This window comes from Macaca fascicularis, chromosome 7 (assembly GCF_037993035.2).
Source record: "Macaca fascicularis isolate 582-1 chromosome 7, T2T-MFA8v1.1".
NCBI lineage: Eukaryota > Metazoa > Chordata > Mammalia > Primates > Cercopithecidae > Macaca > Macaca fascicularis.
In genome coordinates this window covers 80,245,505-80,317,593 of record NC_088381.1, presented here as the reverse complement: position 1 = coordinate 80,317,593, position 72,089 = coordinate 80,245,505, and the positions used below count along the sequence as shown (strand labels likewise).

General features: G+C 37.2%; 2 long non-coding RNA genes across 4 annotated transcripts; one reads left to right on the top strand and one right to left on the bottom strand.

The window, feature by feature from the left end:
• Positions 1-21,410: 21,410 nt before the first annotated feature.
• LOC123574484 (uncharacterized) lies at positions 21,411-50,760 on the bottom strand. The gene is made up of 5 exons (XR_006699424.3): positions 50,528-50,760; positions 46,982-47,096; positions 30,134-30,453; positions 29,657-29,743; positions 21,411-22,327 (listed from the first exon to the last, which is right to left on the bottom strand). It is a non-coding gene; the product is annotated as an uncharacterized lncRNA (long non-coding RNA).
• A 7,898-nt stretch (positions 50,761-58,658) lies between these two features.
• Positions 58,659-71,233, top strand: LOC102117768 (uncharacterized). Of its 3 annotated transcripts, XR_010588301.2 has the most exons (7): positions 58,659-58,758; positions 59,315-59,604; positions 61,060-61,133; positions 63,699-63,788; positions 64,115-64,351; positions 65,920-66,085; positions 69,929-71,233. It is a non-coding gene; the product is annotated as an uncharacterized lncRNA (long non-coding RNA). The 3 variants fall into 3 exon arrangements; XR_001492312.4 differs by lacking the exon at positions 65,920-66,085; XR_012416283.1 differs by lacking the exon at positions 65,920-66,085 and having other exon boundaries at positions 63,699-63,868.
• Positions 71,234-72,089: the final 856 nt, after the last annotated feature.

Below are 72,089 nucleotides of genomic sequence, written 5' to 3'. Positions count from 1 at the left end.
ATATAGTTGTTACTTAGAAATATTTGCAAGCTTAGGAGATAGAATAATAAAAAAAGATGCATAGAAGGTATGCACAATTTTATGGGGATTGAGGAGAAAGAGAAGAGAGAGGAGAGTCTGGTCTAGTACATGCTTGCTTATTCCATGTACCTGTCAAGCCCATGGGTTTATATTTGAGACATTCTTTCCTTGAGATAATTCCCAGACCTTTCTGTTACTCTGCCTACCTGTTTTCCAGGACTTGCACTGACTTATCAGAGGTGTTATTTCATAGCCCAAATCCTAGGCACAGCTGCTTCCCATTGGCCTCATGGAGCTTCAGCAACAGCACAGCAACCAGACAAGTGGAGGGTGCTGAGGGCCGAATGAGCCCCCTGAATTCATGTGCTGAAACGTAATTGGCAATGTGATCGTATTAAGAGATGGGGCCTTTGAGAGGTGATTAAGTCATGAGGGCTCTGGAATTAGTGACCTTATAAAAGAGGTTAAAGGGAGCACCCTAGGCCATTTTTGCTCTTTCACCTGTCAGCATTCAAGGTGCCAGCTTGGAAGTAGAGAGTGACCTTTCACCAGATATGGAACTTTCCAGCACTTAGATTTTGGACTTCTCAGCCTTCAGAACTGTGAAAATTCAGTTTCTATTACTTACAAATTGCCCAGTGTGTAGTAATGTATCATAGCAGCAGAAATGGACTATGACAGCGGCTGCTATGGTTTGGCTGTGTCCCCATCCAAATCTCATCTGAATTCCCACGTGTTATGGGAGGGACCTGGTGGGAGGTAATTAAATAATCGGGGAAGGTCTTTCTTATGCTATTCGCCTGAGAGTAAGTCTCACAAGATCTGATTGTTTTAAAAATGGGACTGTTCCTGCACAAGCTCTCTCTCTCTCTCTGCTTCTTGCCATCCATGAAACATGTGACTTACTCCTCCTTGCCTTCCACCATGATTGTGAGGCCTCCCCAGTCATGTAGAACTGTAAGTCCATTAAACCTCTTTCTTTTGTAAATTGTGCAGTCTTGGGTATGTCTTTATAAGCAGCGTCATGGACTAATACAGTAAATTGGTACCAGTAGAGTGAGACATTACTGAAAAAATACCCAAAAATGTAGAAGCAACTTTGGAACACAGTAAAAGACAGAGGTTGGAACTGTTTGGAGGGATCAGAAGAAAACAGGAAAATGTGGGAATGTTTGGAACTTCCTAGAGACTTTTAAATGGCTTTGACAAAAATGCTGATAGTGATATCAACAATAAGGTCCAGACTGAGGTGGTCTCAGGTGAGACGAGGAACTTGTCGGAAACTGGAGCAAAGATGATTCTTGTTATGTTTTAGCAAAGACTGGCAGCATTTTTTTGCCCCTGCCCTAGAGATTTATGGAACTTTGAACTTGAGAGAGATGATTTAGGGTAACGGGCAGAAGAAATTTCTAAGCAGCAAAGCATTCAACAGCTGACTTGGGTGCTGTTAAAAGCACTCAGTTTTAAAAGGGAGACAGAGCATAAAAGTTCAGAAAATGTACAGCCTGACAACGTAATAGAAAAAAGAAAATTCAATTTTCTGAGGAGAAATTCAAGCCAGCTGTAGCAATTTGCATAAGTAACAAGGACCCCAATGTTAATCCTAGCTACTATGGGGAAAATGTCTCCAGCGCATGTCAGAGGTCTTCATGGCAGCCCCTCCCATCACAGGCCTGGAGGCCTAAGAGGAAAAAGTGGTTTTGTGCATTGGGTCCAAGGTCCCTGTGCTGTGTGCAGCCTAGAGACTTGATGTCCTGCATCCGAGCCACTCCAGTCATGACTAAAAGGGGCAAGGTACAGCTCAGACTGTGGCTTCAGAGGATGAGAGCCCTAAGCCTTGGCAGCTTCCATGTGTTCAGCCTATGAGTGCACAGAAGTCAAGAATTGGAGGTTTGGGAACCTCTGCCTAGATTTCAGAAGGTGTATGAAAATACCTGATGTCCAGGCAGAAGTTTGTTGCAGTGGCAGGGCTCTCATGAAGAACGTTTGCTAGGGCAGTGGAGAAGGGAAATGTGGGGTCAGAGCCCCCACACATTGTCCCTACTGGAGCACCACCTAGTGGAGCTATGAGAAGAGGGCCACCATTCTCCAGACCCCAGAATGGTAGATCCACTGACAGCTTGCACCATGTGCCTAGAAAGGCCACAGGCACTCAACATCAGCCCATGAAAGCAGCTGGGAGGGAGGCTGTACCCTGCAAAGCCACAGGGTAGAGCTGCTCAAGACCATGGGAACCCACCTCTTGCATCAGCATGACCTGGATATGAGACATGGTGTCAAAGGAAATTATTTTGGAGCTTTAAGATTTGACTGCCCCGCTGGATTTCAGACTTGTATGGGGCCTGTAGCCCCTTTGTTTTGGCAGATTTCTCCCATTTGGAATAGTTGTATTTACACAATGCCTGTACCCCCATTGCATCTAGGAATTAACTAATTGCTTTTTATTTTTAGGCTCATAGGTGGAAGGGCCTTGCCTTGTCTTCAGTGAGACTTTGGGCTGTGGACTTGTGAGTTAATGCTGAAATGAATTAAGACTTTGGGGGACTGTTGAGAATTCATGCTTGGTTTTGAAATGTGAGGACATGAGATTTGAAAGGGGCCAGAGGCAGAATGACATGGTTTGGTTGTGTCCCCACCCAAATCTCATCCTGAATTTTCATGTGTTGTGGGAGGGTCCCGGTGGAAGGTAGTTGAATCTTGGGGCAGGTCTTTCCCATGCTCTTCATGATAGTCAATAAATCTCACAAGATCTGATGGTTTTTAAAATGGGAGTTTTCCTGCACAAGCTCTCTCTGTCTTTGCCTGCTGCCATCCATGAAACATATGACTTACTCCTCCTTGCCTTTCAACATGATTGTGAGACCTCCCCAGCCATGTAGAACTGTAAGTTCATTAAACGTCTTTCTTTTGTAAATTGCGCAGTCTTGGGTATGCCTTTATCAGCAGTATGAAAACAGACTAATACAAAGGCTTATGTTTATATTTCATTCTCTTTTTCTTTTCTTTCTTTTTTTTTTTTTTTAGATGGAGTTTCACTCTTGTTGCCCAGGCTGGAGTTCAATGGCACGATCTCTGCTCACTGCAACCTCTGCCTTCGGGGTTCAGTGATTCTCCTGCCTCAGCCTCCCGAGTAGGTGGGATTACAGGATGTTCCACCACCCCCAGCTAATTTTGTGTTTTTAGTAGAGACAGAGTTTGTTCATGTTGGTCAGGCTGGCCTCGAACTCCTGACTTCAGGTGATCTGCCCACCTCGGCCTCCCAAAATGCTGGGATTAAAGGCATGAGCCACCGAGACCAGTCTATATTATATTCTTAATTAAATTAGACTCTGTGGCATCAAAGTCAACGTTTCAAGTATTTTTTTTCTTTCTGTTCAGAAGAAGAAGAAAAGAAGAAGCAGAAGCAGAAAAAGAAGAAAGAGGAGGAGGAGGAAGAGGAGGAGGAGGAAAAAAGAGGAGGAAGAGGAACAGGAAGAAGAGGAGGAAGAGGGGGAGGAAGGGGGGAGGAAGAAAAAGAACAAGAAAACAAGAACAAGAAAAACAAGAAGATGAAGAAGATGAGAAAAAGAAGAGAAGGAGGAGGATGTAGAAGAGAAGGAGGAGGAAGAATACAAGGAGGAGGAGGAACAAAAAGACTAAGAGGAAGAAGAGGAGGAGGAAGAAGAGGAGGAGGAAGAAGAGGAGGAGGAGGAAGAGGATGAAGAGGAAGGAGGAGGAAGGAAGAGGAAGGAGGAGGAGAAGGAGGAGGACAGGAGTAGTGGCTCACACCTATAATCCCAGCACTTTGGAAGGCCGAGGTGGGTAGATCTTTTGAAGTCAGGAGCTCAAGACCAGCCTGGCCAACATGGTGAAATCTCATCTTTAATAAAAATACAAAAAATTAGCCAGACCTGGTGACGGGTGCTTGTAATCCCAGCTACTCAGGAGGCTGAGGCAGGAGAATTGCTTGAACTCAGGAGGTGGAGGTTGCAGTGAGCTGAGATCATGTCACTGTACTCCAGGCTGGGTGACAGTGAGACCTTATCTCACAAAAAAAAAAAGGAGGAGGAGGAGGAGGAGGAAAACATAAAGCAGCAGCAGCCACAGCCCTGTTTTCTTTCTTTTCAGGGCAGGCCCCCAAGACCATTGTAAGCCCTCAATAAAATGACCATTACTTTTTTTAGAACTATTAGCCAATTGCTATTCTCATAATAAGGATAATATTTTGTAAAATGGTGCCTCAAAGTAGCTGTTTGTCATGCCCAGACTCTTCATTCTCTCAAAGTTTAACTCAAAAACAAATAATTTTAGTTGGGTCTGGGATGCTAGCAGTCTTCACTGGGCATGTTGTGACATCTGAATAATTTCCAAATGAAAATAAGAACTGCTAAGTTTGCCATATTTTATGAGACCTCAAATATACCACCTTCTTAGTAAAAAGAAAAATTAACTTTTATTTATTAACTTCAAAACAATCTTTTTAAAAAATCGCATTTTAAATATTTTTCCTTTATACAATTCATCATGTTCTTTGGAGAAATTTGGGAAAGAATTAAAAAATTGAAGGAAGTCTAAAAGTAACTTAGCAGCCACCATTCCTTTTCCTATTTCTAAAAATGGTAATGAGTACTAATAGATAAATGATATTAACCAACGACCGGGCAAAGTGGCTCATGCCTGTAATCCCAGCAGTTTTGGAGGCTGAAGCAGATGGATCACCTGAGGTCAGGAGTTCGAGACAAGCCTGGGCAACATGGTGAAACCCCATCTCTACTAAAATTACAAAAATTAGCTGGGCATTGTGGTGGGTGCTTGTAATCCCAGCTACTTGGGGACTGAGGCAGGAGAATCACTTGAACCTGGAGGCACAGGTTGCAGTGAGCTGAGATCACGCCATTGCACTCGAGCCTGGGTGACAGAGTGAGATTTTGTCTCAGGAAAAAAAAAAAAAAAAAAAAGAGAGAGAGAGATAGAAAGATATTAACTAACTTACGGAATTGACTAAAAGTCAAACTAGGTTTTCTATATGAATGATGTCATTGAGTTCCCCATCAATTGTATTCTGTAGGTATTGCTATTTTCGATTTTTAGATTGGAAAAAAATCCCGTATTTAGAGGAGTTACAGAATTTGTTTAAGGCTCAGCACTGCTGCTCTTTTGGCTAAGTAATTCTGTGCTGTGGGGAGTGTCCTGTGCATTGTAAGAAGTTTAGCAAGATCTCTAGCCCACTAAATGCCGGTGGCACTCCTTCCTTAGTTGTGACCATCAAGAATGTCTTTAGACATTTTCAGCTGTCCCCTGTGCAGCAAAATCAAGCCCCAGTTGTGAACCATCGGTTCTAAGTCACACTCCTGGTTAGTGATAGGGGCAGGAATCCAAGCCTATTCCATCTTTCTTGATAGTTGTGATCTTACTCCAAATTATATCTTGTCTTTCCCATTTCAATCCTAGTATCATTGGCTTAAACATTCTTCTTCTTCTTCCTTTTTTTTCTTTTTTCTTTGAGACAGGGTCTTGCTCTGTCACTCAGGCTGGAGAGGACTGGCACAATCACAACTCACTGCAGCCTTGACCTCCAGGCTCAAGTGATCCTCCCATCTCAGCTCCTGAGTAGCTCTGACCATGGGTGTGCAACATCACACCAGGCTAATTATTATTATTATTATTATTATTATTTGTAGATATGGAGTCTCCATATGTTTCCCAGGCTGGTTTCAAACTCTTGGGCTCAGGTGATCAAGATGGTTAAAAATTCCCCATGAGAAATAAAAGTACATGTGTTACCACTAATGTCATTAGTGTAATAAGTTTTAAGTACAATACAACAATTAACCCCAACTGTATTTAGCCTACTAATAATTACTGGGGTTCCATGACCTTTGGATTCCAGTGGCCACTCTCAGTTTTCCAGGGAAAGCTCTGGCAGAGAAAACAATTTTTATTAATACTTGTGAAATGAGTTATCATCTTCTGAATTGTGTACCAATCTACTAGTATTGGTTCTTTCCATAGAACTTTGTTTCTTCCTCAAGACCTAGACACCTGCAGTTCCATCAAGGAGGTGATCATAAAGGAAGCTTTGTGTATTATGCACTTACTAGAATCAGAGTGCAGGGCTGTACATAAGTTATCTCATTTAATCTGCATGGAAAGTATTACTTGCATTTTGCAGATGAGTACACTGAGATTTGCTAAGTATAAGTTATTCAAGTTCAGAAGCAAGAAAATGGCAACACTGACATTTTTGACCAAACCTATACTGTTTGAACTTGCATCACATTAATGGACTTCAAAGATATTTCCTCTGGCAAGAGCCTTAAAATTTACAGATACTGCAAAGATTGTTCTACTACCATCAGCTTTGATCACACCTGAGAAGCTGTTACAAATACAGATGCAAGTCTCTGAGAGTAGGATATAGCAATTCCATTTACAAATCCTGCAGTGATTCTGAGGTATGCTTAAGATTGAGAACCAATGGTCTCCCAAAAAACTTCCTCCACTTCACCTCCCTCAACCTCAGCCAGTAATGTGGTAATGTGCATATCTGTATTCATTTTGAGTAAGGGCAAAGTGTTTTTATCATTTTTTCGTGTCAAATGTAAGGTTATCTTGCTTCTAACCTGACTTTAGATAATATTTTTAAGAATTTCTCCAATTTTCCTCTTATTTCTTCTTTTTTAAAACAATGTTTTTATTTGAGATATAACTTACATGACATACAATTTACCCAGTTAAGGTGTACAACACCATGGTTTTTAGGATATTCACAGAATTGTACAATAATCATTTTTAGTACATTTCTGTCACCTGCGAAGAAACTCTGTAATTATTGGCACTCATTCCCTTGTTCATTGACCTCTGAGGTCTTATACCTCTTTCTGTATTTCTTCATATTGTTAAGTTTGATTTGTACAAGACTTTTACCTGACAGAGGCTGAAGGGAATAGTGTATTATGGTATGCATAATACACTAAGCTTCCTTTATAATCACCTCCTTGATGGAACTGCAGGTGTCTAGGTCTTGGGGAATAAACAAAGTTCTATGGAAAGGCTAATTCCATCTTTATCATACATTTCAAAGCAGCTTTCCTAATCATTCATCACATTTGTTCAGACAGTACAGGTTTGGTCAAAAATGTCAGTGTTGCCATTTTCTCACTTCTGAACTTGAATAAATAATTTATACTTAGCAAATCTCTGGATTAATCCTAATTCTGATATTGTTTTTGACACATTCAATACTTATTTGAAATTATAGTCATCGATCGTGGTGACTAGTTGTTTCCTTTACAGGTTTTCTTACAGTGTTTTAGATTCATCATATGAATAACACTGTTGAGCTTGTTTCACTCTAGTTGACTACCTTCCCCAAACTACATTGAAGTTTTTAAAAAAGAGATCTTGTCACACTATTTCATTTTCCCCTTTCACAGTCAATTAGTAATGGCTGCCAATGTGGGGCAAGGCAGAAGAGTTGGAGCACCGCCCTTGAGAAAATGCCATGATGAGATATTGCCATAGAAGCTTGTGTCATCAAAGGTCATAAGATAACTGAGGCATCTGTATTTAGGCAAAAGCACAGGCTCAAAGATATGAAAATTGCTTAGGCATACATATCTTTACCATGGCCTTTTAGCAACTGGGCTAATGAAAAGGAAATAAACAATAAAACCTGGAAATATTTGAGATTAGAAAGTTAATCTGGCATAGTCCACAAAGTCAGTATTCATAGGTTAATTCCATCTTTATCATACATTTCAAAACAATTTTCCTAATCATTCATCACACACCATCTAGAAAGTTCTTTGACAGGTCAGAAGTGTGGCCTTCCTTTCAGAATAATTTAAGGTCTTACCTCACTCATGGGGGCTACTTGGAAAGCCCCAATAGACCAATAAACAATTCTTTCTGCACAATGCCCTGCCACAATCTATACCACAAAAACATGTGCATTAGTGACTCATCTCCACCGTGCTATTTTCTCCATGGCATAATAAAAGTAGTTAATTAGATCACACTAGAATGCCTATCAGTAAACTGCAGAAGTACCAATGGCCCCTTTTAAAGCTATGGAGCAGATAAAAGCCTCCTTGTGAAATTCTTCTGAAATGAACATGTAAGTACTGGGAAGAAACTTACCTGCATTCGTTCCTTTTATCTGCACACCCCTCCCTGCTGCTTTATTTTTTAAGTCACCCAGACCTTGTCTTTTCAGTAATGTCATAATCAGCAGGCTGAAAGCAAGGTTGCTGATAATTGTTGCTCTTTGTTTAGTATCTGATTCAATACATCTGTGTAGACACCATTTCATCACCTTCTTAGTAACAGAGGTGAAAAAAATCAATGGCAATCAGATTACCTTGTTAACAGAAAGGCTAGAGGGTCAGTGTGTTAAGTTCACAGTGCATCACCTTTCATTTAAAACATTTCACTTTTTTTATTATTTATCTTTATTATTATTTATAGCACCAAGCCAAGAGCGTTTCCTAACACAGAGTGTGGCCTTGCATTTGTCTTCGGCAGAGCCAAGCATTTCTGCCACATCACAAATAGGTCGGAGACCTCTGGTGCAGGCCGGATTAAAAGCCTGGAGACAGCCCACCGCTGCCATTTCTCACAAAGTGGTTTGGACCACTCCCAAAGGACTCTGGTTGCAAGGCCAATTTTGTGATCTGAGTTGTCATATGATATTGTATCTATTGTCGTGTTTGTTATTTACTGTTGGTCCTTATTAAGATCACTGTTATTATCCACAGCAGCAATGTGCCCCAAGCTATGTAAGAGGTATTATAATGTGTCCAAACAACAAAAGCTCTCAACGGGGAACTTCCAGATGAAAGACATAGGACTGCACAGGCCAAAACAATGGGGACGGATGCAGGGTAGTCATACACAGAGGGTTAGGTGATTACTGCAAGAGGAAGTGCTTTGAAGAACAGGTGGGTATGAGGAGGTTTTTGAAAGTGGAGAAGGATGTTATGTTATTGCAAACATGTTATTGTTTGAGCTTAGTGGATAATTCAACAACATTAAAAAAAAATAGAAAGGCACGATTGGTCCTAAAACTCTAAGACGAACTGAAAGACACAGAAAGCATGTAGGAGAGACAACGGTTTCATTGCAGTTGGTTTAAATACCAAATGGTAAGGAAAGACTTGGCCAGTACTTACCTTTGATTGTAATGCATGGGTCAAATATCAGCTCGCCTCTGCTCAATTAGTGGTCCTGCCAGTGTCCGTGTGGGATCCTTGAGCTCATGCCTCTGCATCAGTAGGGTATTCTGGGACCCTCGAGAGGCCCCTAGAAACAGAAATATTAGCTGAGTTTCTGGAGATGAGGCCCTGGAATGAGCTGAGGTGGCGCTGTATCTTGGTGTAAGTGAGCTAATTTTCCTGAACTATTTCTGGGCTGTGTTTTGAAAACAGGAATTGAACATAGATGATGACCTGAGATCATGACAAATATTCAGATTTCATACCAAATTCAGCAGGTCATGCCCACCGCAGCCCCAGGGTGACTGCCAGGTAGACGCACCAGTTGCTTTCAGAGAGCCATGAGATTTAGAAACTTCATTCCATTGACGCTTCATAATATTCTCAACAAAGTATGTACTAGGATTTCCTCTTCACACACAGAAATTGGAAAGCCAAATTATGTAAGTTGTAGGAGGCAGAATAAGGATTTGAACTCAGGTTCATTTGATTTAGAGACTCTGTTCCCCTCCATTGTTGTCTCTTAGACTGTCGTCCCTAGACTGACAGCATTGGCATTCCCTGGCATCTTGTTAGAAATGCCAATTCTTGCATGGAAGGCTTTGCACAAGTAAGTACAAATGACTGGACTCATCATTTCAGGGATCTATACTCTCCCCAGCAAGTTTCTAGGTCATCACAGATCTACTGAATCAGAATCCTTGGGCATGGGGGCCAACAATCTGTGCTTTCATAAGACCCTCGGCTTTTTCTGTACATACTAATTTACACACATTATCAGAGGCCAGCGCTGCATGTCCTATAGTCCTCAGAATCACTCTGGAATCCAGATGTTTCAGCTAGCAGGACAGCACACAGTGGGAGACCTGGAAAGATCTCAACACCAGGACTACTGTCCCTGTCTCCAATGCCACTAGAACAAGGTCAGAGCAATTTGGGTTCCTTAGGAGATGACATTTTGATGTCATGCATTTAAGCATAATTATTCATTATAAGATGCAACATCATAAAGCCATATGTAGATTGGGTTAAATGGCAGAGCAGTCCAAATAGACAACCAATGATGTTTATCTCAGAGCAATAAAAAACTCTTGTTTTGCCAAAGAGCTATTGCCCGGACTTGCATTTTCAAATTTCTAAAGTGACTTTTGTACACTAAATTCTAAATTCCCAAGAGAATTCTTAATCAACATTTTTTAAATTTTAAAAATAAGTCATGCAACCATTGATTAGGACTCTTCAAAATTATCAGAGGTTACAAGGATACATGAGTGGTTCTGGATCAGATCTTGGTCCAGGGAAGGACAGAACAACCACTTTGTACTTGTTTTATTAATTCACAAATTGTCTTTGGCCTCTTCAGGACAAATCCTTGAGTTCTTGTGATAGAATCACAGTCATCTTTGTTAATTTCCTTGCTTTTCACTAAGCCATTTTTTTTGTTTTATTGTATTTTTTTGCACATATAACTTTCCTTTTCTTCTCTATCTTTGCTACTTATTGTGATTTAGCTTTTAATAATGGTTTGAATTTTAATTTGAAGGCGATTATGTTGTAAAACATCTGTACTGTAAATAAACACATATATATGCATACACTATAAACCAACAACTCTTTTTAGGTATCATTTTGGCAGCACATATTTAAATTGTTTGTAGAATATTTACACCCTTTGGCAAAGCAGATACATTTCTGAGGGTCTATCCTGAAGCAATACCCATGAATTTGGATAGAAACTGTGTGTAAAACAAGACATTATGATTTTCAAAACCAAAAAAGTGATAAAAACAAAAACTACAGCCTACAATCCTAAACTTAGCAAAATGGAAAGAATTAACTGAGCATCATACAACTGTTTAAATATGTAATTATGAAAACACTTTAGCATCTTGTAAAAGTACTTTCATATAATTAAATGTGAAAAAAAGCATAATATGAAATTCTCAATACACTATAATTACAATTATAAAATATATATGCCTAGGATAAGAAAATACGAGGTAATAAACACAGATTAAGTGTATTTGTAGGTTAATTGTATAATGAACAATTTTTCTTGATTTCTCTTAAAGTTTCTGTAATACCGTTATATTAATTTATAATTTTAATAAAATTATTTAAAGCATTCTAATTGATGCTAGTATCAGAATGATGGGTGAAATATATTGATCATCTTCTTTTCATTATATTTATTCATCACTTTATTATGTATAATCTGTGAATATTATTTGGATTAAAAGAGAAATTAAAAAAAAAGAAAACCGACTCCGAGCTCTTTTAGAGGCACCTGGCTGCTCTTCCAGGTTTTCCAAGTATCTTGTTGCCAGTTCCCTTCCACAGTGTCGCTCCTTCCGTGCAGCTCAGACACTGAATGGTACTAGCACTGCCTGCAACGTGTGCCTTTCTTTGATTCCATTTGTGCAGGAGGACTTCGGGAAAACTTGCCACTACTAATGGCTTCAGCTTCTGTTCAGTGGTCCTAATAAAACTGCATAGTAGAGACTGAATAAAATGGAACACAGCTGTACTTTCCATTGAGCATTATGAAATATATACACGTAGACGTATATACATAGATAAGATCCAAAACTCACTGATACAATCAATGTTTATATCCAGATCATCATTCTAGGCAACCAAATCTATGTCTCAAATCAAGATCACACTAATTATTTATATTCAATCAACAATATAAATCTTAATACTCAAGTTCCACGTATCTTTTATTTTGCATCTCAAATGTGGATTGATCAAAACATGAATAAAAGTATAACCACTAAATCTTGGAAATCTACAGCTGCCACTGTCCAATCAAGTGTCTCCAAATTCAAGAGGCAATGGATGAGAATTGCATCTACTGGTATGATCGAAAAATAATGGGTTCATAGCAGGAAGATTTTAGTGTGAAGCCTATTTGGCTACACATGTACAAAGCTGGATGGCCGTGGTCAAACCTCAACTACTCTATTTCTTCATGTTAAGAAAATGATTATAAAGCCTCGCCTGTTTTGTGTGTTCACTTGAGATCATAGTGGAAAGTGTAAGAAGTCACTTTTCTTATTGAATTAAAGAATATAGAACTTTGTTTTATCTACACTGCTCTTTTCCCCATTACTGCCATTTTCCCCATTACATTATTAAGGGTTTACACCCATCTTCATGTACTTGTTATAATTGCTTTCATTGATTGAGAAAAATGACAAAATCTCACCAGAGATTTTATTTGTGCTGTCACTGCCAAATCTTACTTATTTGTCCTATCTATAACTGCAGGCTTCATGTATACCTCAGTCGTAGAACTAACCTATCACCTTGTGCTGAAACAGTCTACTGATTTACCTCTCCATTACTTTACTTTGTAAGTTTCTTGAAGTTGGGGACTGTTTTCCCACCTAGAGTATACAATTCCAGGACTCAGCATGGTTTCCAGATGATTTTAGGCACTTGTGGAATATTTGTGTGAAGTCTTTTGAGAAGACAGTTAATCAAATTGATTGGAATGAAAAGTGTTTGGTATAAATTAAAGATTGAAAAAGATGAGAGAAGACCTTAAATGATGGTTAAATTCACCAGACTTCATCCCAATGCACTAAATGTTTATTGAGGATGATGTAAGTGAAGTTTTAGGAAGATTAATCAGGGGGAAAGAAGTGTAAGTCCTGAAGGAGAAAGAAGCCAGGACACTAACATGAGTTAACAGGGCCTCAACCACAGCTACAGATGAGGGAATAAAAATTCAAGAGGCGATGGATGAGAACTTACCAAAGGTATATCAAAATACTACTGTGGTGTTGCCTCCATCTTTAAATATCAGTCACTTCTTTTCAGATGCTGTGGTAGATTTCAAGGGCTAAGGCTACCTTGTTAACATTTGTTGCACTAGATCTTGTCTAAGTTCTAGAGGTCCTGATGATCTAGCTCATCAGGAGCTAGATATAAATGAGTTTACTCTTTGGTGAACTGCGCTACTTAAGCAAGAATCTCATATCAGTGATATGGTTGCTCCTCTCAATAGCCACATTTATCAGACTAGCGTGATATTGTTCCAAATGATGTCATTTTGATGAAATAAATTGGAATTGCCCTTTTGAAATTTTTAACTAAAAATATTATCTCAGCCAGGCGCGGTGGCTCATGCCTGTAATCCCAGCACTTCGGGAGGCCGAGGTGAGTGGATTACAAGGTCCAGAGATTGAGACCATCCTGGCCAACATGGAGAAACCCCATCTCTACTAAAAGTACAAAAATTAGCTGGGTGTGGTGGTGGGTGCCTGTAGTCCCAGCTACTCAGGAGGCTGAGGCAGGGTAATCTCTTGAACCCGGGAGGCAGAGTTTACAGTGAGTCAAGATCACACCACTGCACTCTAGCCTGGTGACAGAGCGAGACTCCATCTCAAAAAAAAAAAAAAAAAAAAATTATCTCAGGACAAAAATTCATCAACATTTGACACCTTCTTTAAATCTACCTAACAAATGTATTTTTAAACTTTTATTTAGGAAAAAATATTGTTAAATCCCAAAGGAAGAAACGAGATATAGGAGACAAAGAGGCAAATGGTTGAGTGAATTCAACAAGGTTTTCATTTTTTATTCATTGATGCGTGTTTAAGCATCTTTCACATTTAACTGAATTTCAGGTTGAATACATGTAACTACTAGGAACCTCTTCACCACAGAATCCCATGGCTGGAGTCATTTTAATTAATTAAGGGTTACAGACGTTAGTAACGAGTTTAGGCTGCAGAATGAAATTATTTCATGAAGTGGCAAGTTCCTCCTGTATTTTCACTTCCTTCATCTGGATTAGGGCAGGCAGAAGTGGAATCTTGTCAATAGATTTTTAAAAGCCTTATGCCTAGGACAACTTCAAACCTAAATCTAATGACTTGTATAGAAAAGTAAGGAAAAATAAGTATTTATAACTAATATTATAAGTAAAAAACATATTCACATAGAAGCAAGTTTCTGAAATGTGGCAAGTTTCTGAAAAGTTTAGAAAAGGAATCAGTAGAAATTTTTCCATCTCTACAAAGCTTACAGAATATTGAAGAAAATCCTGTTTCTTGTTGGATTCTTCTTAATACCTAATGTAAAATAATTTAAGGACAAAATAAGAAAAAGTTCTCCAAATAATCTCTCTCTCTCTCTCTCTCTCTCTCTCTCTATATATATATATATATATATATACACACACACACACACAGTGTGTGTGTAGATATATTTAATCTCTTTATGAAGTCCAGTACTACACTAATTAAAATCAAGAGTAGTAAGAATACTATGACCCTGTCCTCAAGTAGTTTATAGTCTTGCTAGTTACTTAAGATGTATACATAAGAAACATTTAAAAATAAAGGCATCATGTAATAAAGCAATAATATATAGAATAGAAGGAAGGAGATATAAAAGAGATGAAAATGACCAAAATTATATGATGCATACTTAGTGGCAGATTCTGTGTTGGGCAACTTTAACTTAAAAATATTTTTAATTACACAATAAAAAATAATTTTATTACATTTCTTAAAATTGAGAAAATACATATGAGAATAAAGGAAATCCAATCTGTGAATTCACTATCTAGAGTTAAACATCAGCCAACATTAACATTGAACATGAGGCATTTCTTTCAGAATTTCCTGTGCTAGTGGCATATCACTACATATTAATTACATCATATAAACAATTAGACTGAATTTTTGCTTCACACATCATGAATACTTTTCCATGTCATGACATTTTTTTCTGTAATATCATTTTAAATCTCAGAAATATCCCCCTTTATGGTTATGCCATTATTTATTTAACTAATCTACTAGGTACTTTTCTTGTCTTCTTTAATTCCAGCAATTTTCCGTTTTAAAAGTAACTTTCCCACTTCATGCGTCTAATTAGTTACTGTAGTAGTGACAGAAAATTAATATTTTGTCATAGCTATTATGTTTGAGTCTAAGCTCCTTGTTTGATTCTAAGTTCCTAGAAAATGGTATCTATATGCTAGCCATGCTCTGTACTAGTGCAATGCACAGAGTAGAATCAGTAGTATTGATGGCTGATCACCTAACTTCAAATTGAGTACAAACATATTTATCTTAGTTTGTATATACACACAGGGAATAAAGGAGAAAGGGATTGCCTTAACTGATGTATTAACTTGCCGGTTGGGTAAGTAATAGGAAAAGTGGAGAATTAGAATTAGGCAAGTAAAAAATAATTTTAAATTAAATAAATGTAAATTTAAATAAATTTATTAAAAATAATTTTACTCTATAATTAAAGAGACAAATGGAGGAGAAAATCAGTCCAAACACATGGAAATTAAAGACAGAATATTGTATTTGATGGGACTTTATAAAAAAAGGTTATGATATAATTAAAGCCAAGGAAAGAAAATAAGTGGGGTAATAATATTTAAATAGAAATATTGTTGAGTTATGTTAGAAGGAAAGTAAGAGAGAGTAACAGGAAACAGATTTACTTTCTTCCTTGGAAAAGAAACCCAGAACAATTAGATAAAATAGGCAAAAACAATGTTTTTTATGGTATCAGATGCAAGACAATGAAGTACAGTAATTAGTAGGAGACAAATAACAAAGAGGATAAGTCCTGTGACAGCCTCAGTTTACTTTCTTGAGAGAGTTTTGTGGCTGTGGCATAGGGGGCATAAACCAGGCAAACCATGGCCAGGCAGACCATGGCCTACTTCCTGAGCTGAGACAGAGATGAACGCCCAGAGAGAGTAATTTGGCAAGAGCCGTAGAGAGCTGAACCATGAGGGAATGCCAGAGATCTGCAGAGGACTCCTCTTCAGTGCATGTGTGTGAGGAAGCCACTCAAAGCCAGGAAAAGAACTACAAAAAAGGACCAGAAGAAATAGTTCCCAGTGTTTGAACAGGATTGAGGAGAGTGTCTGTCCTTTATTGCCAGGTTGGAAATTTCATAATTAAGAAATTGTTGAATATAGTATTTAAAAAGGGCATTAGTGGGGGATGATTGGCTCTAGACACTGCTCTGGCCTTGTCTGACAAATATTAAAAACAAGACAACCACACACACACACACAAAAGCTACTTCTGAGTAACTTAACTGCATCCTAAAATGGAGCTCAAGAATATTTATAGTGACACAAAATGACTCAACACCCAACAAGGTAAAATTCACAATGTCTGGCATCTAATCAAAAATTACCAGGAATGCAAAGAAGCAGAAAAACATAAAGTATCATCATGAGAAAAACCAATCAATTAAAACCAGCCGAGAACTAACACAGATTTTAGAATTGGCAGACATAGACATTAAAACAATTATACTGTATTCCATATGTTCAGATGGTAAGTAGAAACATGGAGATATAAAAATGAACCAAATTTAATTTCTAAGAACAATTTTACGATGTCTAAGATAAAATATACACTGGCTGGGTATATTAGTCAGCGCAGTCTACTATAACAAATTGCCATAGACTGGGGGACTTAAACAACAGACATTTGTTTCTGACAGTTCTAGAGACTGAGAATCTGAGATATAGGAGCCAGAAGATTTGGTATGTGGTGAAGGATCTCTCTGTGGTTTGCAGACATCTATCGTCTTGCTGTATCCTCACATGGAGGAGAGAAGGAGCTAACCCTCTGGTCTTGTCTTATAAGGGGACTAATCCCATCATGAGGACTCTACCTTTGTGACTTGAAACCTAATTACCTCCCAAAGGCCCTACCTTTAAGTACCATCTCATTGGATTAGAAAGAACCCATTAAAGGTTATGGTTTCAACGTACAATTTTGAGGGGAAAGAAAAATATTCAGCCCATAGCAGTGGGATTGACAGCAGATTAGATATCGTAGAGAAAACAATTAATGGATTTTAAGATACAGCAATAGAAACATTCCAGAATTAATTCACAGGGGTAAGCACTAGTGTCGGTTAGGAGGCAGAAAAGTCATAGGCCACAGTGTTTTGATATATTCTGCAGGAAAGGCAGGGCAAGGCAGAGTCAACAGTTTAAGATTGGCCAGTTTGAATAATTCCAGCAGGCTTTGGGAAGTAGGGGTTACCCCAGGTTGTCTGGTACCTGACCCTGGGTTGACATAAGGTAGGCGAACTATTGGCCTGATGTGTGAGAGTTAGAGGAAGAAGGTGGTTGTGGTATTGATTCTGGATTGTGTAGTTTGTATATAAAAGGCAGGCTCACTGACAAGTTGTTTCCCTTCTCTAGGAATCTGCTAGCCCTAGGAGGGACATTCTCTCCCCAGCCAGCAAGGACTCCTAAGGATGTCAAAACAACATAAAACATAGAAAATAAAAAACATGAATAATGCAGTTGGTCCTCTGAAATTTTGACAACAGATTAAGGAAGCTTTGGGGTGATGATTATAGAGACATTTAGAAAGCAGGACATTTGTTTCTTTAAACAGTATAGAAAATATTTTATCATGAAAATGGAAAGAAGGAATACAAGTAGGAGTACAAAGAGTCTTTGTTGTTCACCCCATAACTAAGTTTCCCATTTTTATGGCATTATCCAGGAAAATAGAGCTGAAATTTTGGGGAGTCTCTAAAAATATTTTGATGGAGTTGTAAAATATGTTAGAAATATGCTAAGATCAAGGTGGCAGGTCCATCAGTTATGTTGTTGGAGGGTATGGACTCCTAATTTAATAAAGATTAGTGATATTTATGTGTAATCCAAGGGAATGAATGGTAATGGCTGGCGATGCAAGGCAGGAATTCACAATGGAGGAGTGTAGTCGGAGAAGGCACTACTCCTGTCCTTAAGGGTCAAGAAATTGACTGATATAAGGCAGGTACCTTCTGGGGAAAGCAATAATCTCTGTTATTTTTTAGAATGGCACTGTTAGTAGTAATCTCTACCAGGTTTCTCTTTAGGCACGGGAGTGTAGTGTATATGCTTGGCAGAGAGCAAGCAGTATGCCAGGATCATGGACTGAGCAGACAGCAAGCTCAGAAACATAATGGAATGTCTAAGTTAAAGGAAGAAAAGCAAAAGTCTCCTATGTCCAGTTGGTGCCTTTCAAGAGACAGTTGATGGGTATCACAGAGGTGGAGATTTTACTGTTCAGGTGAAGTCATCTCTGGTGCAGGAAGGGAAGCCATCTGCATTGGTTGGGTTGTTGGTTGGGGCCATGTCATCTGACATTATGGCATCTCCAGCAGTGAGCTCTCCTGGGTCAGGGTGACACCATCTGGAATGTAGAGCTTGAGATACCCTTTCTCAAGTGGATACCCACTCAGGTTGAGGTGGGTCTCAGCATTTTCTGTGCTTGGTTGAAACAATGGCTTATTTGGAGGATTTGGGCCTCCCAATTGTAAACAAATTAAGACACTCAGAACATTTGTAATAAGACAGTCAACAGATAGGGGTGCAGCTGCATTTCACATGGTTTTGGTTTTTGTTTATTGATGGAAGTTTAAGTTGAAATTGGTCTCATATCAGATGAGTGGCTATCTGGCCTATGGGACAATCTATAGTCAATGCATCCCAAGACAGCATGTACCTCAATCTGGCCTCTAGCCCTTGTGGGATGGTGGTAAGAGTGAACACTTATCAAGCCAGGTTAAGGCTTGGGGCAACATAGAGGCTCATTTGGTAGGAGATCTATCGGACAGTAATTTGAAAAGGAGTTTATGAGGAGACCATGATATCTCTCAGATAAATTGGCTCTCTGGGACATATTAGGGATATGAAACTTCTATTGAATGCTTCCTCCAAGAACCCAGATTAAGTATTTTGAAAAATAAAATGTGTCTTGTTTATCATGAGTAATGTTTTTAACTCCAAAAAGGATAAAGTGTTGGGATAAGAACTTTTATTGTGGCCATAGTATATATGCAGACATGGTTTTGAGTTATATTTTGGTTATCTGTGAGGCAAGAAATTTCCAGATGTTTTTACCTGAATGGGACAGTTTCTACACACTGGCCCAATAGTTTCTAATCAATGTGAAGATGAGACCTTTTGTTGGCCAGGGCATCCAGGGCTAAGATGACTGCCTGAAGCTTGGCCAAGTCTGTTCCTTGGGTACTGTCCTTTACCAGGGATCTCCTGGTTAAGGGATGAAAAACAGCAACATTTCACTGAGCTCTACCATGTAGGATGGTCAGCAGTGTCATCCACACAGTCTGCGAACTCCCATTACTGTTCACTTGGGGAATCCCAAGGGCTTTCAGATAGCCAAGGGCTCTGTAAGAGGGGTGACCTCCTCCGGCACTCTGGCATGTGCCACAAGTCTGAGGATAGACAAAGCTACCCACTTTTGCAGGTAAAATATGCCAGGGGGCCTAAGTTTGGCTCCATCATGTCCTAGGGAAGCCTCAGTAGCTGTACTGAGCTCGTGGAGTGCAGTTTTCATTACCAAAAGCATGACGGGAAACTTGGCATACAGTCACAGGCTTGGAGATTGTGAAAGCCTCTGTTTCCAGGAGAGCCCAATAGGTAGGCAGCAGCTGTTGTTTTAATGGAATATTGCATGAAGTCACAAGGGGAAATTTTTTGTATCAGAAACTCTGGGGCAAGTAATGGTCATAAGTGGGCCAGAGATGCCAGGGGGCACGAGAAGAGAGAGGAGAGGGGAGGAGAAGGTGAAAGAAGGAGAGGAGGAGGAGGAGGAGGAGAGGAGAGGGGAGGAGAGGAGAGATCTGTAGACTGTATTTTGAAGAAAACATGTTTTAAGCTAATTTTTTTTTCCTTTAAAGATCACGATTTTTTTTTTATTATTCCTTAGAAATCTTTAAGGCCACAAAGATTTCTCTCTCTCTCTCTCTCTCTCTCTTTCCCTCTCCTTTTCTCAGATTGGAAAGTGAATACTTGCAAAACAAAGGACTTGTTTCTAGACTGTATGAAGAATTTTCAATCTTCATTAAGAATATAACTCATTAAAAACGTACAAAAGAGTTTAACAAATACTTTAAAGAAAGTAAAATAAACGTATAAATATATTTGATTAGTCATTAGGGAAATGATATTTAAATCACAATAAAATACCATTTAATACCTATTCAAATGCCTGAAATGAGGTGAGACAGGTTGAAGGTGGGGAAGCTGACTATACAATATGTCTGTGAGGATGTAGAGGAACTGGAATTCTCATATATTCCTGGTGGGAATATAAAATGGTGCAATTACTTTGAAAAACAGTTTGGCATTCTCTTAAAAATTTAAATATTTCGTACCATGTGATACACCCATTCCACTTCTAGGTATTTACCCAAAAGAAATAAAAGTATATACTCATAAAAAGACTTGCACACAAATGTTCATAGGAGCTTTATTTGTAATAGTCCAAACCTGGAAACTACCCAAATGCCTATCAATATGGGATTGCATTAATACATTTCAACGTATCCATAAAATGGACTAGTACTGAGCAATAAAAAAATAAACTATTGACACATGCAAAAACATAGCTAAATCTCAAATTGTACTGAGTGAACAGAGAAAGTACATACACATCGAATGATTTTATTTATATACAGTTCTAAAAAATTTGAATTAACTGATAGCGACAGAAAGCAAATCAGTGATTGCTTGAGGATTGGGGATTGGGAATAGGAAGGGGGTGGGGACTGGGAAGAAAGTTCAAAGGAGTGCAAGTAAATCTTGGTGGTAGTGGATAGATTTACTATCCTGATTGTGGTGATGATTTCATGGGTGTATATGTGTGTCAAAATGTATCAAAATGTGCACTTTAAACTTCAGTAAAGCAGTTTTTTAAATGGCAATTTAGGAGAGATATGTGGAAAAACTATTATATTGAAGACCTAATAAAATCCAAAGCCTAAAAATCAGACTTCCTTAATCAAAAGAGTGGAGAGAGTGTCACTAAATTTTTATTTTTATTTTAATTAATTAATTTTTTTTTTTTTTTTTTTTTTTTTTTTTTGAGACGGAGTTTCACTCTGTCGTCCAGGCTGGAGTGCAGTGGCAATCTCGGCTCACTGCAAGCTCCGCCTCCCAGGTTCACGTCATTCTGCCTCAGCCTCCCGAGTAGCTGGGATTACAGGCGCCTGCCACCACGCCTGGCTAACTTTTTTTCTTGTTTTTTGTGTTTTTAGTAGAGACAGGGTTTCAGCATGTTAGCCAGGATGGTCTCCATCTCCTAACCTCGTGATCTGCCCACCTTGGCCTCCCAAAGTGCTGGGATTACAAGTGTGAGCCACCGCGCCTGGTCCACTTAAATATTTTTAAAGTCAGGAAGAAAATGTGTTGCTTTTGATAGGTAGGTAGATGGATTGACAGATGATAAGTGAGAGATTGACAGATGATAAGTGATAGATGAATAGATGATAGATGATAGAGATGGATGGATGGACAGGTAGATAGATAGATTAATTGATAGGGATACACAGATGATAGCTGATAGATGAATAGATACATGATAGATATAGACAGATATAGATAGATAGATAGATAGATAGATAGATAGATAGATAGATAGATAGACAGGGATAGACAGATAGATTGATAGATTGATTGATTGATAGATTGACGGGATAGATAGACAGGAAACCGCATAGTTAAAACAAATGAGATGTCCTTCCTCTCAGCTATTTAGCTATCACAATAAACTCCATAATATAGGAGGATCCTCATTTTACAGTGTGGGAAAAGTCAGGTAGAGGGGTGTCAATGCCTGGGGCTGTAAGGATCCAGGAAGTCAATGTCTGAGCCCCTTTGCATTATGTCTCCTGTCTGTGATATAGCTGGAAAGAGCTGGAAGGGCTGAGAAGAAATCCCTCCTCTCCCATCCCTTATGGCCAGAGCTTTGTCACTCTCAGAAGACACTTAACAGCAGACTCATATTTCTCATTTAACCCCTGTACAGATTTAACCATGGCTACCCAGGATCGTAACATGAATTTGTTGAAAGTTCAGAATGTTCTCAGCATATGATACAGCAACTCTGCAGGGAGATTTTAGTTCATTTTGTGGCACTTCTGCTGCTCTAACAAGATATACAATAGCACTGAACTACTCATCGGATGATTTCCAGGAACAAAGCACTTTGCAGATCTATTAGGAAGACACAGGGTCAATGCCTAATGCTTCTTCTGCACTCCAGGATTTGAACCTTGCAGTTTTCCATTCTGGCCAGGCTCTAAGGGAAAGAATAAGGCTTTTAGTTTGGGAAATAAGTACGAAGGAACAGTTATAAAATTTCATAATGGGAGATAGTGTTTCTCCTATTAGGCCCCCAAAACTTTTACCACTGAACATCACTCTTGGCTTCGAACAGCAAGATTGAAATAATTATTTGGTGCTTCTTTTTTAAAGTTAAAAATTCAACCAAGAAAAAAAAAAAAGTTGCAGAACAGAAAGAAACCCTCCAATAATTTACACTGTGTAATACTAATGTCTCCCTAGGAAAAAAGAAGCAAAATTTGAGGTAATTGTATTAGTTTGGTATGTCTGAATAGTTAGGTAAATCTAAAAAACGATCATACTGCTGAAGAATTTTTGTTTCTTAGTTTTTCTACCTGTGCCTGCACCACCCCAATGAGACCCTGGGACTTTATGCATGCCTAAAGTAATAGAGAAAGGGGAGTCTAATATGCAATTCTGGAGGATTTGTGTGTGCAACAATAAAGAATTAGTATTATATCTGATTTCTTTTTTTTGAGACGGAATCTTGCTCTGTTGCCCAGGCTGGATCTCAGCGGCACGATCTCAGCTCACTGTAACCTCTGCCTCTTGGCTTCAAGCAATTCTCCTGCTTCGGCTTCTTGAGTAGCTGGGATTACACGCACGTGCCACCACGCCTGGCAAATTTTTGTATTTTTTAGCAGAGACGGGGTTTCAGCATGTTGGTTAGGCTGGTCTCAAACTCCTGACCTTGTGATCTGCCCACCTCGGCCTCCCAAAGTGTTGGGATTACAGGAGTGAGCCACTGCGCTTGGCCTGTATTTGATTTTTTATGAGTAGGATAGCACTTACATTATCAAGAAGCTGAAAATAACACAAATTTGACTCTGACACTCCTACTAGTCTTAAATTATCAAGTTAAACATCAGATAGAGAAAAATATTACCATCCATTTATAAAAGAGTTTTGGAGACATCTAATATTCTACGAGTTGTATGGAGGTGGGGACCAGGAGGAAGTTTTCACATATAAATGGATTATGCACTTATCCAATTCACGTTTTGATTAGTAAATCTTTCTATAGTAACTGAGGTCTTTTGTCGTATCAATGGGGCTTCAAATTCATTGTCCACCTCAGGTTGTAGCACCATGAGGAACTTTCTCAGGGATTCTAGTAAGTTCTGTGATTATATCATGAAAATCTATAAATATAGCCCATATATCCTTGACTCTAGTTTTTTTTTTTTTTTTTTTTTTTTTTTTAAAGAGGAGGAGCTACCATTATCTATGATTTTATCTAAATCCTCTGGAATATTTATGTGTTCATTATCTTGTACCATTACTATAGTCCCTAGGGTTCAAAAACGTGCACTTGGTTATAAATGATTAAACTAATATGGTACGTTCTATAATTTAGGATTTCATTTAATTCTCACAATAACTCTGTGTGGTAAGTACTATTATTGCTTTTTTTAAACAGATAAATCTGAGGCATTGACAAGATAAGTAAATTTAATCAAAGCTAGTTGATGCTAGAATTATGGTGTGAATTCAGAAATTATTATTTTAATAGCCTGCATGCTTAATCACTACACTATGTTTCAGAGATAGTCATTCTCTACTGTTTTATAAGATTTACAGAAAGGTTGTACGCTGATCCTATATATCATCATGAAAAAATCTTTACTGTAAATAATTAAAACTAATTCAAGAATTGGTTCCACCACTAAATGTATTAATTTTTAGGCATAAATCTATCATGTTTTTGAAAAAATCCATATACATAATATAATAATTATTACCATATGATTGTATTTAGAACTGAAATAACTGTTAATTATAATATTTTATTTAAAAATTAAAATAAATTTTAATTTATTTCTAAGGAACACTGTAGGAGAGACTTTATGCTAGTTTGACCTTCCTTGGGCTTTAAATTTCAGTCGAACTTTAAATAGAGCAAATTTAAATATAACTCTGTCTCTGACTTACAGATAGAGAAAAAGAAAGGAGTCATTGGATATAGCAACTTTGTTGATAAAAGATGTTGCTATATCAATAAAAAAGACTGTCTTTGTCTCCAGGCCTCACCTTTGCTTGTTACACAATGATATCCTACCGCTGGCGGGAATGATAAAAACCAGAAATGCTATGTCTGTGGTTCAACAGCTCCTAAAGCTGTTTACTTGAAGTAACAATACTTTCCACTGTGCATTGTGAGTGAAGAACTGAAATGAAGGTACTACCATTGCATTTAATTGGAAGATTTAGTCAGGCAGGCAAGAAAATCCCCTAACCAGAATAGCGACATGTGGGCTAGTAGTGTTCTAGCCACTAGTAATTGCTTAATGGTACAGAGAATCCCGGTGAAAAGCCCATGAGATATTCTTACTATTAGTGTAAACTGAATTCAAAGCTTTGGTTTGCTTGCTTGGGTATTATGTGCACTTATGAGATTAGATTAATAATAGCCCAAACGGGTTCTGTTATGGCAAGTACAATCTTAATGTCTCATGGCTTTAACCATATTATTTCAGCAAGTCCTAGGTCTTAAATGAACCTCATTATTACAATCTAAGTGACTTTGAATGAATTCAATCTCATAACAGAAAAATGTCTAAACCTCCCCTTCCATGTCTCCCATTTTTCTATGGTTCTATAACCCTACCCCCATATTCAGAACTTTGAGGGATCTTGTAAAGTATACTTCACTGTAAAGACCTTGGCTCACTCAATTTTCAGTATGTTCACAGCTCTCTTCATTCATGTAGACTCTTTTCTATCTTTGTCCACAGGTATTGACTTGTGTTAAGCCCAGTCATCTTTCTCTGGATGGAGATTAGAAGTCTGCTGGCAGGCATCTGGGATGTCAGACCTTGGCTCTCTAGTTGCTTCAACTACAACGGTCATATTTATTTACCTTGGATGCTGAAAATGGTTAAGAGACTCACCTGCCTCTTATATCAAATTGTAACTCAACTTACCTGAATAATTGGGGACTTCGTGTTTGTCATTAAATGCTTTCTTAACTTCTCTTACCCTTCTCTTTTATCCCTATTTGTTAAGATCATCTTATAAAGGTTTGCAGCCCTAACACTTAGCAGTCCCATTAGATCTTTTCCTTCATGCCCTGTGCTTTAGGACCAATCCAGCCAATCACAGGTCCCACCTAGTGCTCGTTCACATCTCTCACTGCCCTTTTATGCCTATGGTGTTCACTTCACTTCAAGCCCGTGCCACTGTATGTCTATTTAACTGCTCATTTCTGGAATGGCCCTGCAAACTCATCTCCTTTCTCCTCGTTGTGCATGGTTGCCAGTCCAAAGTGTCTTAAGACAAACAAACAAACAAACAAAAATCCAACTAATGATTTAATACATTCAGGTTTCAGAGCACGTTCTTACACTATTTTTATAATGCAGGTTTTCCTACCTGAATGTGTATTCAGGAGATTCAGAATGTCCCAAGTGGAGGAGGCTTGTTTGGGAAGCCAAAGGTAGTGTATGGATGGTAACTGGGGGCCTGTGAGTGTATTGCCTCTTCCAGTTCCACCATATGGCCACCTCCATCTCATAATTTCCCTTCTCAGAAAAGGTACAACTTCATTAGGATGGCAATATATACATAGGGTGTCATTAAAGGGCCTGTGTAAGTCACAGCTAAAAATATGTATGGGAAAAAATAAAGTTCAAAATGATTGTCCAACAACCACGAACTGTTCAAATAAGTTATATTGTATCACTGAATCATATATGTTATGCTTTCAAAGATAATTTATTGCCATAAAGAAATGCTTATGATACAATGTCTCGAGAAAGATATAATTGTGGTAGTTATATTAGTTCTGAGCCTTCATTGAATGCTTAGCTGTTTACCTAATTTCCTTTTTTAAATGTTCACTGCAAAAGCAAGATACAAAACTGTTCAAACTGGGAATTTTTTGACTTGTCTGCATTTTTTCTAAGTTTAGTAAATGGGCACTATATTAGTTTATTAGTCAGAAAATATTATTTCAAAAAGCTAAATATTAATTCAAGCCCAAACACGATGAGGCATTTCATTTATATCTTGTCATAGAAATCTTGTAAGTGCCCTTAAAGGATCATTAAACACACCCTTTTATAATCATTTGTACACTTCAATGGAATATATATACCCCTCACTAAAATGTAAGTTTCTTGGGGAAAGAGCCATGTTTATGTTTTAATACACTGCTGGACACAATGGGCCTTCACAGAATGTCCATAGACACAAATTATCTGTGCTCAGCCTGATAGGAAAAGCCTGTTTTCTAAATTTTCTACAATCACATAGGGAGCAAGAAAAAAACTATTTTAAAAGTGATTTTGATTGTTTCTAGTGAAAAATATCAAGAGGAAAACAGTCAAATAAGCAAAATGTGCCCAGAAGCTGAGCCCTCTTATTAACAATGTGGATATTAATTTATAATATGAAACAATACATGTGCATAACTTAAAAACTCAGAATATCCAAAGTAAAAAGTAACATCCTTTTTTTATAACAACCCCCACCAGACTTTAACTGCAACTAGCATACGTAATTTCTTATGATTTATTCCAGAGGCCCTAAACATTCGTGAATGTATTAGATTATGCAAAACACATGGAGATATACATAGATTTGTTTATATTATTTATAATAGTAGAAATAAATATATATGAAAAATTTGTGTCTATATGAAAAATATGTGTGTACATATCTAAATATATATATACTCAATGAAAAATATTATGTACACATCAGAAAACAATCCTGTTGCGCTTGATTTTTTTTAATTTAACATATCAGCAATCTTTCTTTTCAGAAAAGTGTATCATTGTGCACTTTATTTTTTTATTTAATGTATCTAGCAATCTTTCTATTCAGTGGACTTTATTATAATATAACACCCCTTTATTGGCAGATATTTTGATTATTGCCAAAATTATTTTTAATGCTTTTGTAAAATATATATATACAATTAATATATGTGAGTCTTAGATACATAAAGTTGATATGTATATAATACATATAACACATTTAAATTATATATGAAAGTTAAATATATGTATATGTATGTATATGCATAACTGTGTATTTCTGTTTGTGTAACTTATAGCACTCCTAGTAGAGGACTCTTTTTAAATATGGAAATGCATTAGTAAATTGCCACTCAGAAAGTTTATATAGAAAGTGGCAGCCTGGCTCCACCCACTTCAGCACTGGGGAGAAACCAACCTTAGCATTCGTTTCATCAGAGAGATAAAAAATGGTAACCTGCTGTTATTTTAATTTGCAATTTAAAAAATTCTGAGTAAAACTGAGAATCGAAATATATTTATTGGCCATTTGTATTTACTTCTTTGTAAATTGCTAGTTTTCTATCTTTTTTATTGATTTGTTTGAGCTTTTATTAGTTAAAATAATAGACCTTTGTGAAAAGATGAATTATTTTTTCCCTGGATTGACTCTCCTTAGACTTCTAAACATGACGGTGTGTACTTGTTATCCAGAATATTTTTAGTCACATATATCTAGCATTTTCTAGTATGTGAATTTCGTGTTTATTAAAAAGATCTACTCATCCCCAGATGATTAAAAACAATTCATTATTTTTTTTTCTAAATGGTTTATAGTTTGGTTGATTGATCCGGATTTTTGTTTTATTTTGTTTTGCTATATAATTAGTCACCTTCCCCTCTCCCCTCCTGTATACCCTTCTAAGAGCCACACTTGAGTGATGAATTTTCGGTAGCCTGAGAATTTGCTGCAACCTCAGTGGTTACAACGAGTATCTGCCCTTTCCTCTTGTTAAATGTCTGTTTTCAAGATTGGCTTCTCAGGGACCTACTTGACTCTAGTAGGCGGTACAGTGTGGGCCCCTGGAAACTTTGTACCAGCGATAGCACTGATTGTTTACTTTCCTCTTCATTTTCACTTCTATTAACTCAAGTGGCAAAAGACTTTTGGCTTCTCCCCTGATTGTGCAAAAGGCTGGGAGGAACCGCATGTGGGTCTCTCTAAAACTATATGCCTCTCTGCCCACCTCAGCTGACCCTAAGGCTTTGCGGCACCTCCCCGCTTGGCGCTTGGTGTAATAGCTCCCGCCATCTTTACTTAGTGATGTGGATGATTGGAAGCTTCTGGCCACCAGCCCTTTCCACAGTTTGAGTACTTCTGATGTAGTTTTATCATTGCTTGTTTGTTTTAATTATTCTCTTGTAGGGATGTCAGGGGGAGGGAGTGGGAAGCATTTGAGATCTGGCTTTACTCCTCTATCTTAAATAACAGGAAGTTCAAACTATTGTAATCATTTTTAAATCATCCACTGCCATGGGAAAATGGCTAAAATAAATAGCCCACAGCAATCACTTCTATAAAGAAAACTGTGTCTCTTGAGAAAAGATATTAAAATCCAAGAAAAATTTCAAAAGGAAATTTCAATCAATGTTATTAATTGGTCCATATTAACATAGAACTATTTCTTATTCAAATCTTCTTTGGAAGTAACAATCCTCATCAAATTCTTCAAAAAATATCTAAACCTGAGAGTATATAACATTAATTCTTTTTGTTCCTGCTTTCCATCATCACAGAATCTGGCAGAAACAACATAAAAAAGTTATGAACCAAGAATACTAACATAGCAATGGAATACATGAATTTTTTTTTTCCCATGACAATTCAACAGCTGTTCTATGGGGATCAAATACCTCTACCATTAAACAATACAGGAAATTAATAATTTCAAGCACAACTTAGATCACTGCTTTACTTATGAGTTTTCAGGCCCAAATCAGATTTTAAGTGTATGTGAGCAGGTTTCAAATAAATGTTAAACAATTGTATTGCTCTAGGAATAATTTGACAACATTACATATGTAAGCATTAACATTTTTGTATTAAAGTCAGATTCAAATGACCATCATTGGAAGTCTATTCTTTACCTGCTTTTCAAAATTCTTGATTTCTCTTCCTATTGAGAACAGTTGCATTTTCACAAAGCTGTTTGATTGTGTGTGTGTGTGTGTGTTTAACAGATAGATAAATCTGAGTTCAGTGTTTAGTTTCTGACTCTATATCAGCTTCATGTTTCTCACTTATACAAGGCCTGTGGAAGATGCCCTCCAGGACAAATTTTCTTCTGTACCTTCAAAGATGAAAGACGTCTACCAAAGGGATAAAATTTGCCTCAAGCTTTCAAAAATGTGATATCCAAGTTCATTACTTGTGCTCCATTCCAGTCAACTGGAGTCAAATCCACATAGCAGAATCACCACCCGAGACCTTGTCTGCCATTTAGAAAATGACTTCCCAAACCACAGAGGGTTAATTTGGAGCCCACCTCTCCATACATGGATTTGTTTTTCTCTCTGAAGAGTCCAAGCCAGTGATAACCAGGGCAATATCTTGTCGGACACTGATATTTCTGCTGTCAAAAAAAAAAACAAAAACAAAAATAAAAATGGATAACTTTTTTTTCCCCCAAAAACCTCCCATACAGGGTCCCAAACTACCGCCCTGGGCCTATGGGTTCCTCTCAAGCTACCAGATTGCACAATGTACTCTCACAGAATGTCATATTAGAGCCCTGTTCCAGTCGCATCCAATAAGTAATCTGGCATGAAGAAAAGTTAACTGAATTAGTGGCCATTTGAGACACTTTGTGACCTACTCTTTAGGAACCAAGTCCTCTGAACTTTTCCATTCCGCTTTGCCTTCATACTTTAATAGGGACCGAATCTCCATTAACAATTGAACGGCGACAATAAGTGCCATCAGGAAAAGGAAATTCAATTTTCGTGGGGGATGACAGCCTTACCTTTTCGCGCTTAATTGGCCGTATTGTCTCCAAAAGTTAATTGGTTACTTAGTCCAGGTAGTTAGTAAAATGTTTAGCTGCGTCAAAAAGCTCAGGCTCCCACTGTTAATGGGGCATGAAATGGAATGTTTGATACTGCAAATAAAATCAGTGATATTCAAGGATGTTATGGTAGGTAATGCGTTGAAACTGCCATTTAATGGGTCCTGGAAGATTAGGGTAGTGTCAGCCGGAACCGCCCGGTCTCTTTTCTGACATTGTTAGTTGCCTCTTCATTTACTTAACGGCTGTCTGCACTGATTACATAGGCATAAAACTCCCTACAAAAAAACAACAGAGACACGCTCTATTAGCAGTCCAATTAGAACTATTTGCATATTACAGTTCATTTCTGCTTAAGTGAATCCCTAATACAACTTTAGGAAAAAAAAAAAAAATTCTATTGTGTCATTTGAAAGAAAGAGAAAAGAAAAGCTTTAAAGGTGATCTCTCCTCCTTTCCTTTTCTCACTTCATTTCTGTCTCTCTCTCTCCCACTCTCTCTCCCTCATTTCAGATATTATCTACTTTGAGTTGAAAAACAGAAAATCACAACTTTGAAGTTGAGACGATGTTGTTGAGATTTGTAAAGACTAGAGCGCTCTTGTGATAATTCAGTCCTTCTGCAAAAATCCAGACCAGTGTCACACATGACTGTTATGCTTCACTTAGAGGTGTCTACTTTTGAGATATGTTTACAGTTTGTTTTAGATCCACGTTGCTTTGAATTTTCCAGCAAAGATGTTAATCTCTGTAACAACATCCCAGGCAGGGCAGAGTCCTTTTTGTGGTATCCCTTACCTACACAATTACAGAGAGCAGAAAATGCAGTTCTGTATCGGTCTCTGTGCCACTAAAGGTTCTGACTATGTACACCTGGGGGATTGTCAACTGCACATAATATCAACACACGTGAAATCAATTCCCTTTCACACAGGTAAGGACGGTGACAAGTAGGGTTAAAAGCAAAACTGGAGACTTCACTTTACCAGACATTTCTCTGATTTTCCAAATCTTAGTCCTTAGAAATGTCATCATTTGATGGCTACTTATAAAGGCATTAGGGACACTTTATTTGCATTATTATTAATATTAATAATGATGATTATATAGCAATCAGAGGGTTTTTATTGAAGTTGGAAAGGAATCTTTCTCTAGCATAGGCCCTGATAAATACTACTGAATTAAAAGCAGCACGCTTTCTTAAACTGATGCTTGAAGTATGTAGAGAGTGTTTTAAGATAGCAAGCACAGTTTACAACGAATGTTTTCAAGATGCTCCATGGACATTCATATAATTCCCCAATCTTACTGAGTCCTGTGAGTTTATGGGAGACTGGGAGAGTATAGGAATAATTATTAAATGGGAAAAGAGAGTGTTGGAAAGGAGAAATGGCTCAAATGCACTGAGTCTCTGGTAGGTAATGCAGGTGACAGGAAGAGGACGATGATGGCCCACTGGGCACCACTGAGAGTTTCAGTGAATCGTCAGGCAGGAGGGTAGCCTGGACTGTAGGGGAATGAGGATGCCAGTGTAGGAAGTTTCAAAGCACTTGGCGTCTCATGGCAGTCACTACGGTTGACTGCAATGGTTATAATGATGGAATGATGGTTTTTCAATCTAATATTGAACATTTTTTTTGGGATGCACACATAACTCCTTCAATTAAAAAAAAATACAGAAAGCGCAAGACTGGGAATCACCCTCCAAAACATCTGGACTGGACAGCAGAAGAGTAAGAAGCGTGAGAGGGAAGGGAGTTTGTTATTTTGGGGATTATCGTGATGTCAGCAATTCATGTTGCTGGCAAGTTTCCCTTTAGACAAAGTCCTGGCTTCCACCCCGAGCTTACAGCCACGCCCTCGAATTTTCTCAGGCCTGGGACCAACGAAGACCCCTATGTCTAATGAATGTTCCTCTTGCCCTGAATGGACTCTAATATGAGATATGCCAATGGGGATGCATTACAGCCGTTTGATTGGTCCTGGGAGTAGTTACCTAGAAGAGCCATGTGACACCTTTGATGTTCACACACTTACACTAATACCCACAGAGTTTTTCCAACACTCACATCACCCACTTATCTTTTGTCCGGCAAACCTAATTTCACAGGTCAGCCCCCCTCCACAATTCTCTGAATTTGCAAGTCACTGGAGGAGTTCAGGTGTTGACCATGACACATGGGAGTAGAGAGATGGAGATTTTTAAAAGTGACAAACTATTCAAAAAATACAAACAATTCCTAACTGGCCCTTTTTCTTGTTCATCTCTAAGCCACCATTTTAAGTGTAACAAGTACACAATTGTAAGGAAAAAGCAGAGAGGAAAGACAGCAACAACAATAGCAGCCACCCAACCCCAAAGCAGTGTAAACAAACCAAACAAAAAAGCCTATCAGAGGGGAAGGCAAAATCCTCGATCTGTCATTTTCAATTCTTTTCACCACAGGAGCAGAGGCACAGTGTGAAACGTGCTGGCTCTGGTATTGTTTGGTCGCCCCGGTGGGTCCTCTGTGCCCTGCCTCCTGCTTTCATCCAGCTCTCATTAACACTACCACCAGATGAGCACCGTCAGAGGCAGAGGCGGACACGCCCGCCCATTGCCTGGGTGCAGCGGCCCTGCCAAGGGTGACAAGGTAGTGAGTGCCAGGGAGAGTGAGCCAGACAACTTCAAGACACATACTTTTGCCCCTGAAAGCAGTCGTTGCACCCCGCCAGGAAAACAGCTCTCTGGAAAAGCACTGCCTGCTAGTAAAATGGACTAAATCAGTAAACAGTGATTAAGGCTCTGGCTCTGCGACTGTTGTCGCCACCTCAGACACATGCTTCTCCTCCCTACACACACGCACACACAGAAAAAAAAAAAGAAAAAGAAAAAGAAACACCAAGCAATAGAGCCAAACTTGAGATCCAGAGGGAGTTGGCTGAAGAGTTAAGGAGAAAGAACAATTCATGTTCCTTGAAGGGGAGATGCTGTTTTCCTGAAAAATGAAATTATTTCTGGATATTCATTTCTCTCAGTTTTTTTTTTTTGGACTTGCATTGAGAATTGGCTTTCTAAATAAAACATCAAGCAATGAATGTAGGCAGTAGGTTGTTCAATTTAACATCTATTCCTTATTTGTCTGATTCAGCAATGTGCAGAACATAATCTAAACCCTCCAATAGGTGGGATAAACAGAAGCAGCACAGCATGTCTTGATGTGTGCTGTTTAGTAGAAACATGTCACGTCATCAGATTGCTTTCTTGAGTTAGAAGAATAAATCCTACATACACAAGTATACATATATATGTACCCTTTGATCTTCCTATGTATAGATATAGACAGATGTCATATGTAAATACAATTACATAATTTCATGCTTTTAATTTTTTTATATAATGCTACAACCATAATAATTTAAAATATGTTGTAGCTTTCACCATGAAAATGTGTTTACATGGAGCGTAGGCATTGTGCCTGTGCTTCGAACCCAGCAGAGAACGTTGACTGGAACTCTAGAATACAGGAGTATAATTCAAAAAGACCCTGACAACTTGGAGAAATGGTCAGAAACAAGCAGAATGAGGTCTTCTGAGTGCAGGGTCACACAACAGACAAGGAAAAAGACCAATGAACTCCACAAATGGGGATCTAGGGCTGGCAGCAACTCCCAGGCTGACTGTGAATCAGAAGTATGGACTGTGTGAACTAGCGGACTCCTGAGCAGCCGCTGCACCCTGTCAGGCCCCGATACGAAACTGCATGTAGCCTTAGCCCACCCAACTCGATCCTGGTTCAAAATGGAATGATTCAAAGTGAATGAAGAGGAGTCCAAGCAGGACATTTTAATCAAAAGGAAAAAAGGCCAACCCTCAAAGACTTAATGTCCACACATATATAGATGATAGTCCTCAAAGGAACTTGCCAAATATTGTATGGATTATTTCTCAAACACCTTTAAAAACAACAGCTAGTAAAAATCAACTCAATTTATCGTTGGAGAAACTCAAAGTCTGTGCCCCCACCAAATCTCCTGGTAAAATGTAATCCCCTGTGTTGGAGGTGGGGCCTGAGGGAAGTGTTTGGATCATGGGGGCGGATCTCTCATGAATGGCTTAAGGAGCCAGCCTCTTGATGAGGAGTGAGTTCACGGGAGATCTGGTCGTTTAAAAGTGTGTGATATCTACCCCCTTCACTCGTGCCCCTGGTCTGGCCATGTGAGATGACTGTTCCTCCTTTCGAAACCCTCCTGCCATGGCTGTAAGTTTCCTGAGGCTTCACCAGAGACCAAGTGGATGCCAGAGCCATGCTTCCTGTATAGCCTGGAGAACTGTGAGCCAATTAAATATCTTTCCTTTATAAATTACGCAGCTTCAGGTATTTCTTTATAGCAATGAAGAATGGCCTAACACAGGGGCACAGGGCATCTTCACCAAGTGTAGTCCCTGCAGCAATGCTGATCAGTATTCATAGATGACACTGGGTGTTGGAAACAAGACACGGCAAAGGGAAGAGGAAATGAAGACTTGAGGAAAAGCCCAAGACGAAGAAGAAAGAGAAAAGGAAGAGTGTAAGTGCAGTTATGGATATACAACCATGTGGGCAGTAGAGGTAGAAATTAATCCATGGACCCTGATATTTTTTTTCAAATGCAGAATGTAATAATAACAGTAGAAATGACAGTAATAAATAATATTCACAGAGGTATCAAAATCTTTGTTGGCCATTAAGAATCTCTAATTTGGTCAACTCCAACACAGGGGATTAGATCTCAACAGGAGATTTGGCGGGGACACAGATTTTGACAGTTTCTCCATTGATAAATTGAGTTGCTTTTCACTAGCTGCTGTTTTTAGGAAACTGAGCCCTATAAAGGTGTTTAACTTATTTTATTTGCCAGCCCACTATCTCCAGGGATTTTGACTAGCATTTAATTGTTTCCCTCTTAACAACAAATGTATTAAGGAAATTCTGTAAACGTAGGCAAATCATTAATCCATTATAAAGTTTATTATTTCTCAGTCTAAATTGTGTTTGCATTTGTTTATGGGAGTTGTGGTAATAGCATTCAAAGTTATTGAAGTGTCTTGAGGTAGTGATTCTGGTTAATGTTTGACAGTGATCATCGTGGTGAGCCTTTGTGTGAGTGTGTCTGTGAAGGAGTGGCTACTTAACTTGCAGGGCCCAGTGAAAAATTAAAATGTGGGACTTCGACAAGGACCCAGACATCCCCTACCCAAGGACTGAACTCTAACACAGGGAGAGCAGCCAACCCTCACTCCCAATAGATTGCAACTTCCCTTTCAGGATGTGCTAGGTATCTGAATTGGTACCTGCCAATTGGCATTCTGAATGTACCCTAATGCTGCAGGAGCTGGGCAGGGCTGGTATTCACCTTCCCCTGCCCCAAGACAGCACAGCACACACCTATCCTGACCTTCCCCAAGCCTGCACCTAGGACTTGCAGGTGGCCAAAGACTATACTGAATAGAAACTTGCTCTAGTTGCATGTCCATGAAACCCACTGTGTGTGCCTCAAAAATAACAATAACCTTTCTAGGGAATTTTAAAAAATATTTTCACATTTAATTAATATAAACATGCAAGATTGTCCCAAACAAATGCTATTTTGAAAGTTATCCCCCTTATGAGGCCATGAACAATTTCCAACAACACAGAATAATTCACAGCTGCCCTTCTCATTTTTATTTGTTTATTTATTGTTTTTTAGAAATGTGGTCTCACTATGTTGACCAACCTGGAATGCTGTGGCTATTCACAGACACAATCATAGAATTTACAGCCTCAAAAATCTTGTGCTCAATTGATCATCCTGCCTCAGCCTCCCTAGTAGCTGGTGCTACTGTGCCAAGCTAATTCATGGCTCTCTTTTTGTCCAAATCTGGGAACCAGTTTATAGTCTCATCACTGAGAGTCATCACTTTCCCTTACATCCAATTATAGTATCGATTGATCTATCTGTTTTTTTTTTGTTGTTGTTATTTTTTATTTTATTTATTTATTTATTTATTTTTTTGAGCCGGAGTCTCGCTCTGTCACCCAGGCTGGAGTACAGTGGCACAATCTTGGCTCCCTGCAAACTCTACCTCCAGGGTTCACACCATTCTCCTGCTCAGCCTCCTGAGTAGCTGGGATTACAGGCGCCTGCCACTACGTCTGGCTAATTTTTTGTATTTTTAGTAGAGGCGGGGTTTCACTGTGTTAACCAGGATGATCTTGATCTCCTGACCTTGTGATCCGCCTGCCTCCGCCTCCCGAAGTGCTGGGATTATAGGCATGAGCCACCGCACCCAGATGCTATCTGTTATTTTATATATTATATTATATAGTATTAGATATATACAAATAAGCACATATGTGTGTATATTTTTTCCAGTAAGAGAAATAAATTTATGTCAATGCTAAGTTCTAATTTCCAACAAACTGCCTTTCAAGGAAGTGGCATTTTCATTAGTCTTTATATTCATAGACAAACCCAATACACAGCTATTATTAGGGAAAATGTGTCCCGTTATGAATCTGTTTGAGAAATGACAAATAATGTTGAAACTATCCTAAGGTGGTAATTTGATGGAATAAAATAGTTTCAAACACCTCTTTACTCCCATTTAATTTCACCTTTACTCATGGGTAATCACTGATGTAATTCATTGTTCATAAGCTTTTCTAAAAATTGAGGAATCATTTTGCTATGAGACGTTCACTTGGAGATCTAGAAAGTCATCTCAAATTTAGAGCAGACTTCTTTCATAATTATCTTTACACTAATTTTGTTTACAGCCAAGCAGGATCACGTCAGTCCTACAAATTGTCAGTGGAATTGAATTTCAGGCAACTCTTGCTTTTTTGCCAGCCTTCCTCCTCTCTCATCAGATGGGTACGATCAGAAGTGGGGGTTGGGGCCATTCTTTAAACTCTGACATATAATTTGCGTGGGTCTCCAATCCTAGTAAAAGCACGGTATTGGCTATGTAGAAATAGTTTTAAAAAAGGTTCCTTCCAATGATTGCTACCCTAATCCCCTTCTATATAAGAATTGGAGCTGCCACTGCTCTTCAACTCCAGGAAAATACTTCTGGTGTTAAGAGAGTCAAGGTCACCTATACAGAGTTTAAAGGACACCAAGCCACTTACTAAGCTTTCTAATTCCCCTTTCACCATCTCCCTCAAATATCAGACATCAGTCTGTGAACTGTGATTATCCCTTCCCTAAACTCCTCCTTACCCTAAAAATCAATCTTACACACCTGCCAAGGTGATAGCCATTTAAATTAGCCTATCTGATCACCAAAATTAAACCAATCTAGGTTCCTCCTTTGCATTAAGAAGTCAACTTCAAAAAAAAATACCTGATCACTGTCAATGTCATTAAGTAGGCAGCATGTTATAGTGGAAAGGGCATGGACATTAAAGTGATTCAAATTTTGATTCGGCTTTTATTAGCTTTGTGAACTCAGAGAAGTAGCTTCATCTCCCGGAGCCTCAGCGTCTTTAACCAAACGTAGACATGATCACCATAAACAGGACAACCTATGTGTCCCTGCCTTGTAGATAACAAGGTTACTTATAAGTTTGATTATTACTTATTGATATATATGAAACATAAAATGAAATAATCTTTTCATTTTTTGTGTGTAATCAAGATCTTAAGGAACTGGGGAAGAAGGCATATATATACATATGTGTGTATATATACGTATATATATGTACATACATACATATATATGTATATGCAAGCTTTATATATATACACATATACACATAAAAGCTTTCTATGTGTGTGTGTATATATGTATATACATATGTGTGTGTGTATATGTGTGTGTGTGTATATATGTGTGTGTGTGTGTATATATGTTTGTGTGTATATATATCTCTCCAGGCTGGCGTTTAGTGGTGTGATCTTGGCTCACTGCAACATGCACCACTAGGGTTCAAGTGATTCTCCTGCCTCAGCCTCCCGAGTAGCTGGGATTACAGGTGCCCACCACCATGCCTGGCTAATTTTTGTATTTTTAATAGAGATGGAGTTTCACCACGTTGGCCAGGCTGGTCTCGAACTCCTGACCTCAAGTGATCCTCCCACTTTGGCCTCACAAAGTGCTGGAATTACAGGCATGAGCCACCACGCCCAGCCAAATATATTACATTTTCATAACTTTAATGTATAAAAGGCGATTCACAGAAAGAGAAAGGCAAGTTTCAAGTGGGATTCTCGGTTTAAGTTGTGGATACTTGAGATGTAATCCAAAGGTATCTTACAGCTTAGGGAAGACAGAGAGTAAATGAGCTTGGAAATCGGAAAGAAAAATTGGCTTACCTTTCAATTGGTCTAGCACTACTTTCATTCTTACTCCCAGATTCTCCCAGTACACAGATTGTTACAGGGGGACACGTTGTTCCTTAATGTGCAAAGTTAGTGCTTGTTTGCACACAATGAATTAGCTCCAAAAGGGAAAAGTGACCAGAAACTATTTCATTTTCTCTATGCATCTCTGTTAATAAAAAGGTGTAATTCCTCAGAGAAAACACTGGTGAAAGAGAGTTCTGCTGGTGTGTTTGTGGCCCCCAATCAGGATAACAATTGGAAACTGTAGCAGATAGTCTTAGAGTGAAATGCAAAGCAAACACATGAATATACCCACATATATTCCCATACTATTTTCATCATTGATTAACCAGCCACATGACCTTTTCAGTAAGAGAAATAATTGGCAGTTTTAACAGACGAAAAATTGATCCCATTACTCAGGATAGAATTTTCCACCTTTTTCAAAAGAGATGCTTATTAAAGAGGTCAGGTTTTTTTTTCCCCTCAGGGTCATGCATATGTAAGTAAGCATAGCTATTATGTGCCATCTATAAGAATAGACGGGTGAGCCATAAACACAAACATTCACATACAGCCAGGTCTCCAGCGTTCCTGTTCACCAATTACAGTAATGCTGATGACATATCTAGTTTAATGCATATGGCATTAAAGTAGTCCCCCCTTTTCTAGGAAAATCTAATTACACCAAACCCAAGCACTCAATCAAACCTGTTATTCTGTGGCTAAACAGCCTGGCGTTAATGCAATTTGAGGAGATACAGGCCGTGACTAGAGACGTCATGTATTAACAATATCTAATGGGAGCTCCCGTAGGTAAATGAATATGCTAACAAGCAAGATCACTGCTAAATCTAATATCTTTAAGCTGTTTAATTCCAAACAGTCCCTTAATAAATCAATTGACCGGGAGAGCTGATGCCCCTATCAATTATTCAAGAGGGCAAATAAATATTTCAGATGATTTGATAGGAAGGCTGGTGCTGGTCTTATAGAAAGCTTTGCATTTCATTAGCCTCTTGCTAAAAGTTTTATAATGAGCAGAACACAGGTGGCATCCCCACTGCAGAAATGGAAAAGAGGGAAATAAGAGATTGGAGATCAAGACTTCCTTCATCTCTGAATTATTCCATTATCCAAACTTTTCTTTTTTAATGTGAAAATTGGAGTCAAGTCCCCCAAAGAATTATCATTCTCTGCAATCACAAAGGAAATTAAAATGATCAAAAGTATGTCATATTGCAAGAGTCTTAATTGTAATTCCTATTGGAAATGCAATTATCAGATACCAATATCGTGAATATAATTTATGCGTTTCCACATCCAAATAGCCCTTCACCAAATATTTAATATTATCAATTCCATTTTCCAGAAGAAAAAACTGAGTTCCCCTAGTCATTTAGAAAGTGCTGACTAGGTCACCTGTGTTTGAAAGCAGGCACTTTTTTTTATTCTTTAGAGACCATTATTCATATTGAAAGCATACATTCCTGTTTAACATGGTATCTGTCTTATGAATAATCCACATTTAGGTTGTGATCCTTTGTACCAAGAAATAAAAGAAACGGAAAAGTATTAAAGTGATTGACATCATTTTTCTTAATGTGCATGTGCATGTTTGTATGTTTCAAATGGACTTAGTAGAGAAAGATTCAAGAGGAAAAAATGAATGCAACTAAGTCACTTATCCCCAGAATAGTGGACACAAACAGTAACACTATTGCCTCTTGTTTCATACTGTGGAGGTGGCGACCCAGATGCTATTGGAAATGCTTGAAAACTACGGATGCCTTAAATAAGCATTTCCATATTATCTGTGAAAGAAAAGTATTTGTTTTTTTCTTAATCTCAGGTATTGATCAAACAACAACTTTATCAAATATTGAGATTGCAGGTTGTGAAATTAAAACAGTATGTCCTCTCAACAGCATTTTACAGTTTACAAATGTAAAATCTCTCTTAAGTTGCTGTAAGCATTATTGTTATGAGAAGTACTGTAGAAGAGAAAAAGAATTTAGATTATCTGAAAAATAAAACTTAATTGTCAGAATGTTTGAATGTAAAAGCAGTTGACGACTATTTTTCTAAATAAAAAGATCCATATAAAAAATCAGTGGATGAGTATTTTCTGTGCAGGCAGTTATACTCTACAAAATACTCAATGAGCTATGAAAAAGACATCTCAGCCACAGAAAATCATAATTTAAATGTTAGGTTTGTTCATTTTTCAGCTTCATGAATCAATAGAGTAAATCCTTTATATTATTCTGTAAGTAAAATCTGGTCATGTTTAAAATCAGATTTTGGGACTTCTACTCATCAGAAGTACCTTTTCATGGAGCCATTTAATTAACTGTTTATTTCTTTAATATTCTCAACCCCACAGAAACCATCAAGAATTTAAACAAGATGACAGATGTAACATATCTGGCAATGTCCTCATCCTCCCCTGCCTCAAATACCTAGTGATTACAGAATTTTTTTTTGAATTTATTTTACCTGAAAAAAATTCTATTGAATCAGAAATTAAAAAGATTATCTTAAAGATAGAAGGCATGTGAAATTGAACTTAAGAAGGGGACAAGAGCCAGAAATCTATCAGGAGAGAACTTTCATGGAGGGTAGAATTATGTCCTGGGGTGCTCCAAAGAGAGAGAGCAGAAAGGGTACCCCATGGAATGACACTTTGAATGCCATATCTGGAGGGTCTAGGCAATGAAGCCCTTTACAACTCTAAACTTTCTGAAGGGATCAGGAAACAGAGTATGGTGATTCCCAGGCTGGAAATAAAACTTTCATACTTAAAAAGTATTTTCTCTTCATTGCTGAGGAAGGCCTCTATAATTAGATGCATAAACTAGCGCATATGACCAAGAAACACACATAGTTGGTCAAAGACAAGAAAGATATCTATCTCCACAACTTTGGGAAACAGAGCAAACAGATCAATATATGAAAATAAGCACAGGTGGCCAGGGGTAGTGGCTCATGCCTGTAGTCCCAACACTTTGGGAGGTTGAAGCCAGTTGATCACCTGAGGTCAGGCATTTGAGACCAGCCGGGGCAACATGGTGAAACCCCGTCTCTACTAAAATGCAAAAATAACCCGGTCATGGTGCCACATGCCTGTAGTCCCAGCTACTCAGGAGACTGAGGCAGGAGAATCACTTGAATTGAGGAGGCGGAGGTTTCAGTGAGCTGAGATCACACCACCGCACTCCAGCCTGGGCGACTGAGTGAGACTCTGTCTTTTAAATAAATAAATATCACAGTTAAAACCCTTAGAGGGATGTAAGAAGCTAGGTAGTCCACCACAAAGGCAATTAAAAAGTTCAGAAATAAAATTATGATTATAAAAATATTAACAATAATACTGATAAAAATAGTAATAAAATTTCAATCCTGTGAATGAATAACACAGGAAGCACAACTGAAAAATGCCTTTAGTGAGCTGGAAGACTATCTAACATTTATAGACTCCTGTCTGAATATTCAACAAGAAATTGATCTTACATTCACTCCTGCCAAAGACCAGCTTGAGACAGGAAATATTTCAGAGTGGTGGATGGAAGCACAAATTAGTCATCTCTCCTCCCCTCTAAGAACCCAAAGTTTTATCTTCAGATTAAAGTAAATCATCAAACCACAACTACCAGGACAATAAAATCTTAACTTTTCAAAGCAATGTCTTCTTTGAGTTGAGATTTAACATTATATTCTCAGCCTTCGTAGGAGGGTATTACAAGAAATGGCCTTTTGAAGAATGTTCTGTATTTTCAGAAGATCAGAGTTGAAGACATTTCCCACCATATTGCCTAATGTCCCATAGATGAAGATCTATATGACACTGTTGGTGCTAAACATTTAGTACCAGAAAAATAATTTTTCCCCAGGAGATTTCCTTTATATGGTGATATAAAATCTATGTTTCAATGTGTATCCATTTTGCTTTGTTTGCCAAGAAGCCCCTAGCTAAATATATTAATTAACTAAATGATTCCAGATATGTTAAACATATATTTGTATATTCTTTATGCTGTTTTAAACCTGTCTTATTTTTTACATTTGACCTTAGGCTTTTATAGAAATAGTCAATTAAAATAAATAAAATCAACATTTTAAGCTGCCTAAAGTTTTTTATAAGCATCTAAGTTTATGTAATAAGTAAATAATAAAACATGAATTGAGTAGGGTCCCACAGTTTATCTAGGAGAATGACCTCTAAGTAATGTTTGGAAACCTAAAGCACATTAGATTGAGTTCTGGCTTACTAAAATCAAAGCAACAGCTTCTAAATTCCAATTACTATCAAAACTAGTCAAATCTTACCCTCAAACTTCACAGCTTTGAAGGCTTTTCCCTCTTTCCTCTAACACATACACCACTTGAACTTCCTTCTCATCTGAAGTAAATGACATCATATCCTCCTTCTCAGAACAGAAAGCTTTACAAAGAAATGTTATCTTTGCCCCATTGCCAATCATACAAACCCACATATATCTTCCATCCCTATTCTTTCAAATATTGAGTTTGAAAGAATGGGGATCTGGCAGGGGATGTGGAACTAAATTCAATTTTTATTTTATTATATTTTATACTAGCAATGCATAGCAGAAAAGAGAACTTGAACAACACTTTAAACAAATTAGATTTAACAGACAAGCATAGAACACTCTACCCAACAAGACCAGAATACATATTTTTCTCAAGTACACATGGAATAGTCTCCAGTGTAGACCGTATCTTAGGCTACAAAACAAGTCGTAATCAATTTTAAAAGATTGAAATTGTACAACTTTTTAAAATCACTATGGAATGAAACTAAAAATAACAGAAGGAAAACTGGAAAATTCACACATATGTGATAAGAGAGAGAGCATTTGTGTATGATAGCAGGAAGAACAAGGGATGGATAAGGATGAAAATATAGGTAGATTTATATGATTGGCAGTAGGGAAGAGGAAAGTCATTGAAAGTGAAGTATAGAAGTCTCCAACTATTGTTGTAGAACTATTTCTCCTTACAGTTCGATTAATGTTTGCTTGATAGATTTGGGGCTCTGTTATTTGGTGCATATATACTTACAATTGGTGTCTTCATATTACCTTATCCTTTTATCAGTATATGATTTTATTTTGTCTCTTAGAATAGTTTTTGACTTAAAATCTATTTTATCCCATAGTATCGCCCCCCTCAGCTCTCCTCTGGTTACTATTTATGTGAAGTGTGTTTTTTCATTCTTTCAATTCTATCCTATTTATTACTTTAGATCTAAAGTGAGTATTTTGTAGGCAGCATATAGTTGGATAATGGTTTGCTTAATTGTGCTGTTATCCATTTTGCCTATCTCTGCCTTTTGATTGGATAGTTTAACCCATTTATATTTAAGGTAATTCCTGATAAGGGAAGACTTCTGCCTTTTTGTTATTTGCCATCATTTCCTCCATTACTAGCTTATTTTGTGTTCAGTTGAAATTTTGTGTGTGTAATGACATGTTTTGCTTCTCTTCTCATTTTCTTTTGTATATAGACTATAGATATTTCATTTGCAGTTACCCTGGGGATTATATATAACATCTTAAAATTGTTACACTCTCATTTCAATTGATGCCAAATTAACTATTATTGCAAGTAGTAACTCTACAACAACTTTACTCTTTCTGCTCTTTTATGTTTCTGATGTCACAAAGTGTATCTTTACACATTATGTGACCAATAACATTGATTTATAATAATGTATTTGTCTTTTAAATCCTATAGTAAATACAACGTAGAGTTACAAACCAAAATTACTATACTAGTGGCTCTTTTTCTGTTTCTCCATATATTATATTCACATTTATTGGAGATCACTATAGGTTCATGAAGCTTTGAGTTACCGTGTAGCCTTTTAAAATTTCAACCTTAAAGACTCCCTTTGGCATTTGTTGTAGGGCAGGTCTAGTAGTAATAAACTCTCACAGCTTTAGCATATTATGGAATATCTTAACTTCTCCCCAAATCTTGAAGGACAGATTTTCTGGATCTGGTGTGTGAAGGAGTCACATATCTCTTGCTGCTTTCAAGATTCTTTGTCTTTTACAGGTTTGATTATAATGTATCTCTATGTGGGCTTATGAAGTTTACCTACTTGGAGTTTATTGAAATTGTTAGATCTGTAGATTCATTAATTTTATAAAGTTTGAGAAATATTCAACCATTATTTCTTCAAATAATCTTTTTTGTTCTTTTATTTCTCTCTTCCCCTTCTCAGAATCCCAAAATGCATATGTTGATCAGCTTGTGGGTGTCTTGCAAGTCCATTAAGTTCTGTTCACTTTTCTTTATTTCTTTGTCTTTCTGCTTCTAGGACACAATAATTTTAGTTTTTCTCTTTTCAAACTCACAAGTTCTTTCTCTTCCTGTTCAAATCTGCTATTGTACTTCCATAGTAAATTTTTAAATTACAACTATTGAACTTTTCAGCTCCAGATTTTTTTGTTTCTTTAAAGAAGATGTTCTATCTTTTTGTTGACATTCTCATTTTGTTCATATACCCTTTTTCTCATTTATTTTATTACCCATGTCCATGCCTTCCTTTAACACTTTGAACATATTTTAGACAATTGTTTTAAACACTTTGTCTAGTAATTTCATGTCTGGACTTCCTAGAAGGTGATTTCTGTTAGTTAATTATGCTCCTTGGAATGGGCCAAGTTTTTTTATTTCTTCGTATATCTTATTTTTTGTTGTTGTTGAAAATTAGAAATTTGATTATTATACTGTGGTAAGTCTGGAAACTAAAATCTCTTTTTCCCCAGGATTTTCCCTGTTTTGTTTGTTTGTTTGTTTTTAATGGTTGAAGGCTATAATGGTCAATTTATTTTGAGAATTTTCCAAATTATTTTTGCAAAGGCTATTCCTTACTGCATGTGATGATGGAAGTCTCTGTTCTTTTGATCTGTGTTCAGCTTATATTTTGATAAAATTGTCTTCAATTCCAGGAGCTCTCCCAGTCTTTGCAAACTGGTTCTGTTCTGTAAGAGCCAACACTTCAATAAAGGCCTATTCTGAGCCTAGAGATCAGTCTGAGGTGGAAGAGTAAGGTTTTCACAGGATTTTTTTGAGCATGCGTGTACCTGAACAGGTTCTTGGCCTTCTAAATGTCCCTGTAAATATGGCTGCTTCTGAATGTCCTAATTCTCCAAAGAATCTCAGCCTGGTTTCTTCTCTAGAGTTTAGTTAGCCTATTGTATGTTCTACCTATAAACTCTTGGCCCAGGTGCCTGCAGATCTGTCGTCACCTTGCACATTTTATGAGCAGTATCTGCCACTTTTTCACCTGAGTTGTGAATTAGACAAAACAAAGATGAGCACTTTGTGGCAATCCTTCATGCATTTACCAGGCAGGTTGAAACAGATGGGCACAGTAATTTTCAAATAAGGTCTGCTCTGCTTCCTCTAGTTGAAGGGAAGGAACTGGAAACCAGGCAGCTGCTATCTCAAACTGAAGACCACTGTCATGCCCGGGAGAGGCAGGAGGAGAGCAATTTAGAATGCCACAACATTTTTCTATTCTTTTAAGATGGGTTTTTCTTGATTGGGTGCTCACTTATTTGCTATAAACCTTTTATTGTTTTTCAGAGCTCTGAAAATATTGGTTTAGTTTCTGCATTTAAAAAAAAATTGTTTTTGAAGAACAAAAGTTTGGCAAGTCTTAGTCTACCATTTTGTTCTTTATATGCATTTTCATATTGCCAAATTGCTAAAAACCTTAGAAATATTGGTGGAATAGCCTAAACATTAAATCAAATAAAACAAAAATAAGTTATAATAGTTTGAAACGGTGTCCAGATTTGAAAATGAAATCAATAGATTTTACTCAGGCTCAACCTAAGCAATTTGAGACTGACAGGCTTCCCTGTTGACGTGCCTACATGTTTTTATTAAAGGGAACATCTATATTTCTGTAATTAAAGATATTAGGGATAAAACAGACATGAGCAACTAAAGGTACATGAAGTTGATGGGAAGGTAAAGGCTTACTCATTTTTAGTTTTTTAAATGATTTCTAAGACTGTATCCAGCAACTTTTGCTTAGAGATTGTTTTCAGTAAATATTAGAGGCAGATTATGTGAAAGATAGCTGAAAGCTGTCCATTTCAGGAAATCAGGTTTATCTTCAGAAAAGACAAGGTGAACTTAATGCCAGCTGATACCACAGCAGAAGTTAGAGGTAATATCAGTTTGGTGCTGGTTGTCAACTAATGGTGCTGGTTGTCAGCATGTCATGACAATAAGAGAAACTTCCTAGTACATCTGTATACAATAAACAGACAGATAGCTGTTTGATGCCATAGCCCAATCTGATAGTCTTTAAATTATGCTGCAGATCCAATGCTCAATCTCTCCCCACTTCCCCCTGGAATATTTCTCTCTTCTTTCTCTCTCTCTTTCTGACCTATGACTGGCTAGTATATATTTAACAGAAACCCACCTGCAGCTTTATCCCATTGACCTTTATAGGCCATCACGTTTAGGATGGTGTTCATCTGCCTTTCCCTTGAGTCTTCTCCAAGTCTGAGGGTAAATATGATATATTCCATGGTGGGCTGATGTAAAGGAGGAATAAAATAATCTGTAACAAAAGCTTAACACAGATCTAACACATAATTAATAGTGATTGTTACCAATGTTCTCCTTCCTCTTTTCTAATGCTCTAGTTTATCTCTCTTCCTACCAAAAACTGGTACCCAAAGCTGTACAAAATATTTCCAGTTTTGCCTCATCACTTTAGAGTCCAGTGGGAGCATTTCAGATATAATGCTTTGTTGAGTCCCGAAAAAAATGGTACCATTTGTATAATTTCATCTGTCTGAAGACTTAAATTTTTGCTTCTAATTTAAGTCATAAGGCATTTTTCTCTTTTACCTATAGAAAAAAAGATAGACAAATAGATACACTCACTATTGCTAAGCCATATTTCCCCAATCTATTTTTCAGAATTTGGATTTCAAAATCCAAGTACAAGGCCTCACACTTTGAAATTTCCTCTTCTTAGATTTCATTCATTTTGGATATCAATTCAGCTACTGAATTTTTCATATCATTTAACTTCATGCATCGGAAAACTCAATGTTTCCTTTATCTTCCTATGTTATCTATAAAAATATTAACAGAGATAACTATGTCTAGAGAGTCCTGTGGCATGTCAAAATTACTCCCCCACCTAGAATCTGTCATTTAATGTGTATTTACACAACATCATGACATGAAAACAAAAGGTACATTTGTGACATTGTATAATTCGGTTTACAAACATTAACTCTTTCAAGCATTACAAAGATCTTGAAAATTAAACATCATTGTCCCTATTTGTCTCCTAAAGAAACTGAGTCACAGAGAGGTCCACGAATGTTCCGATGATCACTCACATATCTCCCTTTTCTCTAACTCAGTGGGATTTGTTGCTAGGACCAAAATATCACTAAACATCAGATAATAAATAAAACAACCAATGAGGCTGCCCTTAAGAGAATCACTTTCCGTTTCTTAGTTTCCGCACTTTCAGTCTGGCATCATATTTTGAAATTATAAAAAATTCAAAGCAGTTTAACAGAATAGTCTGAAATCAAAGTGTAAATAATATCCTCATCTAATTAGAAATGCCTATTGCAGTGTGTTCAGTTTTTCAGCATTTACCAAGATGACTTTCTGAGATTGTGTGATTTTGCAGAGTGAGTTTTGGAAACACCATCAAAGTTACTGGGTTTCCTCACTGATATATCATTGTAGGTGCATCAGAAGCACATCACACTCCATTGAATTTAAAACCCAATGATAATTTTACACATAAGAGTGTCAGAAGTGTCACACAGATATGATTTTTATCAATATTTAGTATTTTAGGAATAATTTTCAAATGATATTTGAGGGAGCCTGGGAAGGAGATGTGAGAAATTTAATATATTTTAACTCATGTCTTATTTCAAACATTGAGCCTCTTAGGAGATGAGTTAGTTATTTATCTACACATGCTTTTCTTCTCTTTTCATTAATTTAATTTAATTCCATTTATATGTAACCTGAGAGTAGCATTCCCCTGCAGTATGCCCACTCCATTTGTAAACTGAATTGAAGTCATCATGACTGCTTTAATGGCTGTGAAGGACTTAGAAATTAATAGCTCTCTCTTGAATTAGTAAATTATATTTTTCCAAAGAGAGAAAAGTGCCTCATAAAAATAAGTGACTAGAGTCACTTTTATTTTATTTTTATAACAAGTCTTTTTATGCTATAGTTTTAAATCCCATTTTACAATAACATCTTACAGTTATATCATACTTTATACTTTTCAAAGCACTACCACGCACATTGTCCTATTTTTATCTCCACAACAACCTTCAGACTGAAGTAGAGAAGATGTAGGAGAAGCCTTGTGCTGTAAACTGAAGAAGCAACACATTAAATGACTATTCACAAGTGAGTTCATGGGCCAAAGCTAGGCTTCCTGGCTGCTAGTACCAGAATATTCAGTGTTACTCTAGGCAGATAGAAAAAGGGCTAATGGAGAAAGAGTTTCTTTTGCTTTTTCCCAGATAATTTTTTTTTATTCATGCCAGAATCTACAAGTCTACAAAGTCTATGTTTCCCCAAATATATGATTATTCAATTCATCCACAAGTCTTTTTTTATTTTTTCAAAAATACAAGAATATTATTATTAGCTATAGTCACCATGTTGCACAATAGCTCTCTTGAACTTATTCCTTCTGTGTAATGAAAAATTTGTATCTTTTGACCATTATCTCTTTAACAAGAAAGACTTTCTTGCTAGGATGTTGATACAATGATTCAAAAATAACAATAATATACTGCCAAATGTAGAGTGTTCAGAATAATAAAGAATTGGAGGTAAATGTGTACATTTGTGGCAGAACTAAAGAAAATTATGTATACTTCACATTTTTAAATCTTTGTATGCATACACACACAAATATATATTTCTTTATATATATTTCTTAATAGTTTGAATAATGAAACAATCTTCCAATTTGAATAAGTAAGTCTAATTCAAAAAGTTAATTCTTCAGACTCTTTATTTTTAATTAATATTTTAGTTTTATTAGAAAAAAGAACAGAAAACCCTAATCTTATTGTTATCAGAAAACTTTTTTAAAATATATCCCTCCATTTTCATTAAACACTACATTTGCTGATTGTGTTGAACACCATATGCCATATATAGTTCTTCACACATATATGCTACTTTAAAATAACATAGTTCATTTATGTAGAGAGTTCACAAAATCTCACATACACGTAAATGAACTCCCAGTGATATTGCTGAGTTCAGTCACACAGAAACATATTTCGATGTTTTTGAGCACTTATTACGTCCCAGGCACCAGCCTAAGTAATCGGGTTAAAAGGACAAATAGTACACAGACTGCCTAGTCTCTGACCTTGGGAGGGAAACACTTTAGCCACTAACAAAAATATAATATAGTATAAGGCAGTGTATACAATGCCAGTGTGAGTACAAATAAGAAAATTATCAACTCTTCCTGAATGATTTGGAAGACATTGCAGAGGAGGGACTATTGAGTTTGAACTTCAGTAGGAGACTAACTGGAAGCTCTGGGAGCAGGCAATGTAGGTGTTTGAAAGAGTTGAGCAAAGGCAGAGATGCTGGAGCTCAAAAAGGAGAGTGAGAGAGGACTTGGGGTTGGTGTGTTCTTGATCTGGGTAATAATGGATCTGAAAGAAGAGTTGAGAAAATGCCATGTGTGTTAGAAAGTTATCAAACAAGAAAAAAAGCACCAAAGTTAAATTAAAATGGTGAAGTATTACCAATATGTTTTAAGACATTTCATATGTATAAAGAATAGAAACTAACTTAAACTGACATAAATCTCCTGACCTTTCTTTAAACACACACATGCACACACACACATGCACACATATATCCAGGTCACAAATTTTTCCTATGGGCCAAGTGCATGAAGTTGTTAGGAAAACTCACAAGCACCAAGGAAGAGTACCTGGGAGGCTCTCAGGAACTGGGAGATTCCTGTTCCTTTCTCTCTTAGGAGCATTTTGGATCTCTGTTTTTGCACTTATCTTCATCTGCCTTGTTCACTTTCTTCACAGATTGTCTCCTTGACCGCAGCAGATGATGAGTGCTCCACATTCCTGAGTTTGCATGTCCTCTCCATTTGAGTTCTGTGCAATCCAATTTTGTGATGAAACAATGTGACAGAACCAGGCTGGAACTGTCGAATAAAATAGTGACACATGGCAGGGCTGGCCAGGGCTGACCAGGTTGTCTTCTGAAAGCTCTTTAAGGGGCCTTAATGGGCTCAGCATGTGCTAGATTCTGTTGGTTATGAGCACAGATGTTGAATCTAAATTGTCTATGTTCAAATTCCAGCTTCAACTTGTCTCTTACATGGTCTTGGGCCATTTACTTAACCAGATATTATATACCACATCACCACCATTTTACTTGGATAAGACCACCAAGGCACAGAAAAACTCATTAAGCAATTCAGTGCATAAATGAGTCAGAACATGGGTTTGCAATCTGACCCTAGAACACAGGCTCTTAATTGATAAGTTATTCTAATTGTAAGGAAACACATTTAGATACTTTATTTTCTTTGATAAGACATTTAAAAATATTTCTTTGCTATGCAACAAGGACTTTTACTCAGGCCAGAAATTAATGATAGAGCAGTGAAGGGAGAAAAAAAAAAGTTGGAAAAGAAAGTAGTTTGTGTTTACTTACCCACAAAAATATAATTTCTTTGAAAGGAAATGGTATAATAAAATTTTATTGCATCAGTTTAGATTTATTTAAAACATTTTTTCCAATACATATATTTGTTGTTCCAGATGGATCTCTTTGTGAAAAATAGCCTTTAATATATTTTGGCAAACAACTTGGACAGCAAATTCTTCCTAATTCTTTTACTCTCCTCAACTCCAGAAGACTAGCTCACTGTCAAATTCTGGATCACTCTGAAAAGATCTAGGCTGGTTTTATAATATTATTTATCTTTATTGCTGAAAACACAGCAGGTGAAGAAAAATGAAGACAATTTGGTAAATAATGGATGCAGAGATGACTTATTGTTTTTCTGCAATGAGAAATAAGCAGAGTTTATTATGTGACCTTTTTTCAAGTACCTGTCAAGAACTCAGAAGTAATAAAGCCTTACTTGCAAAGAGTGACTGATTAAAAAGAGATATACACTTAAAATGTTGCATCTTTTTATTAAGAGCTAATCTTTTATTTGTGTGTTCATAGAAATAATGATATTTATAATCCTCCCCTCAGAAAACCCGTGGCTGCCCCCCATATAATGCACACAAACTCGCCTACACTTGCTGATTACCTTTTCGGATATATTTCAGTGTAAAATGTATTAAAAATAAGATGTTTTATAACATATGCATGTGTTTTCTCCTTTATAGAAGGTCATTTTGGATTTTGATCATTATTCCTCTTGCTTGCTTTGAAGGGAGAAAGATCTTTTGACTTGTAAGGATCTGTAGTGTGCAGCTCCAGGCTTTTATTTCTATGAATAAGTGAGATGTTACCAGCTTCTTTTCTAATACTGATTCTAGAATTTCACTTAATTAGAACATTTTGAAACTATAGGTATATAACTCAACACCTTATCATGTCCATGAATGTCATACAATATCACTGTAGTGCAGCTTCAGTAGTGCAGCATTAAACAAATTGGCATATTGAAAAGATTTTGTTTCTTTTGCCTTCATGGTGTTCTAAATTTTTAAGATTATTCACAAAGAAGACAAGATGATTTTTGTTTTAAAGGCATAAACATTTAACACATGTTTCCTTTGTGAAGCCAAGTTTTTATTAAGAATTTAAACGAAAGCTCTTTTTACATGAACAGCTCTTATTTAAGAGCAGAAATGCCCTCTGAAATAAAAACAAAATTAATAAAATTAACGAAAACAGAAAAAATGTAACTCAAGTCACAATAGTAAAGTTTGCTTATTATAGCACATGGAAGGGGACTAGATAAAGAAATTTAGAACTGACTTTATAGAATACACTATCTAAAGAGTGTCTTTTCTGGTCTGTACTCTGCCCTGTAATTTGCAAGATGTTGAATTATCATCCTACACAAGAAAGAATGTATTTGGGTTCAGTGAATCAAATGATTGCTTGGCCAAACACACACGCACACTCACACACACACACTCTCTCTCTTTCACAAGGAACACACTTAAGTAATAGTATATTTTTTAGTTTCTGAAAACATCAGAAAGGAAAGAAAGATTTCCTTTGAATTTCACAAGCAATAGCGTTATAAACTTTTAATTTTACCAGCAAAGCTCACAAGATTAAAAAAAAATTAGGAAAATATGAGAAATACTTTAATAAAATATATCCTACCCCAGGTGTAGTTCTGTTTTGCTTTCATATTTTGATGCAATTGTTTGTCTTTAGGTTTTGAAAAGTTTTCTTATAAATTGCATTTTTTTAAATTTGTTTAATACTAGGGATATAGCTCTGAGTGAACAGAAAAAAAAAAAGAAAAAAGAAAAAAAATCCAATTAATGAAACCATCTAGGTATAAGCTGTTAAATTATTTTTTTAAACAATGTATTTTCCATAGCTCTTTTTCCTCCTTAAAATTAGCAGGATTTGAAAACCTTACTCAGTTTCTTTAATAAGAGATAAATTGCCTTATATTCACTCAGAAGAAAGCTTACCTTGCACCTTATTCATAAACTGACTTGAAATGTGAAAGAAATAATTCTGCTAAGACATCCTGGCAGCAACTAAAAAACAAAACAAAATCTTCTTGTGTGCTCATGTATATTCCCCATTTTATACCCAGTGCTCAGTTGTTTTTTATTGCTTCCAGAGGAAACAAGCAAAACATGTGTGTGTTTGCGCACGCACACACACACACGTGAGAGAGAGAAACAGAAAATGTGTATAAATGTGCATATGCATGTCTTGTGTTCATACGGCATACTGGTAACTTACTTGGTTAGTCTGATGACTGACATGGTAGGAAAGTCATCTCGAACATAACCAGAGAACAAAGGAATTTACCCAAGCAAGCCGATGATCAGGGACACAAAGGCTTATCTCTTCTCCGGAAGTCTAATCACAGAGTAGATGGCTTTGTGATATATTTTAGACTTGATATTTTAGGATATTAGAGGTTCAAAGATTGAAAAAAAAAATGTTGAGTTTGCTGTTTTAAGTCTCCTACAGCAAAACAACAATGGAGTCTATCAACAGCATTCCTCTTGAGCACTTTCCCTGGCACTGTTAGAGTAAGGCAAAATCAGGATTAACTAAAAATTTGTTGTCAATACATACTGTTCTTTTCTCTATTTCCTTCACCCATTTGTTTCTCTACAGCAGTCTTGAGATACACATACATACACACAAACACATTCTGACACCATAGAAATACGGGTAATTCATAGCCGTACAAGTTGTTTCTAAGTCTTTGCTTAATTCGCCCTTTAAAATTAAACTATGATGGGTGAAATAGATGCACAATTGCATTTATATCATTACTCATCTGTGCATTCAGCCCACAATAAGAACTGATTTTTAAAATAAAGAAGTTATAATTTAGAAACTTGCAAGTTTGATGTTAGAGCAAACGAAATGTGTCCTGTGCCTTTAATATGTAAATCTATTGAAATCCAGTTCTTGACATTGTGAGGGTCTCCATGCTTATTCCTTTATGACATTTCCAGACTGAAGGTGCAGGAGGGGGCTCACATTAATTTGCTTTATGTTTGACTAGAGAGGCTTCCCATAACTATTAGAGCTCACTTTGGGCCCACTTCATTTTAGAGTTGTTGTCAGTCATTTGAGAGTGATATGCCCTGTGGCTGGGAAGAATAAACACATCATATATTAGGTAAAGCTTTGATGTATGGGGGTTGCTGAATGCCAACACCTCTTTCTGAGGACCGGAAAAATCAGAATGTGGGAATGAGATTAGGATAGGAAGGAATATGACAGACAGGGGCCCCGCCAGCCTTCCTGGAACTTTCCAGCTCCGAATAAACTGAATGGGCGAAACCAGTATTTGTTTTGGTTTTGCTTTGCTGTGTTTTATGGTGGTTGTTCTGAAGAGCAGAATGAGATTCCAGCACATAGTGTTTGTTTCCCTTTCCATTATCAAACTTTGAAATTAAACAAAACATTTAAGAGCTGATATTATACATTGATCCAGAACATTTCAATCTCAACCACTGGTAACAACTGGCCAGAAATTGACTAAAGGTCGGCGTATAAATCCCCATATTTTGTCTTCTTATACTCCCAAGTGCCCCATTTTTACACATGTTAAAAAGTAGACTTTTAAAATTCAATACAAATTTGGTTTTAGAGCATGGGAAAACAATGGTCTGTCCCAGAAACTACAAATATTTTTTTCACTTCTTTGGGTTACAGAACAAATTTATGACTGACTAGTATATTTTCAAGTTGGGAAGTCAGTGAATTATAGCATTATTTAGTGAAAAGCTTCAAATTTCCAAAAAGGAAAGTTTTACCCAGAGGAATGTGTTTTATTTTTGCACGTGCTCAGCGTCAATTTGCTCTACCTTATCTGCACTTCATCTTGAAGCAACTGTGTGTTAGCCTGATTTGAACACAGGCATTTCCACTCATGATGCAACTGGTTTTCATGCTAGGCTACATGGTTCTTACTGAGAACTAATTATTTCCTATAGTTTTAATACTGTTCAGAGTCTTGAGAATCTCATTGAATGATGATGGGCATATATTACTACCTCACAGATTATATTAAACAGGCATATCTCACATTCTGATTGTATTGCCACTCTTTAGTCCTTGCACTGCGTCCTGCACATTCAGGAATGGTCTCCTCTCCTATTCTGTCATCTTGGTTAAAGAAAAAAACACGTTGCCCTCTTTCTTATCCAGTGAATAAACCAAGAAAGTTCCATTTGTTAAAAAGGAAGAATCTGATTTAGAAAAATTACATATCAAAGTTAAAATATCAGATTTCTCTCCCCAAGGCCACACATTTGAGCCTTTGGAAGCAAATTGGCAACCCCAGGGGTCCATCCCTCTTCTCTGTTGTTTGTCTTAAACAATCCAACAGCATGAGGACAACAGGGCAAGTTAAATGTAATGAAAGTGGCTTTACTATATGTACGTATATAAGAAAAGAAATATACATGTATGTATTTCAAGCAAGGGGATACATATTTCTACTCATTTTAAATAACCCCAAAATAACAGTGAGCCACAATGATGAATGTATTTTAGCAGTTACGATAAAGAGTAAAACAGTTTCTGTCCTAGAAAAAAGAAAAAAAAATGATAGTAGAGAACCCATATTTGCATTTAATTTCTAATTTTCTTGCAAGTGGACCAAGACTAATGGTTTCTTATCAGAAGCCTAGAATCTTGACGCATCATGATTAATAAACAAATAAATATTACTCTTAATTTCCTTCTATGGGTCTCTCCAAGTTGCTTAGTTGGGGTTATCTTGAAATATCTGAAAGGGATAAGATTAAACTATATACCTCGAAATATATAATATGTATGTACTTATTTTTATAGCATTTATAACAATGGTCAACATTTACCTATTGTTTAGGTTATACAATATGCACTTACGTATTGATAGCATTTATAACAATGGTTAACGTTTACCTATTGTTTAGATTATGCCAGTCATGCTGCTCTGCTAAGGACTTTTGCTGCATTTCATAGCCTTAACAACCTAGATGTAGTCACTTTTGGCAATATCCAGGTAGTCATTTAGTTTTGGAAAATTAGAAAAATAAAATAAAGATGTCCATGAATTGCTCTCCATACTGACATATTCTTATCAACATTGCCAATAAGGTTTTATCAGCCTCAGGCATGAGGCAAATCTATCTTATTAGTGTGAAAACTAATGAAAGATCATCCTGACAATGATAATTAATTGCAGTTGTTGACAAGGACTCAGTTCCTTTACACTCCTTTGCTGTTGCTCTTTCTCGGTCTTTCAGCTCTCTTCTCTCAATTAGACATATGAAAAGTGCGGCCCTCCCCTTGGAGAAAGAAGCTTTTAGATTAATCATATTATCTTAAGGTTCCAAATCTCCATGCCTGCGTGACCTTTCTTCCGTTGGAATCCATTATCTTAAACTATCACAATAATCCTGGCTTTAGGGAGGGAGAGAGGGAAAAGGAATCAAACCTAATAGATGGCAAATAAGATTAATCTATGATCTAAGTGCCGATTACACTTGGCCCTGCCCTTGAACACCCAGGTGTAACCTTGAAATTCACATCCGCTAAGACACAGCAATTGGATTGAGTGTCCCTCAAGGCCTTAAGGGCAGCTGGCCAAACTTTACCCATTACTCCCCAGCGAGATCGTGGGCTGTCTCAACCTCCAACTCTTTTTACTTGTGGAATTTGGCAGCTGTGCTTTTTCATGTTTGTTTTGGGATAGTTCACATTTTTTAGATAAAATACTTATTTTGGGTCCTTGATTTTTGTTTGTCAGAAGCACCAGGCCATGGAGGGAATGAACTTTTACCTGGACCTCACAAGAGGAAAACAAATGATCCAGCTCCTCAGAATCTGATAGCTCCACCAAAATAAATTCAGTCTTTGCTTCTTTCAAAACACTGACATACTGATCCTTAAAGCTACATATGTTTAAGAACAACCAAGGGGAGAAAAAAAAATTCCCCCTTGTAACATTTGTCTTCTGAACTTTGAGCTGATTATTTTTCTTCCACATGGCCCGAGGTCTTAGAAAGGACACCCTTTTGGTAAGATGGAACATGACATCGGGAAGTCCCAGCTACCGGTGACATAGACAGGAAAAAGGATTATATAGAGAAAACAGTTTCAGCCAAAGAGAAGTATCACTGGGTCAGATAGAGAGAAGGGAAGTAAAATAAAAATGCATTCTCATTAACAGTTGGCCCTGTCTGCAGAAATTCGAAGTTAACCAGAAAGAATGTTCTCTCATTATGCTTCTGTGTTGTTCAGATCTCTAAATGTATTGTAACCCTGGAAGATAGAATAAAATTAAGTCCCAAATAAGAGTAAGAAGGAAAGTTAGGTCTAAACAAGGAAGAAAATAAGCAGACTTTAAAACTATTAGAGGTAAAACTTGGTGGGTAGAAAATATGACCATGTATCCCCAAAAAGATAGCTAAATAAAAAATGCCAGGGATACCCTTTAGGGAACTCACACTCAAGCCATTCTTATCAGTGTTACACGTATCTTGGGAGTCTCTCTCTGGCATACTCCCAGGCACAAGTTCTATCTAAAAACAGAATGACTCTTGCGGTGTTCACTTTGTGAAGGTTTTCTCAACTGTCGTCTTAACAAAAATTAACACATAGTTAATTTTAGTTCATACTGAGATTTGTAGGACAATGACCTCAGACCCACAGTTCCTGAGCAATTATTCTATAATTTTTCTTGTTACTTTATAATTTAATTCCTAAAGTATTATAAATAAATTCAATCTTATAGTAATCTCTATTTCCTTTTTTTTCTCTTTTAAAAGTAAATCATTTGTTTTTTTGTCTTAATAAGTGTAATGAAGTAGGTATAGAAACACCATTTTTCAGAGACCACCCTTTGGAAACAATTTGGAAGCTCATTTGTCAAGAAGAAATGGCTGGTTACAAGTTCCTGGGTGAAACAAACTGCATGATCTAGAACTTGTCGCTTAACATGTCCGAGTTTTGATTTGCACAAATGTAAAAAGGAATATGGAAATAAGTCTATGTCAATCCACGGTTGAAGATTCAATCATTATATGTATAAAAGTGTCTGACAATAGCTGGCTGATTGGGTTGAATCCTAGCTCTGTTGCTTTTAACTGTGTGACCTTGGTTAAATTGCTCAACCACGTTGTATTTTAATTTCCTTATTTGAGAGTAGGAATTAACAGTATTTACCTTATAGTGTTTTGTTGGGGCTAATATGAGTTAAAAGAGATAAATTGCTTAGAAGATATTTAAGAAGTACTGTGCAACTGTTTGCCATTATTGTTATCCTTGTTGTCATTATTAGAGTCTCAGTAAAAGATACTCTTTTTTTTTTTTTTTTTTTTGCGGCGAACTCAAGAACACTGGAAAACAACAATACCTCTGGTTTCTTAGATTTTTGCAAGGATCACAGCTGAAAAAACATCAAAGAAATGAAGGATTCTGGAAGCTCTGGTAAAAACACAAAGGATTCTTCGAGGCTTCTTTTCTCTTGTGAGTTCGGACAGTGCCATTTTGACTGAGTGTGGGAGCCCTTGTCAGCTGTCCTGGGAGGGTTAACTCACACCTAGGCGGGAACCTAATGCCATTAAGTCAGGGAGAGTAATGAAATTTCATTTAATTTGTCAGGAAGAAAGTGCTAATGTTAAAAGGCATTTAATAAAAAAGGGAGAGATTCTTTGAAAGGGAGTCCTTAAGTAATTACTTCAAGTGTCTTATGCCTACTCACCAGAATATTTACATTAGTGTCTTACGGTGCCAGTGTGTAATTAAATTAGTGCAGCATTTACAGTCCCTGTTTTTTTTTTTTTTTCTTTTAAGGAAATGTGCTTTTATTAATATTCCTCCTTTTAAAAAGAGAGAAAAAATAACGATGTAATCAAATTAAATGTTAGCGTACTTTTGTTTTTGAAAATTTCTTACTAAGAGAAATGCTGAGTTAAAGTTGCAGGTGTGTGCAAGTGTTGGGAAGAAGCGCTGATTCTAGGGCAGAGTGGCTGTGCTCCTTCCTCATCTCCACTCACAGAAATGCCATCTTTTATCTACTCAGACCTGACATGGAGATTCAGGTCAGCAGCCAGAGACTGTCAGCGTATTGCAGTGGATACCCCTGCCTAGTCCGGATTCTCTCTGCAACTTGTCTGCGAGGCAAGGAGGGATACAGATGTGCGAGTGAGGGGAAGTCCGCAGGAAGCCGGGTGAGGCAGGCTCATCCCTCATCACTCCGTGCGCACAGAGCAGCTCAGGCTCTCACCGGCAATAGCAAGAGGAGTTAACTAACGTGCTGGGAGTGGGGGACGGCCCATGGGACCACGACTGAATGCATTTGTACCTCTACAGGCAAGTCACATTGAGGAAAATGATTCTTAAACATTTCTTTGGAAGTAACTGCTGCTGTTTTCCAGATTAATTTATGAACATCCTAATGAATGAGTCTGTGCACTGATATCATACAAATGTTTTCCTTTTATCAGGTCTGTCTTCCAAGGGGTGTGGACAAGAGCATAGGCTGCTGATTGGAGACAAAATAAATAAGATATAGAAAAGAAAGTATAGATTTATCTCATACAAGGGATTTGAATATTAAGAGAGGTCAGGTTATCCGAAAAGTGTGTAAACTATAAAGTGTTAGTAATTCTAGCTACTATTACAACTGTAGCTGGAGAGATCTTACTAAATTTCAAATCTGATTGTATCACTATCCTTATTATCATTCAATGGTTTTCCATAGCCTCAGTGAAAGCCTGAACTTTGCAGTAAACCATGCATCACCTCTGCTAATTTCCAGAAGTCGCATCCTTCAGGAATCTGCTATTTTTCAAATTATCAGGTCTTCAGAATATAAGAATTCTCTTATCTCTTTGCACATGATTTTCCCTCTGTCTAGAGCTGAGCTGCCCAGTGCTTTATCCACTAAGTTCTTGTGGCTATTTAAATTTAAATTTGAAAAAAAAAAAATAAAATGAATGAACATCATTTAGTTCCTCTCATGCATTAGGTACGTTTCAAGCCATCCATAGCTGTATGTGGCTGTAGCCACCATATTGGAAAGTGCAGCTATAGGCCATTCCTTTATTGCAGGGGTTTCGTTAAACACCTCAGGCTTATAGCCACCTTTTCTACCTTCTGACTTCATCTTTAATTTTTCAGCTTAGCTATCACTTCCACAAGGAAATCTTTTCTACCTCCATCTCATGCCTTCAATAAGAGTTAGGATGTCCTTTTTTAATATCCCACCCTATGAAAGTTGCCTATATGTTTATCTGAATTTTCTGATCTAAGATGAGGCCGATTTTCTGATCAGCTCATGAGGTCAGAGTCTTGTCTTCTGAATTGATCAGCATTATATTGTGCACTTGGAAAGCAAATAATAGTGAAACCATAATGGAGTGTTTATTAGGCACTATTCTAAGCACTTAATATGTATGATCTTACTGAATACATAAGTAAGTACTATTTATCTCCTTTAGTACATAACTGGCACTATTGTTATTCCAATATTGCAAACAAGGAATCTGAGGCACAGAGAGTTTAAACCACTTACAGACACGCAGAGGGAGATGGGAGGGTGGGGCTGGGCAGCTGAGGTCAACTTAGGCTCTGAACCTCCATGTCCTTGGCGTTCAAACAATTTTTGTTGAACAAATGTAGGAGTATCTATGAATAGGCAATAAAGTAGACAGTAGTCACTCTTTTCTAACATCACTGTTTTATTAATTGTACTGATTTTCCCACCAGCCTGACTGTATAAAGTATCATTTTCTTTTAATAAGTGTTTTATGCTTTCTCTTTCAGTCCTCAACTGTAGGGTGAATAACGAAGGTGTATTATACTCCCTCTACAAGTAAGAATCCTGATGTCTAGAGAGGGTAAGCAAGATAAAAGGCTAGTGGGCTGATACTATAAAGTCAAAGTAAGACATAGCCTTGGCAACTATTCAAGTGACATGATGCATATGGGCAATGAATCCAAGTCATCAACTTTGATTTTCTTTGGCATTAATGTCTTAGTTTTCTCACTGCTCAAGTCATATTAATTAGTAATATCATTTCTTTCTCATAACTGCATGTGTTGCTAATGTTATTTGTTAGAATGAAATAACTAGACATTGTTTTCAACAAATTAACATGTCTATAAATAGGTCCCCAATCAGACATTAAGCCTCATGACTATTGTATCAGTACAGCTATTAGTAAATCAATAATGTGGTTTTGCCCATAGACTATTTTTAGTATTTCAGATTGAATGTTGATCCCACAAAGAAAGAGACTTCTTTAAGGCAAATTTATTTAATACAAAATTTTGGTTTAAGTGAGATTCTCATTACAGCTGAAGCTTAAGACTGTATCTTTCTGCAGGGTCTAAATACATTAGTGAATATGAAAATGGAGGGTTAACTGAATCTCTGTGGGACTATATTCCATCTTCTTGGAAAATCAAAGCATCAACATGGATGAGTTGGTGTTCTGGATTTGGTATACTCAAAGTAATAGCTGCCTGATGCTTTGAGGACTTAATATTGAGGAAGTGATAGTCTATGACCTTCACCTATATTGACCCCTGTATTCTTGGCAAGAAATCTATAAGGTTATCGTCTTTTTTATGCAGATGAGAAAGCTGAGGCCCAGCGCTGTAATAACTTCACCAAATCATAGTGCCAGGGAGTGACACACTGTGATTTGACCTTGTGTAATCTAGTTTCAGAGCCCATTTTCTTAACCACTATTCTTTATTGCCTCCTGATCAACAGGTCCAAACACACATGCATACATATATACAGGGCTTTAGAATCGTTTTTCTTAAAAAGTGAGAATTATAAAGAACTTTTTGTGTTTTATTGGAGGGTGCCCTCTAAAAGGAAAATGCCATTTGGATTGTCAACATAGATTTAAAAAGAGAAAAACTGCTAAATAGAAAACTACAAGAAGGGATTTCTGGTATAATTGAGCTCTTCAATTTGATTGAGCAATTTAGCTAGTTAGATAAGACTATCAGTTAGATAAAGAAGACTATCAAGGAACAAATAGTTTATAATCTATTGTTTACTTTTATTTTCTTACTTTTCAGTATAATATCACTTTTGTCCAATGGTAGCAAAAAGTTTCAGTTGGTTTTTAGATAATTTTTCTAAGTTAGTGACACTTAATAGTGCACATTGGCCGGGCACGGTGGCTCACGCCTATAATCCCAGCACTTTGGGAGGCTGAGGTGGGCGGATCAAAAGGTCAGGAGACTGAGACTATCCTGGCTAACACAGTGAAACCCCATCTCTACTAAAAACACAAAAAATTAGCTGGGCGTGGTGGCTGTAGTCCCAGCTATTTGGGAGGCTGAGGCAGGAGAATCGCTTGAACCCGGGAGGCAGAGCTTGCAGTGAGCTGAGATCGTGCCACTGTACTCCAGCCTGGGTGACTGAGTGAGACTCTGTCTCAAAAAAAAAAAAAAAAAAAGAAAAGAAAAAAATGCATATTCATCTTTAAATAACCTTGTCTGGCTACTATCTAATATTGGTCCATATAAAGTTAAATATATCTTCTCTTTTCCAAAACCCAAAGGAGAGAAAAAATAAAAATAAGGTAGCTTAAAAATACATTCACAGTTCTTTATTAGCAAGCACTTCAGTCAAACCCCAGGTGTAATTTTTCTCCTAATCACAAAGTGTCACTAATGACATTTTACAAATATATTGACTGTATTTTCCTGAGAGTGGCTTATAAAGTGGATACCATGGTTCATTCTGGTGTTTGGCCACCTTCCTTACTTAGCAGGATTGACTGGAGATCCGATCTGCCCAAGTCTGCTGTAATCTGTCCTTTAGAAGAGAGGGAATCAGAAAACCCGGATGCTACCAAAAATGTCAATTCCAGTGAAAAGAAAACACGTCCTGGCTTTTGAAGGCCTTGAAGTAGTTGAAAAAAGATGATGAGTGTTTTTGACTCTAAAGCTCATTCTAAGGCGGGAAAGAAAAAAAAAAACAGCAGATCACTTTGCTTTTCCAAAGAATTTTTTTGAGAAATGTGGCATTCCACAGAAGAACACAAAACAGCTAAAGCTTTTAGATGGAATTAAAACAATTGCTGACATTATTTAGAGCTAAACTACAGGCAAGAAAAACATTGAATGACCCAAAATCATGTATGTGGCATTAAAAAATATATACATTGAAATGGGGAAAACAGATTCAGAAGAAATGATTTGTAAGGATGTGGTTAAAACTATTTATATACTGGGTTCTATTTGTTTTACAGCTAGTGGTGCACGGACAGCATGAAAGGTTATCTTTGACAAGGTTTTAGCTATTATTTTCTTCCAGTGAAATGGTATTTCTTGAGAAAAAAAGGTCTTTGGAACAAAATAACAATAAATCCTGATTTAGATACATAAACCTGCCATTGATATCACATAATATCAGTGTTCTTTCTCACTCGATACAGGCGTTTTAAAGATAAATGGTAAAACTGAACTGGAAATCCATCTGGCCGGCTGCCTGCTCTAATGAATAACCCCACTTTGGCTCGTGCAATGTAAGCAGAAAGTTCTCTCCCGGCCTCTTTCGTCTGTCATGAATCTACAAGACAGCCGACATAATATCTGGGCGACAACGGTGCGCTAACAGTGCAGTGACTTCCATTTTCTTTGCTTTCTATTGATTTTCACTTAATAACTGGCGAAATACTAAACGTCCGCCCTGAGTACCTAATAAATCCTGCCTGAGCTTTTTATTGAGGAGAATTTAATAAAAACAACCATTGCGGCTGAGGGATTTTTCTTCTGGACAGAACATAGGGGTAGGGGACAGCGAGGTTGGGGCAAGAGGAAGCCATTTGATTTTTTTTGTTTTTTCAAACAGGACTTCTTCCCTTTGGAAAGCAGTGTGGTGCAGTGTCAAGAATGCCTGTGTGTTTGCAGCAGGTTCCTTCCAAAAGCAGCTGGAAGTGCCACCTCCAGGCCATCTGGCCAGTGTGAGGAAAAGAGGCTGCAAGGGCTTGGCAAGAAACAACTTTCTGCTCCTCTGGTATCCCCTGATAACTGATTTCAAGTTATGACCAAGGACTTCCTTATCGCTATCAGTGGCTGTCAAAAATTTGTAAGCATATTCATTTCCCTATTCAACTTAATTGGTATTTTGGATTTGACACTAGAAAAGCAAATTTGACTTGCCTGTTGGAGTCCAAGGGTATCTCCAACAGAATTCTAGACAATGAAAGAAAGGGTAAGTGTCTGAGGGGAGGGGGTACTTACAAGTTATTCCATTTAATGCTAATTTGAGCCTTCCAAATTCATTTTGGGGCAATCAAAGAGCAAAAGGTCTATGCATGGTTTTTTAAAACACAAAGAAAATTGGGAAGCCCATGATAAACTTCTAGAACAATTTCTGTTGTTGATGCTTTAAAAAAAATCTTTTTCTTTTCTGTGATGTGATCTTTTAAACTCATAGCACAACTTATGGCTCCCTCTACTTCCTGTATTTTAATTGATCTTGAGGTTATTTTCAAGTCACTGGACTTAATGAACAAATATTTTAGAATTTCTTCCTTTACATACACTCATTCCTGTCTCAATAAAGTGTCTAATCAAGAATTCATATGTGTAGAAAATAAAAAATAGAAGTACATACCCTTAAAGTGAAGTTAGTTGTTTCTGTGATTTTATAAAATCCATGGACCTCAAGATTGAGTATCATTGTTATAAAAAACACAGTCACTCAAGCCATGCATGACACAATTACTCATTAACTGGGCAGCTTTTCCTACAGAACATGGGAATATGGGGACAGAGGGGTCATGTGATAATGATGCAGGCTTCATGTCATAGACCAGTATTGAAATCCTAGCTTTTCCTCCTCTGAAGTTGGGTTACTTTGTCCATGAAATGGGGATATTCTTGCCAAACTGGCATGATTGACATCATCTCACCAAAATCTCAACAAGCATATGGGTATCCAACAGATGTTGTTGATTTATTTTCACTGGAGTACTTTGATAATGAGAAGTAGTTAATCAACCAGGTTAGGGTTTGAAATTGACCAAATCTCAGAAATCACCCTGATGCGACTTAACTCTTCTCTGCCTCAGTTCCCTTATCTCTAAAATGGAGCTAATATCAAAGTTTTTGAAACCCTGAAAAGAATTAATGCACATTAAGTCCTTAAGAGAGTTCCTGATGTAAATTGTGGACCTGGGGTGACAAAGGTGTGTCAATGTAGGCTTATAAATTGTAACAAGGGGGAGGGGGCTGGGTGGAACAGGGGAGGTGGGGCAGCAGTCAGGGGGCAGGGGCTGTATGAGAAATCTCTGTACCTTCTACTCAATTTTGTTGTGAACCTAAAACTGTTCTAAAAAAATTAAGTCTATTTTGAAAAGTTTCCCTGCACGTAGAAATACTCCAAAAATGTTGGCTCTTATGATTTACAAATAGTGCTGAAAAATAACTGAAAGCAATTTGTGAATCTTTACAAAGAAGAACTTGACCGTTATGTCATTCTGATGATGGGGCTTTCATTTAATTTAGATAGCAATGCCTTTTTGTTAACTTCGATTTTTCTTTTTGAGTATTATATCGTTTCTGTGCCCAATTCTTGCTGAAAGGGGAAATGGAAGTAAAAACCTTTAATATTTTCCTTTTTTCGATTATTTGATTTCTTCTCCTTTTCAGAGCAGTCTCTTTTACATTCTTGTGAAACCTCATCTGTTCTTCCCTGGGTAAAACGTGTTGTTTTCATTGTGTTAGATAGGCTAACACTGGAGAAAATTCAGCAGATCACAGTGCACATCCCCAAGTTGCAATGTGGGGATGGACAGTTCAGACGTGGAACTCTCAGGTATTTGCCGGACTGGTCCGTGTAAGACCTCTCATCGGTTCGCATAAAGGTGTATTGCTATTCAGATAATGTCTTCCCCTGCTCAACAAAAGGTTGTTGTACTGAGCTGTGATTGTGACAAATGATTTACTATTAGGAACATTCTGTAATTATTGTTCGGTGGGACCGCAGACCGATACATCATTAACATGATAGACGGCCTTTTATATCAGCAAAAATAACTAAATTAATAAAAATGGCTTCATTCCAATCCCTGTCAGAAAGCCAATACTCAGAACAATCAAGTAGCAGTGATACCTGAGAAAGCCATAGTTTATATCCCCCAACAAATCAGGTTTTATGCATAAGCAATAAAATATTTGTATATATAATCTCTGTAATATGGATCTGTATATTATAAGAGATTTTATGGAGATCAGCTCTAAACAAAAATATAGGATATATAAATATTTTCTTCCAAATGATTTAAATTTATGTTTTTATGCAATTGGATTGCAGTTTTAGAATATTAGAATTTGCCTTTGACATCTTTTCTTTCAAGATGTCTTAAGCATGGAGAAACATTTTAATGTAGAGTCTACAGACTAAAGTTTCTTTTTGCCTTTCTCTTGTTTTCTTCTCTTTTTCCTTTCTCCCTTCTTTCCATCCTTTCTTTCCTTCTTTCTTCTTTCTTTCAATCCTTTCCTCCTTTCTTTCTTTTCATCAATAAACCCCTAATTTATGCTTTAAATCCTTAGCCTCACATTTCTGACATTTCTACCCAGAATGAGAGGAAAGAAAGATCTATTCTGAGTACTCCGTTGAAACAGACTTATAGAAACGAAATGCAGGCTACGGGCATTCATACAAAACCTTTGAGGTCCTCCTAAGTAGAAATCACAATTACATTTCTAGGTTTTTTTGCACTTTAGTACTGAAAATAAATTTCAATTAAAAAATGGACCATTATAATAATGGAGACTGGCATGGAAATCTAAGACTAGGAGCTCTCAAGAAATCAGAGAAGGGATAAAACAGAACACAACTCTTTTCTATTATTTTCTTCCTTCCTTACTTTCTCTCTTTCAGTATATTTTTGTCTGCAATCTCATATCCAAAACTCTTGGGATGAGATGTGTCCTGTAATTCAGAACTGTTAGGATTTTGGAAGATATCTTGGCCACAAAGCCCAATACTATCTGCCATCACCAGGGGGTCTAGGGTGGCATCCATTAATATGTATGCAATGGCACATATGAATACACACTAACTGGGATAAATAAAGACTGCATCGTCCACATAGGTGTGGGTCACATTTTGCTACAAATGAAATCAATTTAGGTCAAAAATAAATGTTGTGTAGAGACTTTTAGATTAAGGAATTGCTACTGAACTGTTCAAACCAACTCTAAGAATCCTGTTAATTTAAATATAATCTAAATTCACCTTGAATCCATTCATTTTGAACATTTTTTAAAATACTTTAATTTTTTAGAGCAGTTTTAGTCTTACAGTAAAATTGAGAGGAAGGAACAGAGATTTCTCATATACTTTTAAATTTTTATTTTGAGACAGGGTCTCGCTCTGTCACCCAGTCTGGAGTGCACTGGCACAATCTCAGCTTACTCTAACCTCCGCATTCCAGGTTCAAGTAATTCTCCTGCCTCAGCCGCCTGAGTAGCTAGGATTACAGGTGTGAACCACCACACCCAGCTGATTTTTGTAGTTTTAGTAGAGACAAGGTTTCACCACATTGGCCAGGCTGGTCTCGAACTCCTGACCTCAGGTAATCCATCCATCTCGGCCTCCCAAAGTGCTGGGATTACAGGCATGAGCCACCACGCTGGGCCTCATATACCCTCACATTCTTACATGTAGTGCCGTCCTCCCAATTCCACCAGACAGGTGCCTTTGTTACAACTGATGAACCTACAGTGACACATCATCACCACCCGAAGTTCACAGTTTACGTTAGTGTTCATTCTTGGTGTACTTTCTGTGGATATTCCATTTCATTATACATTTGTCCGTTTGCACATTCTGACAGGGTTGTTCCACTCTTTTTTTTTTTTTTTTTTTTTTTAAATAGGAGACAGGTGTCTTGCCATGTTGCTCAAGCTAGTCTGGAACCCCTGGGCTCAAGCCATCCTCCTGCCTCAGCCTCCCAAAGTGAGGGTATTACAGGTGTGAGCCACCATACCTGGCTTTTTCCACTCTTCGCAGGACCTTGAAAATAATAGAAATCACCACTTAATGGATACTCAATAAATACACTTTATTGGTTGAGTAACTGGTATTGTAACATCGTAGCCTTTTAGAAATGTGCTCCTGTGACTTCATACTTCTATAGAAGTTGGAAGGATCTAAATGCTTCAACCTCTGATAAACTTTATTCACTGATAAATTTATTCTCAGAAATGTTCATACTTTGTGGAAAAGGTATAAAAATAGTCTATAATTGTCTACATAGTAGATATTTTATTAAGTGAAGACATTATTTTCAAAGCCAGATTTCTATCTAAAATGATTTTGAAAAATGTTATCGTAGCTCAGTTCTTCCAATGCCATTGGCATAAATGAAATCAGTGTCAGTGGCTGGGTATAAACGGAAGAGTTGTACAGAATTGTAGCTCAAAGATGCTGAGATGATATGAAAAGTCATTTTAATTCTGAAACTAAAGAAAGGAAGAGTATTGTGCAAGGTGAGGGGAGGCATGCAGGTAAGGGATTCGGTGCAACCTTTCCTGGGTAGTCAGTGAGAGAATCATGCAATTGTTTTTATGGCTAAAGCTTGATTGAGACCTATTTTAAAACTCGTCTTTTCTGCTTTGGCCTTCTCTTAAAGGAAGACAAATGCCCTTGAAAAGGAGTCTTAAAAGTATGATTCACGGACTTGGGAAGAATTACAGGATGCAGACAGCCTAGAGTGGTGCCTCCTCCCCCCAAAGGAGTTCACATTTCCTTCCTCTTAATCTGAGTGAACCATTAAAAAGTTAGTCAGTTCCCTGGAGACTCTTCCCAAGGAATCTCCTAAAAGGAAATACCCTGCACTGGAAAGGTAATTTACCTAGACAGGATTTAAAAAGCTAAGTTCCTGTTCAGAGATAACCAGTGACTTTATATGGGCTGGTGTATTGCTCCTTTTAAGGATTCTCCCCTGAAGTTAGTTAACAAGTCAAAAAGGTAGGCAGAAGAACATCAAGAAAGAACACACTACCCTTGCACATTTTATTTATTTATTTTTATATGCAATTAAGTAAGTCCTCACACGGATAGTTTCACTACTGTTGCAATATCAAACTGTAAATATGCAATACATTGATTTTTTTTTCCTGAAAAATAGGCTCGTATTAAAACCAGGAACATTTTGTGTTCTATTCTGAGAATGTTTTTAATTATTTTAGCTAGTGGGAAAACTCTTTTCTTCGGGATAGGGATGTGGGAGGGGAACAAAAATCTGTGCTCTGGACCTCAGGGAGTGCTGCGGTAATTCAGTTTCTGAGGTCTTCAGGAAGCCGGGCTTAGGAGTTGATTCCCTTTTATGGCTAAATAACTCTTATGAATTTGTCTTTTCAAAGTCCACTGGAAACTGGAAAGAGGAGCATGATTACAGAAAGCTGCAGCTGTGAATATTTGCAAAGCAGCTTGGTTTCCCATCTCTGTCAATTCCCTCTCCCCTGCCCCCCACCTCTAGCAACTAACATGTTAGAATCTTTTGCAGTAATACGATAGAACTGTCAAGAATGAATGAGGACTTTAGGCCATATTAATTCCCATCAACAAACTAATGTCTAATGTTTTGTAGGCTACAGATAAGAAGTTGACCACTGCATTATATTTATCAATAATTTTTGCATTTTCTAGGGTTAGGTTCATGGAAGGAATTTTTTTTCCTGATGGTCGTGAGAACGCTGTCAAGATTTTGTTGCTCAAATATGATCAGAACATGCATTTGTCGTTTGCACACTTTTTCTTGGAAGGAAATGGAGAGGAACTGTAAAGATGGAGAAACGCAGAAAAATCCAAACGCTGGAGTTGGAGTTGGCTTATATAGGGAAGCCTCTGCATATTGAAACAAATCAGGGAGACTGGGTCAGGCCAGGCAAGAGAGGACAGCACATTCTCATCTTTTACTCCTTCTGAAATTGGAAGTACAGGATTCTGAAATGCTGGTAGATTAAACAAGAACAACAAGCATCTTATTGCCTCAAGGAACTTAATGTTTTGCAGCCACAGGGCAGGATTCCGATATCATACTTTATTATCACAAACTAAAGTCAAGAAAGAAAGAAGTTTTGAGAATGCCTGGATTGGTATATTTTCAATAAATAATACAACTCTTACTGTGTGAAATGAAAGGCAGATCGTGGGAAAATGTATGATTCTATTTATAGTCAAATTTAAATTATCTGATTATAGGACAAAATTAGGAGAGACTTTAAACCTGCCCTTTTAGTGCCTAATTTGCCACTAAAAATAGTAAAACTACTCACATTTGATAAGCAATCTGTCTTGTTATTTGTTGTCCTATGAACTATGAAAAAGAACTAAGAAAAATTCCCTTCTTTCTTTTTCTTTTCATAAAACTCAATCCAGGGCCTGCATATTATATTCACATTTTTCTTGTGTGCTTCGTTTTGTATGTTTTGGCCACTCTGGTGGAATTTTCTATGATAAGAGGACCACCAATCCAGTATGCGTGGTGTGGGGTTGGCCCATTGAGTGGGCCTCACTGGGCCTCTGGGGAAGAGGGCCAGGAATTCACAGGGCTTGATTACCACCAGGACTTTTTCTGCTTTTAAGTTAACTATGTTCTTCCTGGTAAATCAACGCCTCGACTTTGGAGATTTAACATCAGCTCTGTGATTGAGCAGAAACTCTGAAAAGAAGATGTCCCAGCAATGCCTACCTGAACTTTCCCCAAGCTTGTTATAAGGAAAATAAGAAGGTGTCCCGAGAAAGGGAGTCATTGGATGTGGAACCACCAGGGTGACTTAAATATTATTAAACCAGCTTCCATGGTGACGTATGTAAACAAAAGTAAAAGCGTCTTTATACATACAAGATAAACATCATTTAGCTTTTCATTGTGTGTCCCTAACACTTGCATCTGTCTGCTGTGCATATTTTCTTTTTAAAAAAGCATAAAATTAAATTTACCAGGACTCATCCAATTGTGATTTCTCTATTTACTTCCTATGATCTAACACAATCTGGTAAATATTTATGGGACACATATACCATTAAAGTGACTGGGTTATATGTTGGTGAAATGAAGATAGAGTAGTTAATACTGGAGACTGGTCAAATGGCTCTGTTAGTATTCAAATTTTCTGTTCTTAATATGGTTGTTAGTATTTTGTTTTTGACAGGTTTGGTTTTATTACTGTGACCAATTTTTTATCTCTCCTTGTATCCATGACCTATGATGTGTGATTTTCACGTATGACTTAAGGAGGTAACTATACAAACTTGTCCCTTGACTTAGGTTACCCATATGACTTGCTGTGGCCAAAAGAATAAGGTGGAAGTGACAGCACATCCTAAGAGGCATTGCATGGTGTTGCTTTCTTTCTTATAATTGTGCTTAGCCACGAGCGCATACCTGGCCAGCACCGTTTGTCCCAAGGGGAAGACGAAGAACACAGAGAACACAATCAGCTGAGCCATCCCAGCCAAGCTTAGCTGTGATCAGCTATCTCCCAACTGATCTCCAGATGCATGAGTGATCATAAGCCCTAGCTGTCTAAAGCCACTGCCTTTTGTAATGGTTATATAGCAGTTACAATAAGATGTATTCCTCCATTCATTTATTAATTTTCAAACATCAGTTGGACACTTCCTAAGCCCCAAGTTCTTTGGCAGAGACCTGAGATACAAAGTGCAAATTTCCAGGGAAAACAGAAAAATGGAGCAGTAAATAAAATAGATGCGCAAAGTGCTGAGATAAAAGTGTGCCTTGGGTACTATGGTGAATCCTTAATAGGATGGTATAAGAGGCATTCTGGAAGAGGGATAATGCCAC